We start from the raw sequence: 72089 nt of genomic DNA on the forward strand, positions 1-72089 counted from the left end.
GGTAATTTTTTTCAGACCAAGCAGAGGGAAAAAATTATGGAATCACTCAATTCTGGGGAAAAAATTGTGGAATCACCCTGTAAATTTTCATTTCCAAAACTAACACCTGCATCAAATTAGATCTGCTAGTTAGTCTGCATCTAAAAAGGAGAGATCACACCTTGGAGAGCTGTTGCACTGTTACGGATCCGGCTGGTGGAACCTCTGTGCTGCGGTGCAAGGAGGGACCAGAGGGGCGTAACTAGGTATCAACTCGGACTGAACATGGCCGTACGGTGGCTGAATCGACTGCGTGACCAGGGAAGGACCAAGCAGAGGGATCAGGTGCTACTCTGGGGACCGACCTGGTATGAGAGCAGGTGACTCCCACGGGTCAGAAGGCAGGGACTGACCGGTACAGCAGATGAGCACGGCAGGCAGGCTGATAGATGGTCCGGGCAGACGGACTGGCAGGCACGGCCGGGAACAAGAAGGAGCCTCCAGGTAGGCTGACAGGTAGGCACGGCAGGTAACAGGCAGGAGCCTCTAGGTAGGCTGTCAGGCAGGTATGGCAAGTGACAGGCAGGAGCCTCTAGGTAGGCTGTCAGGTGGTCACGGCAAGTGACGGGCAGGGGCCTCTAGGTAGGCTGTCAGGCAGGCACGGCTGGAGATGGGCAGGAGCCTCTTAGTAGGCTGTCAGATGGTCACGGCAAGTGACAGGCAGGAGCGTCTAGGTAGGCTGTCAGGTATACATGGCAGGTGCAGGCAGGAGCCTCCAGGTGACAGGCAAGTTCTCCAGGTAGGCAGGCTAGCCTAGCCCATAGACAGACTGGCGGTTTTGACCATAGGAAGACCGTCGGGCTGGAGAGTGTCCATGGCAGGCGGAGACAGGTAGCAGGTGAAGGCTCCGGATAAGCGGACTGGCCAAGCCCATAGACAGACTAGCGGACTGGGCTGTAAGCAGACTGTTGGGCTGGACTGGTAATCAGGCTGGCAGACTGGACTGATAGTCAGACGGACTGGACTGGTAGTCAGACAGGCAGCAGGACTTGTGGGCTGAAGCAGAGTTTAGCATACAGAGCAACAACCTTGCACGGGCACCTCCATATTGGAGGAGGTGCCTTTTACAGGGGAAGTCCTCCGGCCATTGGCCGGGGACTTTTTAGGATGGCGCGCGCGGCCCTTTTAAGAGGGCGGGAGCGTGCGCGCGCATGCCCTAAGCACAGGGCCAGCAGCTGCAGGGAGGCCAGAAGACGCCGGAGCAGGACCGAGGTGGTAAGTGGGATGGCGTCTCTGCCGGGCAGGAGGCAGAGACGCCGATGCTACATGCACCAAGTGGACTGACATGAATCATGGCTCCAACACGAGAGATGTCAATTGAAACAAAGGAGAGGATTATCAAACTCTTAAAAGAAGGTAAATCACGCAATGTTGCAAAAGATGTTGGTTGTTCACAGTCAGCTGTGTCTAAAATCTGGACCAAATACAAACAAGATAGGAAGGTTGTTGAAGGCAAACATACTGGTAGACCAAGGAAGACATCAAAGCATTAAGACCGGAAACTTAAAGCAATATGTCTCCAAAACAGGAAATGCACAGCAAAACAAATGAGGAACGAATGGCAGGAAACTGGAGTCAATGTCTGTGACCAAACTGTAAGAAACCGCCTAAAGGAAATGGGATTTACCTATAGAAAAGCTAAACAAAAGCCATCATTAACACCTAAACAGAAAAAAACAAGGTTACAATGGGCTAAGGAAAAGCAATCGTGGACTGTGGATGACTGGATGAAAGTCATATTCAGTGATGAATCGCGAATCTGCATTGGGCAAGGTGACGATGCTGGGACTTTTGTTTGGTGCCGTTCCAATGAGATTTATAAAGATGACTGCATGAAGTGACATGCAAATTTCCACAGTCATTGATGATATGACTCGAGGCAGAATGTCAGGTAAAGGCACTGGGGAGATGGCTGTCATTACATCTTCAATAAATGCCCAAGTTTACATTGATATTTTGGACAGTTTTCTTATCCCATCAATTGAAAGGATGTTTGGGGATGATGATATCATTTTTCAAGATGATAATGCATCCTGCCATAGAGCAAAAACTGTGAAAACATTCTGTGAAAGAAGACACATAAGATCAATGTCATGGCCTGCAAATAGTCTGGATCGCAATCCAATTGAAAATCTTTGGTGGAAGTTGAAGAAAATGGTCCATGACAAGGCTCCAACCTGCAAAGCTGATCTGGCAACAGCAATCAGAGAAAGTTGGAGCCAGATTGATGAAGAGTACTGTTTGTCACTCATTAAGTCCATGCCTCAGAGACTGCAAGCTGTTATTAAAGCCAGAGGTGGTGCAACAAAATACTAGTGATGTGTTGGAGTGTTCTTTTGTGTTTGTTTTTCATGATTCCATAATTTTTTCCTCAGAATTGAGTGATTCCATAATTTTTTCCCTCTGCTTGGTCTGAAAAAAATTACCCTTACTGAGTGCCACATTTTTAATCTTGATTTCTTTTAGTGTTTCTTAAAGCCCTAAAGTTGCCATCTGAAATGACTTTAGTTTTGTGCCATGTCTGTTTGCTGCTTTTTTTCAACAACATTAAACAACTGAATGAACATCCTCCGAGCCCGGTGATTCCATAATTTTTGCCAGGAGTTGTATGTTTTGTGTGTCAGTATGCTGACAAAGCTATATTTTTGAAGCATTTTTTAATTATTTTTTTTAAATGTGTTCACCAAGCAGGTTAAATATTTTGAAAGTTTTAAAGATCGGTATGTTCCAGACGCAGCGATACCAAATATGTGTACTTCTTTTCCTTTATTTTTTCTTTTACAGAAAAACAGGGTTTTTACTTGCACAATATTTTTCCTTTTTTTTTCGAACTTTCCCTTTCATTTTTTCAAATTTTTACAAACTTTGTTTCACTTTTTTGAACTTTTTTATTTAGTCCCAGTATACACTGTGATGCGCAAGCACCGATTGTGGGTGTTACTGCAGGGTGTCAGCGATGATGTATAGCTGACGCTCGCTGATGATTTCACCAGCTCTGCGAGTGAGCCGGCGCGATTGTCACAGCGGATGTCACTAAAGGGTTCAATATTTTGTAATTGTACATTTATCGTAGAATTGAATGAAAAAAAAAAAATTAACACATACAGAAATTTAAGAACATGAGGTGGGCATTGGGTTTCAAGTCTCCAGGAAGGAAGGAAAGAAAAAAGAGAAAGGAAGAACGGAAGGAAGGACGGAAGGAAGGAAGACTCAATATATGGAGTAATAATGAAATAAAAAACAAAAATTGGGGCAAGTGAGGAAAGGAAAGTAAATTCGAGGGAAGATGTAAAGAACCAAGGAACACAAAATAGGTAGGAGATAAAGGAGAAATGGGAAGAAGAATTGGAACTAAATAGGAGGAAAGAAGAAAAATAGGAGACAAATGTTTAAACAAAGAACAGAAATAGAAAAAGCGAAGGCAAAAAAAATAGCAAAACTACAATAAGATGACATAGGATCTACACTTATAGGCTGAAATTAAAGGCGTTGTCCATTTTAGAAAACCTTCATACCCGACTGCAGTTTTTTATAAAATAACAAACTGCTCTTTACAGACCCTTTCCAGTCCCAGCATTGAGTCTCTGTCGATGTCAAGTATCGGCTGTGGTGCTGATGTTGTGTCAATAGCGCGGCAGCTCATCAATGGGGTCAGCGGATCTAAGGGAGGGCTTACCCTATGCATGAGCTGAGCTGCCAAGTTGACTGATTTTCCATGGGGCTATGAATGTTATATCAGCACGGCAGCCAGCACTGGACACCTGAGACCTAGAATAAAGAGCGCTTTGTTATTTTTAAGAAATCTCAGCCAATTTTCTGAAAGGAGACAAGCCCTTCAAGAGATTCATGATACAAACATATGGAATCTCTCGAATTTAATTTTTCAAGTAAAATTTACAGTGTACGGTAATGGTTGTGGAAACATTTGTGCTCTCAATATAGTGTTTTTCTTTACAGGCATAGGGGCGAATGTACATAAGATAAGCCATTATTTTACCACAAATTGGTGGCCACGTGGTTTGTACAGGTGAACTAGATGGATTCAGTGTAATTCACCCATACGAATAGTATGGCTGAAGATCACGGCAAAGCTGCAAATCGTTCTCGGAAAAAGAGTTCAAGCCTATATATGTACAGAAACTCCAATGAAAGTGCTATGGCTAATTAATGAGGTTGTTCTAACTCCAAGAATCAAGTCCAAGTTGGGACAACCTCTTTAATTGTGAGTGTCTGGAAGGACCGTGCTATTAATTGATAAATAAATTAATCTTTTTACGTGCAGGGATCTCAGAGGATTCAACCAGTACTGATTTTACAGTCAGTGAACACTCAGACACAACGTACGGTGAGTAACTGAACAGTTAGAGTAAGGCAGGTGGCATAATATAGAGTATTAGTACAGTATAATATAAAATAATAGAGTACAGTTGGCTGCACTTTATATACAGGTATGTTCCTTTTTTCTTTTACTTGAATTTAGTTCGTTTATCTCAAAAACAAATGTAATAAACTATCCAGAATGCCATGAAAACCATTGACCGGCAGCGATTTACATGACAAGTATTGGGTGCCAACACATAAACACATACAACATTTACAAATCATGAGTGAGGATAGTTATTATTAATATTATTATTTATTACTAAAATCTAGTCATCTCATGCATCATGTATTGGGACATGTTTAGCCAATTGCAAAAGCAATTAGGAACACATTTAAAAATAAATAAAACAATCAAAAAAGTGAATGCATTAAGAGTCCAGAGGCATATAATATTTGATACGGATAGTTAGTAATAATGCACATGCAGTAGTGATGACACATGCAGGGATTGCCTGTTTGTCAGGCAAACTCTGCATGGGTTGCTGCTGTCAATCAGCCGTGAATCAAGCAGCTGCGGCAACTCAAGCATGTTTTTCGAGCACTCCGAATATACTAGGTTAGCACCCGAGCATGCTCGGATAACCCCTTATCCGAGCACGTTTACGAATCACTAATGTTTACAATGTAAAAGTGGATCATACTACAGAGATCAAACTTATCAAGTTATTGCAAAATGGTAACAACACTTTTTTTTTTATCCAAACACTTCAGATACATCACCTGATAAAGGATCATCATCACCTGTAACTGATGTAACACCTGAAACAGGATCATCACCTGTAACTGATGTAACACCTGAAACAGGATCATCACCTGTAACTGATGGGACACCCGAATCAGGATCATCACCTGTAACTGATGTAACACCTGAAACAGGATCATCACCTGTAACTGATGTAATACCTGAAACAGGATCATCACCTGTAACTGATGTAATACCTGAAACAGGATCATCACCTGTAACTGATGTAACACCTGAAATAGGATCATCTACTGTAACTGATGTAACACCTGAAACAGGATCATCACCTGTAACTGATGTAACACCTGAAATAGGATCATCTACTGTAACTGATGTAACACCTAAAACAGGATCATCACCTGTAACTGATGTAACACCTGAAATAGGATCATCTACTGTAACTGATGTAACACCTGAAACAGGATCATCACCTGTAACTGATGTAAAACCTGAAACAGGATCATCACCTGTAACTGATGTAACACCCGAAACAGGATCATCACCTGTAACTGATGTAACACCTGAAACAGGATCATCACCTGTAACTGATGTAACACCTGAAGCAGGATCATCACCTGTAACTGATATAACACCTGAAATAGGATCATCTACTGTAACTGATGTAACACCTGAAACAGGATCATCACCTGTAACTGATGTAACACCTGAAATAGGATCATCTACTGTAACTGATGTAACACCTGAAACAGGATCATCACCTGTAACTGATGTAACACCTGAAACAGGATCATCACCAGTAACTGATGTAACACCCGAAACAGGATCATCACCTGTAACTGATGTAACACCCGAAACAGGATCATCACCTGTAACTGATGTAACACCTGAAACAGGATCATCACCTGTAACTGATGTAACACCTGAAACAGGATCATCACCTGTAACTGATGTAACACCTGAAACAGGATCATCGCCTGTAACTGATGTAACACCTGAAACAGGATCATCACCTGTAACTGATGTAACACCTGAAACAGGATCATCACCTGTAACTGATGTAACACCTGAAATAGGATCATCTACTGTAACTGATGTAACACCTGAAACAGGATCATCACCTGTAACTGATCTAACACCTGAAACAGGATCATCACCTGTAACTGATGTAACACCCGAAACAGGATCATCACCTGTAACTGATGTAACACCTGAAATAGGATCATCTACTGTAACTGATGTAACACCTGAAACAGGATCATCACCTGTAACTGATGTAACACCTGAAACAGGATCATCACCTGTAACTGATGTAACACCCAAAACAGGATCATCACCTGTAACTGATGTAACACCCGAAATAGGATCATCACCTGTAACTGATGTAACACCTGAAACAGAATCATCACCTGTAACTGATGTAACACCTGAAACAGGATCATCACCTGTAACTGATATAACACCTGAAATAGGATCATCTACTGTAACTGAAATTGTATCATCTGAGAAATCAACAGAAACATCCCCACTATATGTTATTACCACGGGAGAGACATCGCTGGTTTCGGACGCTACAACAGGAGAGACAACACAAATAATTAAACTAACTACAAAAACATCTTCAGCAACAGAATTTTCATCAGAAACATCTCCAGTATATGATAAAACAACAGATTACTCAAAACCAGAAACATCTCAAGTGGTTGATATATCAACTATAAAAAGCTCTTCATCACCAGAACAATCAACCAAAACAAGTCTAATATCAGACAAAACAACAGGTGAAATAGTAACATCGCCAACATCTGATGTAACCACAGATATAGCATCATTAGAAACGGATGCCACAACAGCAGAATCATCTACAGTAGTTGATTCAATCTCCACTGATACTGAAATAACTAAAACAACGTCACTTCCAGATACAACACGTGAAGCTACTTCAACTCCACAATCCATTCCCATCAGAACAACAGGAGGAACTTCTTCAGAGCCTAAAACTACAAGTGTTTCACAAAAAACTACTCAAATGACTGACAAGGTTTCTTCTATACCACTGACCCAAACGTATTCTGTACCTGATATGACACAACAAGAAACAAGTCTAGTAGCTGGTATAACAGAAACAACATCAACATTAGAATCTCTAGCCACTGGTTCCACAAAATTAGAAACCTCTGGGACAACACTTGAAGAAACAGATCATGTAACTGATTTAACTACTGAACCATCACTAACATTGACTTCAGAAACAACAGTAAGTGACAAAACAGCTACAAACTCGAAGACAGAAACGATTAAGACAACTACAGAATCATCACCCTCTACTGATGCAACAACATTACAGATATCCTTATCTACCTCAAAACAACCAGGGACAACATCACAACTGAGTTCAACTGCTGTTACTGAAGGTAAAACTGCAGAAATTACACTATTACCTCAAACAACATCACATACATTTCCAGTAACAGCTACTACGAGAGACGAAACATCACAAGTGGCTTCTACCATAAAACAAGGTTCAACTCTTATGACCATTACAACAGAGTTGGCAACAGCTCTTGTGACTGAGACAGAAACTGATCAAACATTACCAACAAGCTCAAACACTGACAAAACAACACTAAAACTAACTTCAGAAACTACTAAGATGACAGAAGGACCATTGACTTCTTCTGATTTAACAACTCCTGAACCATCTTCAGGTTTGTCAACAAGAAAACACTCCACTTCAACAACTGATGTGAAAACATCTGAAACCGGTACTTTGAAAACAACTATTGCTACAAATGAAGAATCATCAGAGGTGCCTTCAACCACAAAATTGGGCTCAACTGTTGTGTCTCCTATACCCGATGATACCACTTTTGTGTCTAAAGTAACAACAAAACAAACTCTTCCAGCATCTTCTGCAACAACCACAATAGCTGAGAAAACAACAAGATTAAGTCAAGAAACCAGTGTAACAACTGAAGTGCAACCTACTTCTACTAAATCAACAATTGTGCAGACATCTGTAGGTTCCTTAGGAGTATCTGAATTATCATCTTCAACAGTAGGAGAACTTTCTCCAGCAGGTTCTACAACAAGATTTGAATCAACTCTGGTGTCTCATTCAACACTTGCTCAATCAACTCTTGTGACAGATAAAACAAGTGCTACAACATTAGAAAAATATTCAACCTTGGGAACAACATCAACATTTGGGACTAATCTTTCAACAACACCTGAATCTTCTATAGTAACTCAAACAACACATGGCCAAACAGCATTTCTGACTGATGAAACAACTGATGCAACATTAGGAAAATCTTCAACCACAGGAGCAATGCCATCAACTGGAACTGATTTGACATCAAAACCTAAATCTTCTCCAGTAACTCAAACAACACATGGGCAAACAGGTATTGTGAGTGATACGACAATAGATACAGTAACAAAAACTTCAACTTCAGAAACATCACCATCAATTGGGGCTGTTTCTACAACAAAACCAGACTCTTCTCTTGCAACTGAAACAACACATGACCAAACAGCTCTTGTGACTGATAAAACAACAGCAACAACTTCCACCATAGGAACATCCCCTGTTACTGCTGCTACAATAAGGACAACTCCAATCGCACCTACTACTGTAACACACACATCTTTCATTTCGACTCACACAACACATGCCCATACAGGTCTTGTGACAGACGTCACAACTGAAAGAACATTGCCGATAACTTTGATAACAAGTTTGAAAACTACAGTAAAACTAACTCCTGAAATCAGTGAGACAGCTACCAAAACACTACCGCCAACCGGTGTAATAACCATAGGTACATCTATCTTTACCACAAAACATTCAGGAACGACTTTGTCAATGAGTACAACAACATTACAGCCAACTGACACAAAAACAGCAGAAACATTAGGAAAGTCATCAGTAAATATTGCAACCAGTAAGGAATTATCATATGGATCTTCTACCACGAAACATGGGTCATCCCTTGTAACTCAAACAACACATGAACAAACCGCTCTTGTGACTGATATAACAACTAAACAAACATCATTTCCAACCATGATGGCTTCACCAACTATCAGACCAAGTGACACCACAACAGCACAAACTCAGATGCCCGGTTCCACCAGAACTACAGTTCCTGTGATTGTTACAACTTTAGCAGTGTCAACCGCTCCTCCTACAATTAAACCTCCTGTGTCATCCTCGCCACCCCAACCAACAAAACAAGAAACAAATCCTACCACGATTAAAGGTACAATTGCACCTACTACTACAACCACTACTACTACGACAACCACTACTACTACAACCACTACTTCTACAACTACTACAACAACCACAAGACCACCACAAGGTAATTGTACTTCTCAGATGTTTTCTGTGATTCTAGATCCAAGATTAGTATACGGACAAATGTCACTTCTTTTTGTAAATTCTCTTTAACTAACTTGCTGATAATACACTGTCATAAAAAAAAACAACATAAAATCGAAAACATATATAAAGATATTATTACGAAACTAGTCATCAAGTTTGAGGGGGGTAAATTAAATTTTTGACTTTGGCAATTTTTGAATCTGACAATTAGTACATTTTCAATTATATCACTGGGTTGGGAGCTGTGCCCAACCTATGAGCAATAAACTTCTGCTGCAATATACAGTCAACATCCCAATTCAATAGCTGAGATTGGCATTTGCTGTTGTCAGTGGTGAGTGAACTACCTATGTGTAGGTGAAGAGTCTCATCCGAAACACCACAGTTATGCATACTTATATAAATACTAATTATTGAACCCGTTTTACACCCGGGTGGAGAGCATTTTTATTGGTACATTTCCGGCACCATTTTTTTTCTTTTTTTTAAGACACTGTCTGCGAATTCGCATATACAGTGTGTTAAAATGGCACCAGATAGATCGGTATCTGCATGCACTGACTCCGGCGCCATTTTATTGAAGTAATGTACTACAACGTCAACATAGCAGGTCGCTTGCGCTGGCCATACGGTTAATGGTGATGGGCGGTGCATGCGCACGGCTATGCTGATGTTGTAGTACATTACTACAATAAAATGGCACCGAGTCAGCGCATGCAGATACCGAGCTATCCAGCGCCATTTTAACACATTTTATTGAAGACACTGTATATGCAAATTCGCAGACACAGCGTCATAAAAAAAAATGGTGACGGATAGCTTGGTATACACACACACTGAGTCCGGCATCATTTTATTGAAGTATTGTACTACAAAATTAAAGGGCACCTGTCACCAGAAATAACGCTGTTAACCTGCAGATATGCGGTTAATCTGCAGGTTGATAGCATTATTCTTCTGCCCAGCGCCTGCATGTAGCCAAGTGAAGCGGGGAGAAAATTAACTTTATTCTTCCCGCCAGCATTCGGTTTCAGTCATGGGGTCGGGGGTTCAGTCATTGCTGTGAAAATACAGAGCATCCGCTGTAATCGCGCCTCCGGCCCTGACTGACACTCTCTCTACATTAGGGCTGGATGGATGGATGGGTCCCCCAGCCTGGCATATGCATCTATCTGTCTATCTATCTATCTATCCATGCTGCTCATCCATCCATGATGCTGATCCATCCATGCATGCTGCTCATCCATCCATCCATCCTGCTCATCCATCCATCCATCCTGCTCATCCATCCATGCATGCTGCTCATCCATCCATCCATCCTGCTCATCCATCCATGCATGCTGCTCATCCATCCATCCATGCATGCTGCTCATCCATCCATCCATGCATGCTGCTCACCCATCCATCCTCTTCATCTATCCATCCATCATGCTGCTCACCTATCCATCCTACTCATCCATCCATCCATGCTTGCTGCTCATCCATCTATCCATGCTGCTCATCCATCCTTGCTGCTAATCCATCCATGCTGCTAATCCATCCATCCACAAACACTCCTACTCACCTTTCCCCGGCTCCACTGCAGCGCATTTTCTGAGTCAGGGATGAGCAATTAATTTTCCTGAGGCACCACATGAGAGACAGTGCCTGTTGTGGAGGGCCAAAACTATAGGCTGAAATTAATGCTGCTCAATATTAACATTGATATATTAATTAGAATTATATTGTTAATAATTATATTAATATTAATTGTATCACTTAATATTGAGCAGAATTAAGTATGCCGACATCCTCCTATATACCATTTGAACTCGAATACAGCCTCATCTATGTAACGTATGAGCCCACCTGCAGACCCTTATATAGTGTAAGAGCCCCCACTCAGCCTCCCTATATACAACATGAGCTCCTCACAGCCTCCCTATATACAGAGTGAGCCCCACATAGCCTCCATATATACAGCATGAGCCCCATATAGCCTCCTATATACAGCATGAAGCCCACACAGCCTCCTCATGTACAGCATAATCTCCCACAAACCTCTCCCTATACAGCTTGAAAGCCCCACAGCCTCCCCTATACAGCATGAGCCCTACACAGCCTTTCCATGTTCCGCATGAGCCCCACACAGCCTCCCCCTATACAGAATGAGCCTCACACAGCTTCCCCCTATACAGCATGAGCCCCACACAGCCTCCCCCTATACAGCATGAGCCCCACACAGCTTCCTCCTATACAGCATGAGCCCCACACAGCCTCCCCCTATACAGCATGAGCTCCACACAGCCTCCCCCTATACAGCATGAGCCCCACACAGCCTCCCCCTATACAGCATGAGATCCCCACAGCCTCCCCCAATACAGCATGAGCCCCACACAGGCTCCCCTAAACAGCATGATCCCCACACAGGCTCCCACTCTACAGCATGAGCCCCACACAGGCTCCCCCTATACAGCATGAGTCCCACACAGCCTCCCCCTAAACAGCATGAGCCCCACACAGCCTCCCCATGTCCAGCATGAGTCCCACACAGGCTTCCCCTATACAGCATGAACCCCACACAGCCTCCCCCTATACAGCATGTGCCCCACACAGCCTCCCCCTCTACAGCATGAGCCCCACACAGCCTCCCCCTATACAGCATGAGTCCCACACAGGCTCCCCATATACAGCATGAGACCCACACAGCCTCCCCCTATACAGCATGAGCCCCACACAGGCTCCCCCTCTACAGCATGAGTCCCACACAGCCTCCCCCTATACAGCATGAGCCCCACACAGCCTCCCCCTATACAGCATGAGCCCCACACAGCCTCCCCCTATACAGCATGAGCCCCACACAGCCTCCCCCTATACAGCATGAGACCCACACAGGCTCCCCCTCTACAGCATGAGTCCCACACACCTTCCCCCTATACAGCATGAGCCACACACAGGCTCCCCCTCTACAGCATGAGCCCCACACACCTTCCCCCTATACAGCATGAGCCCCACACAGCCTCCCCCTATACAGCATGAGTCCCACACAGGCTCCCCCTCTACATCATGAGTCCCACACAGCCTCCCCCTATACAGCATGAGTCCCACACAGCCTCCTCCTATAGAGCATGAGCCCCACACAGCCTCCCCCTATACAGCATGAGCCCCACACAGCCTCCCCTTATACAGCATGAGCCCCACACAGCCTCTCCCTATACAGCATGAGCCCCACACAGCCTCCCCCTATACAGCAAGAGCCCCACAGAGCCTCCCCTATACAGTATGAGCCCCACACACCTTCCCCCTATACAGCATGAGCCCCACACAGCCTCCCCCTATACAGCATGAGCCCCACACAGCCTCCCCCTATACAGAATGAGCCCCACACACCTTCCCCTATACAGCATGAGCCCCACACAGCATCCTATATACAGCATGAGCCCCACACAGCCTCCCCCTATACAGCATGTGCCCCACACACCTTCCCCTATACAGCATGAGCCCCACACAGCCTCCCCCTATACAGTATGAGCCCCACACAGCATCCCCCTATACAGCATGAGCCCCACACACCTTCCCCCTATCCAGCATGAGTTCCACACAGCCTCCCCCTATACAGCATGAGCCCCCCACAGCCTCCCTCTATACAGCATGAGCCCCACACAGCCTCCCCCTATACAACATGAGCCCTACACAGCCTCCCCTATACAGCATGAGCCCCACACAGCCTCCCCCTATACAGCATGAGCCCCACACAGCCTCCCCCTATACAGCATGAGATCCCCACAGCCTCCCCCTATACAGCATGAGCCCCACACAGCTTCCTCCTATACAGCATGAGCCCCACACAGCCTCCCCCTATACAGCATGAGCTCCACACAGCCTCCCCCTATACAGCATGAGCCCCACACAGCCTCCCCCTATACAGCATGAGATCCCCACAGCCTCCCCCAATACAGCATGAGCCCCACACAGGCTCCCCTAAACAGCATGATCCCCACACAGGCTCCCACTCTACAGCATGAGCCCCACACAGGCTCCCCCTATACAGCATGAGTCCCACACAGCCTCCCCCTAAACAGCATGAGCCCCACACAGCCTCCCCATGTCCAGCATGAGTCCCACACAGGCTTCCCCTATACAGCATGAACCCCACACAGCCTCCCCCTATACAGCATGTGCCCCACACAGCCTCCCCCTCTACAGCATGAGCCCCACACAGCCTCCCCCTATACAGCATGAGTCCCACACAGGCTCCCCATATACAGCATGAGACCCACACAGCCTCCCCCTATACAGCATGAGCCCCACACAGGCTCCCCCTCTACAGCATGAGTCCCACACAGCCTCCCCCTATACAGCATGAGCCCCACACAGCCTCCCCCTATACAGCATGAGCCCCACACAGCCTCCCCCTATACAGCATGAGCCCCACACAGCCTCCCCCTATACAGCATGAGACCCACACAGGCTCCCCCTCTACAGCATGAGTCCCACACACCTTCCCCCTATACAGCATGAGCCACACACAGGCTCCCCCTCTACAGCATGAGCCCCACACACCTTCCCCCTATACAGCATGAGCCCCACACAGCCTCCCCCTATACAGCATGAGTCCCACACAGGCTCCCCCTCTACATCATGAGTCCCACACAGCCTCCCCCTATACAGCATGAGTCCCACACAGCCTCCTCCTATAGAGCATGAGCCCCACACAGCCTCCCCCTATACAGCATGAGCCCCACACAGCCTCCCCTTATACAGCATGAGCCCCACACAGCCTCTCCCTATACAGCATGAGCCCCACACAGCCTCCCCCTATACAGCAAGAGCCCCACAGAGCCTCCCCTATACAGTATGAGCCCCACACACCTTCCCCCTATACAGCATGAGCCCCACACAGCCTCCCCCTATACAGCATGAGCCCCACACAGCCTCCCCCTATACAGAATGAGCCCCACACACCTTCCCCTATACAGCATGAGCCCCACACAGCATCCTATATACAGCATGAGCCCCACACAGCCTTCCCCTATACAGCATGTGCCCCACACACCTTCCCCTATACAGCATGAGCCCCACACAGCCTCCCCCTATACAGTATGAGCCCCACACAGCATCCCCCTATACAGCATGAGCCCCACACACCTTCCCCCTATCCAGCATGAGTTCCACACAGCCTCCCCCTATACAGCATGAGCCCCCCACAGCCTCCCTCTATACAGCATGAGCCCCACACAGCCTCCCCCTATACAACATGAGCCCTACACAGCCTCCCCTATACAGCATGAGCCCCACACAGCCTCCCCCTATACAGCATGAGCCCCACACACCTTCCCCCTATACAGCATGAGCCCCACACAGCCTCCCACTATACAGCATGAGCCCCACACAGCCTCCCCCTATACAGCATGAGCCCCACACAGCCTCCCCCTATACAGAATGAGCCCCACACAGGCTCCCCCTATACAGCATGAGCCCCACACAGCCTCCCGCTATACAGCATGAGCCCCACACAGCCTCCCCCTATACAGCATGAGCCCCACACACCTTCCCCTCTATACAGCATGAGCCCCACACAGACTCCCCCTAGACAGCATGAGCCCCACACAGCCTCCCCCTATACAGCATGAGCCCCACACAGCCTCCTCATGTCCAGCATGAGCCCCACACAGCCTCGCCCTATACAGCATGAGAGCCCCATAGCCTCCCCTATACAGCATGAGATCCCCATAGCCTCCCCTATACAGCATGAGCCCCACACACCTTCCCCCTATACAGCATAAGCCCCACACAGACTCCCCCTATATAGCATGAGCCCCACACAGCCTCCCCCTATACAGCATGAGCCCCACACAGCCTCCCCCTATACAGCATGAGCCCCACACAGACTCCCCCTATACAGCATGAGCCCCACACAGCCTCCCCCTATACAGCATGAGCCCCACACATCCTCCCCCTATACAGCATGAGATCCCCACAGCCTCCCTCTATACAGCAAGAGCCCCACACAGCCTCCCACTATACAGCATGAGCCCCACACATCCTCCCCCTATACAGCATGAGATCCCCACAGCCTCCCTCTATACAGCATGAGCCCCACACAGCCTCTTATATGCAGCATGAACGCCACACAACCTCCCCCTATACAGCATGAGCCCCACACAGGCTCCCCCTATACAGCATGAGCCCCACACAGCCTCCCCCTATACAGCATGAGCCCCACACAGCCTCCCCCTATACAACATGAGCCCCACACAGCCTCCCCCTATACAGCATGAGCCCCACACAGCCTCCACCTATACAGCATGAGCCCCACACAGCCTCCCCCTATACAGCATGAGCCCCACACAGCCTCCCCCTATACAGCATGAGCCCAACACAGACTCCCCCTATACAGCATGAGCCCCACACAGCCTCCCCATGTCCAGCATGAGCCCCACACAGCCTCCCCCTATACAGCATGAGCCCCACACAGCCTCCCCATGTCCAGTATGAGCCCCACACAGCCTCCCCCTATACAACATGAGCCCCACACAGCCTCCCCCTATACAGCATGAGCCCCACACAGCCTCCCCCTATACAGCATGAGCCCCACACAGCCTCCCCATGTCCAGTATGAGCCCCACACAGCCTCCCCCTATACAACATGAGCCCCACACAGCCTCCCCCTAGACAGCATGAGCCCCACACAGCCTCCCCCTATACAGCATGAGCCCCACACAGCCTCCCCCTATACAGCATGAGCCCCACACAGCCTCCCCCTATACAGCATGAGCCCCACACAGACTCCCCCTATACAGCATGAGCCCCACACAGCCTCCCGCTATACAGCATGAGCCCCACACATCCTCCCCCTATACAGCATGAGATCCCCACAGTCTCCCTCTATACAGCATGAGCCCCACACAGCCTCTTATATGCAGCATGAACTCCACACAGCCTCCCCCTATACAGCATGAGCCCCACACAGCCTCCCCATATACAGCATGAGCCCCACACAGCCTCCCCCTATACAGCATGAGCCCCACACAGCCTCCCCCAATACAACATGAGCCCCACACAGCCTCCCCCTATACAGCATGAGCCCCACACAGACTCCCCCTATAGAGCATGAGCCCCACACAGCCTCCCCCTATACAGCATGAGCCCCACATACAACATGAGCCCTAAACAGCCTCCCCATATACAGCATGAGCCCCACATACAACATGAGCCCTAAACAGCCTCCCCATATACAGCATGAGCCCCACACATCCTCCCCCTATACAGCATGAGATCCCCACAGCCTCCCTCTATACAGCATGAGCCCCACACAGCCTCCCCCTATACAACATGAGCCCCACACAGCCTCCCCCTATACAGCATGAGCCCCACACAGCCTCCACCTATACAGCATGAGCCCCACACAGCCTCCCCCTATACAGCATGAGCCCCACACAGCCTCCCCCTATACAGCATGAGCCCAACACAGACTCCCCCTATACAGCATGAGCCCCACACAGCCTCCCCATGTCCAGTATGAGCCCCACACAGCCTCCCCCTATACAGCATGAGATCCCCACAGCCTCCCCCTATACAGCATGAGATCCCCACAGCCTAACCATGTCCAGCATGAGATCCCCATAGCCTCCCCATCGGACAGAAGGACACATCCCTGGTTATATTGTAGATAGCATTTGGAAATTGTTTTTTTTTCTGCTCACCACCATCCACCCACCATCTACAAAAAAAATGTTAAGTAAAAGTTACATTTACGTACCCAAAAATAGTGTAATTAAAATATTGACCCATAAAAGAAGTCTTCATATAACTATGGTGGTGGATAACTAAAATAATTATGGCTCCCAAATTGTGGAGGTAAAAAAAACATCTAAAGCACCAAAATGGAGTAAAATTGAGAATATGGCCTAAATATCAAACATGTGACTATAGTTATACCTTTATTTTATAAAAATAACATAGAGGTCTTGTGTGTAATTTTTTAGCTAAAGGGAATCTGTCAGTAGGATCTACCATCCTAAGTCGTCTACATGAGCAGGAAGGTCATAGAAATTTTAATAAAATTAATCATGATACTTAATATCTACGATCCGATGTCTTATTCCAGAGAAATACACATTTTTCTTAATAAGAAATTGAGCTGTTAAGATCGACGCACCGGACACTGATCTTCCAGGGAATCTGCTTCCAGAGCTTATTTTATATAAAGAGGGGAGTTACCAGTGTGAGACATGTAATGACTGATAGTCTGCTCTCCTGCTCTACATGTCTTCCACTGGTAACGTCTCCTTTAATTTAAAATAAGGTCTAGAGGCAGATTCTCAGAGAGATCTATGTCCGACCCACAGATCTTAACAGCTGATTTACATATTAAGAAAAGCCTGGATTTCTCTGATATAAAACATCAGATTGCAGACATCAAGGTATCATTTTATTAAGTTTTCTATGACCTGCATGTCCATATAGATGGCTTAAGAGAGTTGATCCTACTGATAGATTCCCTAGATGTCTCTAGTAATGTGGCACTTCAGTGTATATTCTCTGTAGTTCTGAAAAAAAGTTCTGTTCTCGCCACATATTCTTGAAAGGATGGAAAGTCCTTTAGGGGGTAAAATGGCAGTCCCATGTCACTGGGTTATCTAGGTTTTCAGCGGTATAAAAGAGCTGTCATTAACCAGCCAACAGCTAATGATGAGATGACTCTGCTCAGTCTGTCACAGCCTATAGAGTAAAACTGACAATTAAATTAAAACAGGTACAGTAAGTTCAACCCTCTGTGACTGCTCTAGTGATCGGTAGGTTTTAACTGGAGTTATATCATAAATTTGGTTACACGCATGTTCTAATAATCCAATTTTCCTAATTTAACTTTCTTCTTTAACAGTTATATGCCAAAATGGAGGAACCTTTGATGGAATCAAATGTATTTGTGATGATATGTTCTATGGCCCTCGCTGTGAAACTATCATAGAGAGAGTTGAACCTGGTAAGTGATGATTTTCGGGCTTTGGGTTATTCTAGTTTTACATGCAGGAGCAGGAACATCACAGTCTGCTACTATGTCTACTTAGAAAAGTCTGTAATTTTGTTCTGGTAGCCTACAGACCAGTCTATTTTACTTTAGAGGTATGCTGGCTAATTCTCTAAATAGGTGATGACTGGGGTCTCAGCAGCTGATCCATCCTTAATAACTGATTAATGGTAGATCAGCTGCTGAGACCCCAGTGATCGCTATAATGAAGATTGATGGAGGTGTAGCTGTTGGGACCCCAAGCATCACTGTGACCGCAGAATATGTTGCTCTTAAAGAGTTTTGTTAGAAAGTCAATGTGTATAGTCAAACATCGCTTCATTTAACATGACTGTGGGGTGGTAGATTGGGATCATATCGTCTAGTGATTGATTGATGATGATCTAAGAGATCAGCCCACCCCCTCTCTAGTATTTATTTATTTTGGCCTAATGAGCCCCTTAAAATGTATAATCATCATTTTGAAACTGATTAGCCAAAAACTTAAGCTGATATTTTTATTATCGGGTTGAAATAATTTTCCCAAAAATTTGACACAATTTTGACAAAGGCTTCAGATCAACTGGAGTTACTATCTCTCATGCTTCAGTTACTATTGAATATTTTTATGAGCTCTTATAAGTCAGTTATACGTCTTCTTATTTTCTCCTGCAGTAAAGTTTGTGGAAACTTTTGTGAAGGTGGAGTTGAAGGTCACTAATAGACCTTTTGATGAGAACTATAAAAACAATCAATCAGAAGAATATAAGGAATTTGAAACAGAGTTTAAAGGCGAGGTAATAAGACAAAGCGATGAAAGGCGACCATACACCTTTAAGAGCTGTCAGTTGACGGATTATTCTTTTGACATTTCCTCATATGCATTCACATTTGTTAGCGTGTGCACGTGCCCACAATGTGGGGAGAAGAGTAAACTGCTGCCGAACACCTCTGGTGACCACTTTTCTCTGTTACGATAAAAGTATTGGGTGTTCAACATGTCCTATTCCTCATAGATCTCCAAACACATAAGATTGTGGGTACATCTGCCCAAAATCTGTAAGTTTGTCCAACATTGTTCTAGTACACATGGTGGAAATACATTTTCAACTTCATTCCAGCAAAAACTATAATCTTTGTTCTTTGTTTATACAGATGAGAGAATTCTATAAAGATTTGGAAGGCTACAAAGACATAGAAATTTTGGACATAAGGTAAGCTTCTTCTTGCAGGAAGCAATTTTTGGTTTGAAGTGTTGGAGTGAAAACTAGGCATTCATCGTCAACCCCAATATTGGTCCTTCGACCCAAGCAAAAAGTTCAAGCCACAAATGAAGATCTACAGTGGGTACGGAAAGTATTCAGACTCCTTTAAATTTTTCACTTTTTGTTTCATTGCAGCCATTTGGTAAATTCTAAAAAGTTCATTTTTTTTCTCATTAAAGTACACTCTGCACCCCATCTTGACTGAAAAAAAACAGAAATGTAGAAATTTTTGCAAATTTATTAAAAAAGAAAAACTGAAATATCACATGGTCATAAGTATTCAGACCCTTTGCTCAGTATTGAGTAGAAGCACCCTTTTGAACTAGTACAGCCATGAGTCTTCTTGGGAATGATGCAACAAGTTTTTCACACCTGGATTTGGGGATCCTCTCCCATTCTTCCTTGCAGATCCTCTCCAGTTCGGTCAGGTAGGAAGGTGAATGTTGGTGGACAGCCATTTTCAGGTCTGTCCAGAGATGCTCATTTGGGTTTAGGTCAGGGCTCTGGCTGGGCCAGTCAAGAATGGTCACAGAGTTGTTCTGAAGCCACTCCTTTGCTATTTTAGCTGTGTGTTAGGGTCATTGTCTTGTTGGAAGGTGAACCTTCGGCCAAGTCGTCTGAGGTCCAGAGCACTCTGGAAGAGGTTTTCATCCAGGATATCTCTGTACTTGGCCGCATTAATGTTTCCTTCAATTGCATCCAGTTGTCCTGTCCCTGCAGCTGAAAAACACCCCCTTAGCATGATGCTGCCACCACCATGTTTCACTGTTGAGATTGTATTGGGCAGGTGATGAGCAGTGCCTGGTTTTCTCCACACATACCACTTAGAATTATCACCATAAAGTTCTATCTTTGTCTCATCAAACCAAAGAATCTTACTTCTCATAGTCTGGGAGTCCTTCATGTGTTTTTGTGCAAACTCTATGCGGGCTTTCACTGAGGAGAGGCTTTCGTCGGGCCACTCTACCATAAAGGCCCGACTGGTGGAGGGCTGCAGTCATAGTTGACTTTGTGAAACTTTCTCCCATCTCCCTACTACATCTCTGGAGCTCAGCCACAGTGATCTTGGGGTTCTTCTTTACCTCTTTCACCAAGGCTCTTCTCCCACGCTTGCTCAGTTTGACTGGATTACCAGGTCTAGGAAGACTTCTGCTGGTCCCAAACTTCTTCCATTTAAGGATTATGGAGGCCACTGTGCTCTTAGGGACCTTGAGTAAGAAAATTCTTTTGTAACCTTGGCCAGATCTGTGCCTTGCCACAATTCTGTCTCTGAGCTCCTTGGGCAGTTCCTTTGAGCTCATGATTCTCATTTGGTCTGACATGCACTGTGAGGTCTTATATAGACAGGTGTGTGCATTTCCAAATCAAGTCCTATCAGTTTAATTAAACACAGCTGGACTCCAATGAAGGAGTAGAACCATCTCAAGGAGGATCACTAGAAATAGACAGCATGTGACTTAAATATGAGTGTCTAAGCAAAGGCTCTGAATACTTATGACCATGTGATATTTCAGTTTTTCTTTTTTAATAAATTTGCAAAAATGTCTACATTTCTGTTTTTTTTCAGTCAAGATGGGGTGCAGAGTGTACTTTAATGAGAAAAAAAATGAACTTTTTAGAATTTACTAAATGGCTGCAATGAAACAAAAAATGAAAAATGTAAAGGGGTATGAATACTTTCCATACCCACTGTATGTAGATGTCACTTAAAAAAGTGAACATCTATTAACTCTTATTATTCTTGTGTCTTATTAATTAATTCTACTGCTCCACCACTTGTGTTCCACCAAATTAGAGTCCTATTTACAACATATATATTATGCAGTAATGAATCAGTATAATAGTTTTACTCTAACATAAGAGAATAACGATCTCTGCCCATATACGATATGTAGCCAACCCTTGGCCATAGAAGCTATTCCAACATATGAAGATTTTAGAGCAGGGTTTCTTTTGTTACAAGAGAGTACAGACCGATGGTCTGGACTCAACCTATCCTGTTATAATACTGTCACCAATTCAGTGAGATAATCACTGTTCAATGTGCAGCTGGAGACTGTTCCCCTTGTCAATAATTGATCGTCAAGGTTTTTAGCCAATTTTTAGAAGTTGCCTGTCCTGTACGATGCCTTTCAATGAGGATATCCTGGGCTCTTGATACATTGCTGTATTCACTCTATGTGACTGCAGATTACTGAATCACGACAGTGTGCAATGTGGACACTGTCATGATTTCTCTGTATTCCCAGCAATGAGTGAGCTGTCATTGAGAGAAGTGGTTGAGAATCTAGTCAACACATGACTGCAGTTATGCGAATCGTGTACTTGTGGTCATGTGACTGCCCACACGGTCTCAGAATATAGGTGAATCATGGTACATGATTTGGTAAGCTGCCGTCTCATAGAGTGACTGAAATAATTTGCCTAGAGCCTCTAAAACCTTTTCAAGGGAGCTATCGAAATACCTTCGCTGTGTGTTGTAACTTCATTTGTTGCCACCCTCTACTATGAGGCTAACCGAGCCTAGACCAATGCAAAAGTAACTTAAATCAAATGGACCACTGAACAATAGTGTCCCCTTAATCAGGGGGCCTAACTTTTTTGAGCCAAACACTATATCATTAAACCTTTATTATAGCATAACTTTTTCTATCTTATTTTTCTGTGAAGTCTTGGTTTTATGGAACGAGCTATCAATGGCTCCATTCTGGGGAATATATAAATTATAAATTAATTTTTGAAAATCGTTTATTGAAAAGAATAAAAAAAAAAAAAATTTTTTTTTAGGATTTTGGGGTACATATACTTCATTGACTACCATCTAATCTAATTGATCATTGTTAGGATAATGCAAAAAATACAAAAAAAAAAAAGTTCTGCCTTTGCATTCCCTCTTTTGTAGATGCTGGTTATAGAGCAGTAACACTAAAGTTAACTTCGTTCTACAAGTCAATATAATTGCGGCAGTACCAAAAGTTTACTATGCTGAACTATTTTAAAAAATATTCTCTTTTGAGGGGTGCACTTTTTTATTATCTGTTAAACGGTTATACTTGACATTTCAAAGGCTTACACCCTGACATTGGCACACTTAACAGCTAAAGGGAATCTCTCATCAGGATTTCACACCCCAAACTAAATTATGTGCATTTAGCTCTTTTAAAGACAAGTGCAGCAATACCTTTACATGGACAGTCCATTCCTCTGCTACTGAAAATCAGCATTTCAATCGATGTGCAAATGTGTTCGATAAATTTGAAGCCTCTGTCACTCCAGCTCTATTCCACTTCCTCTTCTTGCTTGACTGGTGGCTCCCTTACCTGTAATTACACACCATAGAGGCTGTCAGTCAAGTGGGAGGAGGCTTCGCTGGGCAGGGAATAGAGCTGGATTGACAGAGGCTTCAGATTTACGATAGGTATTTGCATATAAATTCAAACTGTGATTTTTCAGTAGGGGAGAAACGGACTGGCCTTGTAAAGGCATTTCCGCACTTATCTTTAAAAGAGCTACATGCCCATATTAGTAATTTGGGGTGTGAAATCCTGCTGACAGATTTCCTTTAACTGATATTTCACACCTAACAGTCATATACTTACGGCAGACCGGGGGGAATTTTTTAAGTTCCCGGCTTCAACAGAAAAGCAATGCAGTCCAACAGCTGCATTGCTGGGGGAGGCGGCGATGAGCTGAGAGATGGAGCCACTTTATAAGTTTCCACAGTCAATACCAGCAATTATGGGGATAAGTAATTGGAGACTAACTTTATTGGCTTCCGAACAATGCACAATGTCAGTCCTGATCACCAGGATTGCGCAGTTTGCAACTTACTTCTGAAGCATCAAAAGCATAATAAGGATTTAAGAAGATATCCCCATAGTTAAATTAATTAAATAAAAAAAAATAGTTTTTATGATTTTAAGCTACTCTCACCACTTTGGAAAAGTGGGCGCAGTTAGTTTTGCAAATTAAGATTTAACTAGATGTATTGTGATGCTTAAAAAAAATGCAAAACTAAGTCACAAACTCACTCCAGTAGAGTGTAAATGCCAAATTTATCACACACCATAGAATTATGGTGCCAAAAAAAGGATACACAGTCATAATGGAAAATGATTTTAAAACCTCCCCTAATAATTGTGATTTTAAGTCACTTCTCACAACCAAGCCATGAGATGAGATAGTCAAGGAGTCCAAGGTCAAAAGCCAGGAGGATACGTCATCAACAGAAGAAGAGACAAAAGCGTAGTCAGGTAAAGTTCCAAGGTCACAATACCAGGAGGATACTGGATCAAAGCAAAAAGGGTTAAACAGGCAGATGGTCAGAATAAGGTCCAAGGTCAGGCAATGAAACAGCAATTCACAGAACACAAGGCACAGAGACAAACCTCACACAAGATGAATGTACATCGGGTAGAGGTCTAGGAGAAACAGCCCAGTTAAGTAGCCTGGCAATCACCTGGGACAATGAACACCTGGGGATAGCCAGTGCCTCTCAGTCTCAGATTGGACGGCTGAGCTGTCAATCAACACACTGACAGCTCAGCACGCCTCTGTACCAGATTGGACAGCCGAGCAGTCAAAGTACTGACAGCTTCAGCACTCCCCTGTACCAGATTGGAGAGCTGAGCTGTCAGTAACTGCATACCAGACACACTGAGATGTAGAACCTCTCGGCTTCCCAATAAATTTTAGATGTAAGGCCCTAACTAATCAATCAGCCTTCACATCTCGAGCTGGGACCCATAATCTCTCCTCTGGTCCATATCCCCTCCAGTGAATGAGGTATTGAAGGAAATTTCAGACCCTATGAGAATCCACAACCCTCTGAACCTCATACTCCAAGCCACCGTCGACCGAAACTGGAGGAGGTGAGGATGAGCTAGACAATGTCTAAGGGAAAAACTCCTCTAATAGGGATTTATGGAACATTTTAGGGATGCGAAGAGATGGACAAAGCTTTATTCTGAATGCCACTGGATTAACCACCTTTGGAAGTGCATTGAGGTGCATTGCTGGAAAAGGGAAAAAAAAAAAAAAAAAAAATCTCTTTAAATCTCTTAGTTTGCGAGTGTGAACGAGCTGCGTGTGTCCGGAGCGTAAGTGCGAACGAAAGTAAGTGTGTGACTTGTTTTTCAGTGACTTTGTATTCAGGGAGTTTGGAATGGAGGACTTTGGACTGAATTGCTGACTGTATTTCATTAATTTCTTTACTTTACTTTTTACTTAACATTCTGTATATTGCAATCCCCATTAGGAAATGAGCTCCATTACTGACAATGCTATCCAGTGTACATCTTGCCACATGTATGTATTCCTTGAACAGCCGGTCGAGGTTTCTTACTGCTGTGCGAGATGTGTGCACGTTGTGCATTTGGAAGCCCAGATACTGGATCTAAATGAGCAGCTGGCAGCACTGAGATCCATTGACAACATGGAAAGGAGTCTGCTGCTCACTGAGCAGCAGCTCACTGGGGTAGATGTGGGGGAGGGTTGTAGTCGGGAGCTGCAGGACAGTGAGGTCCCTAGTTGGGTGACAGTTAGAAGGGGTGGTAGAGGGAAGAGTGCCAGGGAGGCTAGTCCTGATCTGGCACACCCCAATAAGTTTGCAAAGTTGGCAGATGAGGGGAGTGATGGTACAGGGGTAGCACTACTGCAGCAAGGCATGTCCCCTGAAAGCCGGAGGAGTGTCAGCTCCAGTAAAGAGGGAAATAGGAGAGTAGGGCAGGCCAGGCAGGTGCTGGTAGTGGGGGACTCAATTATTAGAGGAACAGATAGGGCAATCTGTCACAAAGACAGGGATCGTCAAACAGTGTGCTGCCTACCTGGCGCTCGAGTCCGACACATCGCTGATCGGGTTGACAGATTACTGGGAGGGGCTGGTGAGGACCCAGCGGTCATGGTGCACATTGGCACAAATGACAAAGTTAGAGGTAGGTGGAAGGTCCTTACGGATGATTTCAGGGAATTAGGCTGCAAGCTGAAAGCAAGGCCCTCCAAGGTGGTATTCTCTGAAATACTACCGGTACCACGTGCCACACCAGAGAGGCAACGGGAGATTAGGGAGATAAATAAGTGGCTCAAGAACTGGTGTAGGAAGGAGGGATTTGGGTTCCTTGAGAACTGGGCCGACTTCTCAGTTGGCTACAGACTCTACGCTAGGGACCGGCTGCACCTTAATGAGGAGGGTGCAGCTCTGCTGGGGGAGAAAATGGCTAGAAGGTTGGAGGAGTGTTTAAACTAGGGATTTGGGGGGAGGGTATTCATTTTATAGGTGGGGAAGATAGTGCAGATAGTGACCTGGGCACAAATAAAGAAATTGGGGGTGGGGTTAGAACAGTCAATAAAGTAAGAAGGAATAGAGGTACAGAGAGATACATAAAATGCATGTACACTAATGCCAGAAGCCTCACCAACAAAATGGAGGAATTAGAATTAATTTTGTTGGAAAATAATTATGACATGGTAGGGATATCTGAGACGTGGCTGGGCGAGAGCCATGACTGGGCAGTTAATTTACAGGGCTATAGTCTGTTCAGAAATGACCGTACAAACAAGCGAGAGGGGGTGTGTTTATATGTAAAATCATCCTTAAAACCTGTCTTGCGGGAGGATATATGTGAGTCTAATGAAAATGTAGAGCCCCTGTGGGTGGAGATAAGGGGAGGGGGAAAAAATAATAAATTACTGATAGGAGTTTGTTATAAGTCTCCAAAAATAATGGAAGTAGCGGAGAATATCCTCGTAAAGCAAATAGATGAAGCAGCGACTCAAGGAGAAGTCATTATTATTTGAGACTTCAACTACCCTGAAATCCACTGGGGGACAGAAACATGTAGTTCAAGCAAAGGAAATAGGTTTTTGACTACTATGAGAGACAATTACCTTTCACAACTGGTTCAGGACCCAACAAGAAGGGGGGCACTGCTAGACCTAATATTAACCAATAGGCCAGACCGCATATCAAATATACGAGTTGGGGGTCACTTGGGTAATAGTGATCACAAAATAATACGTTTTCATGTAACCTTTAATAAGATGTGTAGTAGAGGGGTTACAAGGACACTAAACTTCAGGAAGGCAAATTTCCAACGGTTAAGAGATGATCTTAGTGCAATAAACTGGGACGATATCCTGAGACATAAAGCTACACAAAGCAAATGGGAGACATTTATTAACATCCTGAATAGGACCTGTGTACAATATATACCCTATGGGAATAAACATGCTAGAAATAGGAGGAAACCACTATGGCTAAATAGAGCTGTAAGGGGAGCAATAAGTGACAAAAAGAAAGCATTTACAGAACTAAAGCAAGTAGGTAGTGATGAGGCATTAAATAAATATAGAAAATTAAATAAATTATGTAAAAACCAAATCAAGGCAGCAAAGATTGAGGCAGAGAGAATCATTGCCAGAGAAAGTAAAAATAACCCCAAAATATTCTTTAACTACATAAATAGTAAAAAACTAAAATATGATAGTGTTGGCCCCCTTAAAAATAGTCTGGGTGAAATGATGGATGAGGATGAGGAAAAAGCCAATATGCTAAATGATTTTTTTTCAACCGTATTTACACAAGAAAATCGCATGACAGAAAACATGATTAGTGATAACAAAAATTCTCCAGTAAATGTCACTTGCTTAACCCAACAGGAAGTACGGCGGCGTCTAAAAATCACTAAAGTTGACAAAACCCCGGGCCTGGATGGGATACACCCGCGAGTACTGCAGGAATTAAGTAACGTCATAGATAGACCATTATTTTTAATCTTTAAAGATTCCATAATAACAGTGTCTGTACCACAGGACTGGCGTATAGCAAATGCGGTGCCAATATTCAAAAAGGGGACAAAAACTGAACTTGGAAATTATAGGCCGGTAAGCTTAACCTCTACTGTGGGTAAAATCCTGGAGGGTTTCCTAAGAGATGCTATACTAGAGTATCTGAAGAAGAATAACCTCATGACCCAATATCAACATGGGTTTACGAGGGACCGTTCCTGTCAAACTATTCTCATCAGTTTTTATGAGGAGGCAAGTTCTGGATTGGACCAAGGAAATGCAGTGGATGTTGTGTATATGGACTTTTCAAAAGCCTTTGATACGGTTCCACACAAAAGGTTGATACATAAAATGAGAACAATGGGGATAGGGGAAAATATATGTATGTGGGTTAGAAATTGGCTCAGTGATAGGACACAAAGGGTGGTTATTAATGGAAAACACTCAGACTGGGTCTCAGTTAACAGTGGGGTACCACAGGGGTCAGTATTGGGTCCCCTTCTTTTTAACATATTTATTAATGACCTTGTAGGGGGCATACAGAGTAATATTTCTATATTTGCAGATGACACTAAACTCTGCAGGGTAATCAATACAGAGGAGGACAATTTTATATTACAGGAGGATCTATGTAAACTAGAAGCTTGGGCTGATAAATGGCAAATGAGCTTTAATGGGGATAAATGTAAGGTAATGCACTTGGGCAGAGGAAATAAAATGTATAATTATATGCTTAATTGTAAAACACTGGGCAAAACTGTAACTGAAAAAGACCTGGGTGTATTGGTGGACGACAAGCTCACGTTTGGTGGCCAGTGTCAGGCTGCTGCTGCAAAGGCAAATAAAATAATGGGATGCATTAAAAGAGGCATAGATGCTCATGAGGGGAACATAACTTTACCTCTATACAAGTCACTAGTGCGACCACACTTAGAATACTGTGTAGAGTTCTGGTCTCCGGTGTATAATAAAGACATAGCTGAACTAGAGCGGGTGCAGAGAAGAGCGACCAAGGTTATTAGAGGACTGGGGGGTCTGCAATACCAAGACAGGTTATTACACTTGGGGTTATTTACTGTGGAAAAAAGAAGGCTTAGGGGTGATCTTATTACTATGTACAAGTATATGAGGGGACAGTACAAAGACCTTTCTACTGATCATTTTACTCTGAGGCCTTAGACGGGGCCAAGGGGGCATCTTCTACGTCTGGAGGAAAGAAGGTTTAATCATAATCACAGACGGGGATTCTTTACTGTAAGAGCAGTGAGACTATGGAACTCTCTGCCGTATGATGTTGTAATGAGTGATTCACTGTTAAAATTTAAGAAGGACATGGATGCCTTTCTTGAAAAGTATAATATTACAGGTTATAAATACTAGATTCCTTGATAGGGCGTTGATCGAGGGAACTAGTCTGATTGTCGTATGGAGTCGGGAAGGAATTTTTTTCCCTAATGTGGAGCTTAGTGTTTGCCACATGTTTTTTTTTGCCTTCCTCTGGATCAACAAGTTAGGCTATGGGTTGAACTAGATGGACTTAGTCTTCCTTCAACCTTAAAACTATGTTACCTCTGGGATCTCATATGACCAATAAACTTTTCACCAAAGTTTGCCGATGGCACTTTAAGTTTAATGTTCCTAGATGACAACCAAACCTTATCCCCAATCTTAAAAACAGGCCCCACTGAACGTCTTCTATCAGCCTTCTTTTTTTGGCAAATCTGAGCCGTTCCAATATTCTTTTCAACCTCCCTCCAAACATCCACAAGCCTCTGTACAGAGACCTCCACCCCAGGATATTCAGAACTAATCCTAGAAAATTCACCAAAATGGGGATGAAAACCATAATTACAAAAAAGGTGAGGTTCCAGTAGACCGATTTATGCGACTGTTAAAATCAAACTCGGAAAGAGGTAAAAACGAAGACCAGTCCTCCTGCTGAGCCACCACAAAGCACCTTAAAATTTGCTCCAAAGATTGATTTGTCTTCTCAGTCTGACTGATTTCAGGGTGGTAAGCGGATGAAAATGACAAGTCAATCCCAAGTTTACTACAGAAAGCTCTCCAGAATTTAGAGACAAATTGTACTCCCCTATCAGACGCATGTTAAGAGGGATCCCATGTAACCTTACAGTATGAGAAATAAATAACCTAGAGAGTGTTTCTACATTAGGTAATCCTGAAAAAGGAACAAAATGAGATTGTTTGCTGAATTGATCAACTACCACTCAGTTTTCCCACCAGACAGAGGCAAATCCGTGATGAAATCCATGGACAAATAAATCCATGGTCTTTCTGGAAATGGTAATGGAGCAAATTCCCTGGCCGGCTATGACTGACTTTAGTGCATGTGCAGACTTCACAAACAGATAAAAAATATTTGATATCATTATTATTATTATTATTTATTTGTATAGCGCCTTTGATTCCATGGTGCTGTACATAAGGAGGGGTTACATACCAAATACAGATATCACTTACAGTAAACAAACTAACAATGATAGACTGGTACAGAGGGAAGAGGACCCTGCCCTTGCGGGCTTACATTCTACAGGAATGGGGAAGGAGACAGCAGGTTGGGGGGATTGCAGTAGCTCCGGTGTTGTTTAGGTGGCAGCAAGCAAGGTCATGGCAGGCTGTAAGTTTGTTTGAAGAGATGGGTTTTCAAGTTCCATCTGAAGGATCCAAATGTGGCTGGTAATCGGGCATGTTGAGGCACAGAATTCCATAGGATGGGGATATTCGGGAGAAATCTTAGAGGCGATTGGGTAAGGAACGAATAAATGTGGAGGAGAGAAGGAGGTCTTGGGAGGACCGGAGATTACGTAAGGGAATGTATTGGGAAATTAGTTCAGAGATGTATGGAGGAGAGAGGTTATGGATGGCTTTGTGATCAAGTGAAGAGATTTGCAAAGGGGGGTAGCAGAGGAGTAGCGAGGCAAGAGATGAAAGAGTTGCGCAGCAGAGTAAAGGATGGACTAGAGGGGGGCGAGAGTTTTAGCAAGTAGGCCACAGAGGAGGACGTTGCAGTAGTCAAGGCGGGAGATGATGATTGCATACACAAGCATTTTAGTAGATTGAGGGTTGAGGAAAGAACGGATTCTGGAAATATTTTTGAGCTGGAGGCGACAGGAGGTGGTGAGAGCTTGGATGTGGGGTTTGAAGGACAGGACAGAGTCAAGGGTTACTCTGAGGCAGCGGATTACCAGTACAGGGGAAAGTGTGATGTAATTTATTGTGATAGAAAGATCAGGTGGGGAAGATATGCGAGATAGGGGAAAGATGAGGAGTTCAGTTTTGTCCACGTTGAGCTTGAGGAAGCGGGAGGAGAAGAAGGAAGATATGGTTGCTAGACATGCTGGGATTCTGCACAGCAGAGAGGTGACGTCTGGGCCAGAGAGATAGATCTGGGTGTCATCAGCATACAGATGATATTGGAAGCCATGGAATTTTATGAGCTGTCCCTGGCCAAGGGTATAGATTGAGAAGAGTAGGGGTCCTAGGACAGAGCCTTGAGGGACTCCAACAGAGAGGGGGCAGGGTGAGGAGGTAGTGTGGGAGTGGGAGACACTAAATGTGCGGTTAAAATGGTATGAGGAGATCCAAGATGGGGCAAGGTTTTTGATGCCAAAGGAAGAGAGGATCTGTATTAGGAGGCAGTGGTCAACTGTGTCAAAAGCAGAGGATTGGTGAATAAGAAGGAGTACAGAGAATTGTCTGTTACCTTTGGCTGTAAGTCGTTGGTGATTTTGGTAAGGGCAGTTTCGGTGGAATGGTGGGGGCGGAAGCCGGATTGTCGGATGTCGAAAAGAGAGTTAGATGAGAAGTGAGAGGAAAGTTCAGCGTGAACGTGTTGCTCAAGGAGTTTGGAGGCAAATGGGAGCAGCGATATGGGGCAGAAGTTGGACAAGGTGGTTGGGTCGAGGGATGGCTTTTTGAGGATGGGCGTGATTGTGGCATGTTTGAAGGCAGTGGGGAAGGTACCAGAAGTTAGTGATAGATTGAAGAGATGGGTTAGGGATGGGATGAGTGTGGGGGTGAGGTTGGTATAGAGGTGGGATGGGATGGGTTCGAGTGCACAAGTGGTGAGGTGCGAATTGAAGAGGAGACGAGTAAGGTCTCTTTCCATGATGTTGGGAAGGGAGGTTATGGGGGAAGGACAATGGTGTGGAAAACAAAGGGGTTGTGGTGATTGAACAGTAAAGGTTTGCCTTGTTTGGTCAATCTTGTTTTTGAAGTGTGTGAGAAACTCCTCAGCAGAGATGACGGAAGTTGGACGGGGCAGTGGAGGGCGGAGGAGAGAGTTAAACATGTTGAATACCTGTTTGGGGTTGTAGGATAGGGAAGATATGAGGGTTGTGAAGAAGGCCTGTTTAGCAGAGGTGAGGGCTGATTTGAAAGCGAGTGTTGCTTGTTTGAATGCAGTGAAGTCAGCTTGAAAATGTATTTTCTTCCAACGCCACTCCATAACCCTGGACGCTTGCCGAAGCTGTTTAGTGAGGTTGTTGTGCTAGGGTTGCCTATTGACTCGTCTCGCTCTGCCATGCACAAGAAGGGCGATCGAGTCAATAGCTGATGCGAGAGTGGCATTGTAGAAAGCAGTGGTGCTGTCTGTGTCGTGGAGTGAAGATATGGTTGTCAGTGATAGAATAGAGTCAGAGAGTGTGTGGGTGTCTAGATATGCAAGGTTTCTTCGGGGGAGTGCTAGTTGCTGGACATGGGTGACAGGTGAGGAGGACAAGGATAAGAAGGTGAGTAGATGGTGGTCAGATAGGCATGGGGGGAATTTGTGAGGTTAGAGAGGGAGCAGAGTCAGGTGAAGATGAGGTCTAGTGTGTGTCCGTCTGTGTGGGTGGCTGAGAGGACCATTGAGTAAGTCCAAAGGATGAAGTAAGTGACAGGAGTTTGGATGCTGTTGACTGGCGAGTGTCAGTGGGGATGTTGAAGTCGCCCATGATGATTGTGGGAATGTCTGCAGAGAGAAAGTAAAGAAGCCAGGTGGAGAATTGGTCAATAAAGGTAGTGACCGGGCCTTGAGGTTGGTATATGACAGCCATTTGGAGGTTGAAGGGAGAGTAGATGCGGACAGAGTGGACTTCAAAAGAAGGGAGAATAAGGGTGAGTAGAGGTGGGGTAGGGCTAAAGGTGCAATTGTTGGAAAGGAGAAGACCCACTCCTCCACCATGTCTGTTACCAGGGCGAGGAGTGTGGGTGAAGTGCAAGTCACCGTAACACAGCGCAGCAGGGAGGCAGTGTCCAAGGATGTCAGCCATATCTCTGTGATGCCCAGGAAGGAGATATTGAGAGAGGTAAAGAGGTCGTGGACAAAATGTAGCTTGTTGCAGACAGAGCGGGCATTCCAGAGTGCTCCAGAGAGAGGGAGCAGGGGGGTGGGTGTCCAGGGCACGGGTTTTATGTAGGAGAGGTTGCGGGAGTTTGCAGTTGGATTGAAGCGATAGGTGGGTGAATTGGTGGAAGGTGCAAACTGTGGGGGTCCAGGATTGGGAGATATGTCGCCAGCAGCGAGGAGAAGCAGAGAGAGGGACAGCAGGTGGGAGAAGGAAAGTGTCCGGCTTGTGTTATGTTTTGGTAGGATAGATCTGAGGTTGAGGAGCAGGTCTGTAGATGAGGTCAGGTGGGGAGGTAAGAAAAAAGGAGAGATGATTATTTGGTTAGAGGGTGCTGGGGTTTGGGGATAGCGAAGGAGAGTGAGGATTAGTGGGGCAAAAACAGTAAGGGCATATGTAAGCATAATGAAAGTTAAGTGTGAATGAGAAAGAGAAACTAAGCACAATTAGTATATAGTTACTTGTACCTTCTGGTCACTGTTCTAGACCAGGCTCGCTTGATTTATGGAGCTCTGAACAGCACATGAGTTGGGGCAGATGTTTTCAGGAGGGGAGGAGCCGCAGGAAGACTGCTCAAAAAAAACATGGGTGGAGGGGGGGAGTAATTAGGACACAGAGGCTAAATGTATTCAGGAAACAGACAGATAGGAACCAGTGTGTATTGAGATCAAAGAATTGAGGTGATGAATGTGCAAATGGATTCAAACATATGCAGGACAGATAGAATGAAATTAGCAGGGATCAGTGGATACACAGCTGATATTGGATGCAGGAGACATACCGGGAGACAGATAGATACAGTTTCGAAAAGACAGTCAGATATGCAGCGTGGGGTTTGCAGTTGGGGTCAGATGACGTACCAGGAGACAGATAGATACAGTTTGGAGAAGACGGTCAGATGTGCAGCGTGGGGTTTGCAGATGGGGTCAGATGACATACTGGGAGACAGATAGATACAGTTTGGAAAAGACGGTCAGATATGCATGCATATCATTATGCATGGACGGCCACCAAAAAAGTCTAGCTTTCCGTATAGCAGTATACCAGGATACCAGGATGACCACTCAAGACAAAATCATGAAATTCCTGTAACACCCACAATCTAAGGTATACAGGCACACATAATTTAGTAATTTAGTTCCTGGAGTAGTGGAAGGAGCCAACGACTGAACTTTAAGGATCTCTTCTTCCATAATGGAGGATAAAGGTTCTGGAGGAATCATAGAATCATAGAATGGAAGAGTTGGAAGGGTCCTCCTGGGTCATCTGGTCCAACCCCCTGCTCAAAGCAGGATTCACTAAATCATCTCAGACAGATGTCTGTCCAGCCTCTGTTTGAAGACGTCCATTGAAGGGGAACTCACCACCTCTCGTGGCCGCCTGTTCCACTCATTGATCACCCTAACTGTCAAAAAGTTTTTTCTAATATCTAATCTGTGTCTCCTCCCATTCAGTTTCATCCCATTGCTTCTAGTCTTTCCTTGTGCAAATGAGAATAAAGATGATCCTTCTACAATGTGACAGCCCTTGAGATATTTGTAGACAGCTATTAAGTCTCCTCTCAGTCTTCTTTTTTGCAAGCTAAACATTCCCAAATCCTGTAACCGTTCCTCATAGGACATGGTTTGCAGACCAGTCACCATTCTGGTCGCTCTTCTCTGAACTTGCTCCAGTTTGTCGATGTCTTTTTTTAAATGTGGTGCCCAAAAGTGGACACAGTATTCCAGATGAGGTCTGACCAAAGAGGAGTAAAGTGCGATAATGACTTCACGTGATCTAGACTGTATGCTTCTGTTAATACATCCCAGAATTGTATTTGCCTTTTTTGCTGCTGCATCACACTGTTGACTCATGTTCAGTCTATGATCTATTAGTATACCGAAGTCTTTTTCACATGTGCTGTTGCTTAGCTCTATTCCTCCCATTCTGTATATGCTTTTTTAATTTTTATTGCCCAGATGTAGTACTTTGCATTTTTCCCTGTTAAAAAACATTCTGTTAGTTGCTGCCCACTGCTCCAGTTTATTTTGGTCTTTTTGAAGCCTCCATCTCTCTTCTCTAGCGTTAGCTATCCCTCCTAGCTTTGTGTCATCAGCAAATTTAATCAGCTTTACCCACAATTCCTTCATCTAAATCATTGATAAAGATGTTGAACAATACAGGTCCCAGGACAGAGCCCTGTGGTACCCCACTTGAGACATTCATCCAACTGGATGTGAAGCCATTTACAACCACTCTTTGAGTCCGATCACTAAGCCAGTTATGAATCCACCCAACAGTTGCCTTGTCCATTCCATACTTGGTCATCTTTTCAATAAGGATGGTGTGAGATAGTTTGTCAAATGCTTTGCTGAAGTCAAGATATACTATATCTACAGCATTTCCCTGATCCACCCAGTCAGTGATTCTGTCATAGAAGGAAATTAAGTTAGTCTGACATGACTTGCTAGTTACAAACCCATGCTGACTCTGGTTAATCACTTCATTCTTATCCAGGTACTTACATACATGTTGTTTAATAATTTGTTCAAAGATCTTTCCTGGTATAGAAGTCAGACTCACCGGCCTATAGTTCCCTGGGTCCACCTTCATCCCCTTTTTGAAGATAGTAACAACATTTGCTCTTTTCCAGTCTTCTGGGACTTCTCCTGTTCTCCAAGAATTTTCAAAGATTATGGAGAGTGGTTCTAAAATTTCTTCTACGATCTCCTTCAGTACTCTGGGGTGTAATTCATCTGGACCTGGAGACTTGAACTCATTTATGTTAGCTAAATATTCCCTCACAGTATTTCTGTTTACAGATAACCTGGATTATTCTATTCCTTTAATAGGACAGTGAAGATCAGTTGATGTTACATTTTCTTTCTGAGAAAACTGATGCAAAATAGGAATTAAAAAGTTCAGCCTTCTCAACATCCTTTCTTACCATTTCACCATTTTCATCCTGCAAAAATCCTATAGCATCTTTGACTTTTCTTTTACTTTTGACATACCTCAAAAATCCTTTTTTATTGCTTTTGACATCTCTTGCAAGTCTTAATTCATTGTCAGCTTTAGCTAACCTGATACGTGCTCTACAGGTTCTGCAGACTGCATTATAATCTTCTTTAGATATGCCTCCCTTTTTCCATTTGATAAACATTTCTTTCTTACTTTTTAGCATGTGTTTAAGTTCTGTGTTCATCCATCCTGGTTTCCTTAAATGCTTCCCATTCTTCCTACTTTTCGGGATTGCTAACGTTTGTGCTCTGAGAATCTCATTTTTAAAAATTTCCCATCCTTCCTGGACATTTTTGTCCTTAAGGACATCCAGCCATTGGATCCCTCCTATTCTCTTTCTGAGTCGCTTAAAATCTGCCTTTCTGAAATTTAACCTTGAAGTTTGAGTCTTCACATGTCTTCCTCCTCTAGTTATCCAAAATTCTATAATAGCATGATCGCTGCCTCCTGGGGTCCCAGCCACTTTTAAGTCCTCAACCATTTCCTCCTTGTTTATAAGGATTAGATCCAAAGTAGCAGATCCCCTTGTATTCTCCCCTACCCTTTGAAAGATAAAGTTGTCAGCAAGAGAGGATAAGACTTTGCTTGACCTGTTAGTTTTAGGCTATGTGCACACGATGCGTTTTTAATGCATTTCCGCAGCGTTTTTGCAGCTGCGGAAATGCATTAAAAACGCATGGTAGAAGGGCAGCAGTGTTCCCTAATGATAATCCGCATGTGCTGTGCCCATGCTGTGGATTTTTCCGCAGCGTTTATGCTGTGCTCAAAAATTCGCAGCATGTCCATTAATTTTGCGGAAACGCGGCGTTTTCGCCGCCATTGACTTGCATTAGACCGCATGGATTACGCATCACTGTATATGTAGATGCGTAATCCAAGCGTTCTAATGTGCGGATTGTACCCGGGTGTGGAGGAGAGGAGAGTCTCATCCACACACAGGTACCATAAAAAAATTGTAAAAACAAGAATAAGATAAAAAATAAATGTATATTTACCTTCTGTCGGCCCGCGCACCGCTCCTGCTTGGTTCCCGGCACTTTGCAGTGAGTTGAAGGACCTGCGCTGATGTCAGAGTCATGTGACGGGTCACGTGACGCTGACGTCGGCAGGTCTTTAAATTCAATGTTGCCGGCAAGGGAGAACGGAGTGAGCGGGACACCGGGGGCCATCGGAGGGTAAGTATACATTATTTTTTATTTTTACCACTCTCTCGGGTCACACTATATAAATCCATGCTGTTTGCATGGATTTATATAGTGTGACCTAGTTGTCACAAGCACTTTCCAAGTGATGCTAATCGCTTGGAAAGCGCTTGTCAAACCGCATGCGGAAATGTCAGTGGGTAACAGCTCCATTTCCGCATGTCCCTGGCAGGAAAACGCATGTACCATCCGCATGTACAATCCGCATGTGTTTTTTCTGCCAGGGAGATGCAGAAACGCTCAGGAAAAAATCCTGAGAATTTCTGCATCGTGTGCACATAGCCTTACTTGAAAGAGATTCCCAACAAATGTCTGGATAGTTGAAATCTCCCATGACCACTACGTCATATTTTTTGGAGAACTTGGTCATTTGATACATAAAGAGTTCATCCATATTTTCAGCTTGCCCAGGTGGCCTGTAGTAAATGCCTACAATGGTGTTCTTTCCGTTGTTCTCTCCTTGTTTTCTTACCCAAGCATTTTCCACAGAACTCCCAGTCTCTGAAGCTTCAATCTCAGTGCAGATATACGCTTTTCTAACATACAATGCGACACCTCCTCCTCGTTTATCAAGTCTGTTTCTTGCAAATAAGTTGTATCCTTTTAGCCTTGTATTCCAATCATATGTATCGTCCCACCAAGTTTCAGTGATTCCAATGACATCATATCCTTTTCCTGCGTTAGTAGTTCCAATTCTCCTTGTTTGTTGCCCATGCTTTGTGCATTTGTATAAAAACATTTTAGTTTGTGATTGATTTCTCTTCCTCCCATATTTTTATTATTTAGAATTTTTTGTCTTTGTTCTTTCTTTCCACTTCCAATAGCAGAGATCTCAATAGTATTTGTCAGCTGTATGGCTTTTTCTGGCCTTTTGCTTCCCTTCCCACATTGTTCTAGTTTAAAGCTCTCCTGATGAGTGTAGCAAGGCGACTTCCAAATACACGTTTTCCATTCTTCATAAGGTGCACCCCATCTCTAGCAAGTAGTCCATCATATAGGTAATTCATTCCGTGATCCAGAGGAGAAACTGAATCGAGAGTACGAGGTAATGCGTCAGCATTCACATAACCGTGATTTTGTTTAGTTCTCGGAAATCGAGGCAAGGACGGATACCCCCATCTTTCTTTTTTACAAAGAAAAACCCGGCAGCTACAGGGGAGGAGGAAGGACGGATATGACCCTCCGGTAAACTTTCGTTAACATATTATTTCATAGCGGTCCGTTTAGGCCCAGACAAATGGTAAAGGTGAGCTTTAGGCAATTTGGCGCTAGGAATAAAATCAATAGCACAATCATAAGGGCGATGGAGAGGTAGTATCTTCCTCTTTTTCTGAGAAGACATCTCCGAAGTCTTTCAGGTACCCCAGTAGACCATTCAGACTAGCAGAGCATTTTTGTACAGTTTTTAGACATTTCTTGCAACAATTGGGGCAAGAAACACCAATTAATGACACCAATTAATAACAGGGTTGTGTATCTGCAACCATGGAATCCCCAGTACCAACCCAGCAGGTAAATTATCCAACACAAAACAGGAGATGGATTCAGAATTGGAGTGCTCCCAGTTGGAGCATGAAATCCACCGTTACCCTCTTGACCAAATTCTGGGCTAACAGTGTCTTGTCAGCGGCAAAGATGTGAATGGGTTGTTCTAAAAGAACTGTCCCTAACTCTAACTTCAGAACCAGTCCCAAATCAATAAAGTTAGCAGCAGACCCACAGTCAAAGAATGCCAATGTTGATAACACCTGGTTCTCGAAGGACAGCACAGTATTTATCAGTACTTTATCAGAGAAAGAAAAAGGTACCTGGGAGTCTGGGTAACCTCATCTGCCATCACCCAGACTCAAATGTTCTCCCAACAGTTTGCTAGCCTGAGGACGAGTTGGGCAATTTTTGAGAAAAGGTCCAGAGAGACCACAGTACAGAGTCTGAGATCTTGTATAATTCTTTTCTCCACAACACGAAAACTGGCAATTCTAACCTTCAATGGCTTCACCTCAGGTAAATGAACCTGCTCTGGGGAAGGATAACTGGAAGCCTGCTGTTCATCAAGTCTCTCACAGATTCTACAGTCCATTCACATGGCATGGGTCATTGCCTCCACCAAAGAACAAGGGGCATCATGAAGGACCAGAGAATCCTTAAGGATTTTGGAAAAGCCTTTGTGAAACTGGCACCTGAGTGCTGCATCGTTCCACAGAACTTCTGTGGACCACTGCCGGAACTCAGTACAGAAGTTCTCAGCTGTGCGACCCTCTGTGCCAGGTTCATGATCTTAGCTTTAGTGACCTGGATCCTGTCAGGTTCGTTATATATCAGACCTAAACATTCAAAAAAGGCGTTAACAAAAAAACATTCTGGGTCTTGTAGGGACAAGGAAATGCCCAGGTTTGAGGACCCCCTTCTCAGTAGGGACATGATTATTCCCACCCATGGAAATCCTCCCCTAACGACTGGGGAACAGGGTAAAAAATAACCTACAGGTCTCCCTGAACACCCTGAGCTGGTCTTTCTCTCCCGAAAATTTATCAGGGAGAGCCATTACAGGTTCGGGAGAGACCAACTGAACATCAGAGGGTACTGATATCACAGCCTCTGCCGACAGTGGAGGGCTATCGGAGGTCTTCATTAAATTAGTTATCTAACATGTAACTGACATTGTGATGACACCAGACTCTGGCATTCTCTAGCCAGATCCTAAGTCATCTGCGTCAAATTCGCCACCTGGTCACAGAGCATTTGAACACGATCCATACTGGTGAAAAATAAAAATATTGGCCAGACATAATGGGACGCTAAGTTACTTCTCACCGAGGTCAAAAGCCAGGAAGCTACGTAATAAACAGAAGGAAGAGAAAAAAGCATAGTCAGGTAACATTGTGAGGTCAGAATTCCAGGAGGATAGCGGATCAGAGCAGAAGAGTTTAAACAGACGGATGGTCAGAAGGAGGTCCAAGGTCAGGCAACGAAAGATCAGAACACAAGGCACAGAGACAAACCACACACAAGGTTAATGTTCGTCTGGCAGAGGTCTGGGAGTAACCGCCCAGTTAAAGGGGTTGTCCACTACTTATTATCCCCTCCCCAATGTATCCCCCCAGGGCCCATAAGTGTCTTTGTAATTACCTTCTGTTGCAGGTTCTGCCTGTGAGCGGCGCTATCGCTGACTGCTCATAGGCATCACGTGATCCCCGGTTGCAGCCGGCTCTGACATCCGCTGACGTCATGACAAGTCCAGGCTGCAGCCGAGGGTCCCTCTTCTGCGTTCCACCGGTGGATGCTGGGTTGTGGGCGGGGTTACCCTGCTCGTCACACCCAGCATCCACCACGCGCTCTCCCTCTCTCCATTCATTCGGAAAGCGCACGGTGGATGCTGGGTGTGACGCGGGGAATAACCCCACCCACAACCCAGCAGCCACCGTGGGGACCCCAGCGCTGAGTCACGCCTCACTTGTCGTGACGTCAGCGCAGGGTCACGTGATGCCTGTGAGCGGCCACCGATAGCTCCGCTCACAGGCAGAACCTGCAACAGAAGGTAATTACATAGACACTTATGGGCCCCGGGGGGATACATTGGGGGCATAATAAAAAGTTGTGGCCAACTTCTTTAAGTAGCCTGGGAAATCACCTGGGACAATGAACACCTGGGAATAGCCAGTGCCTCCCAATCTCATACGGGATAGCTGAGCTGTCAATCAGAGTACTGACAGCTTCAGCATGCCCCTGTACCATATTGGATGGCTAAGCTGTTAGTAACTGCATCTGAGACACATTGACGGGTGGAACCGTGACAATAATAAGTTCCCTCCAAGAAATAAAAGTTATAAGTCTAGTACCACCAAATGCATGTTATATGATGCAGATCTCATAGCCATGGATCACTGGCCTGGTCCTTTGCTGGCTGTAAATTGCCAATATACGTCGGCCCCTGGTGCCAAGGTTTAGTTTTAGTTTTACATTTATTAGATCTACAGCATCTCCACCCTCATCCCTGTCTGGACTTTTGGGTGGACAACAGAGAATGACTAGGTGTTTTCAAGTTTTACATTTCTTTGCAGGAATGGGAGCATCATAGTGGACCACAGAGTGATTGTGGAAATTCTGTACAAAGAAGATGTCAACGTAACAGACCAATATGAGGGGATCTTAGAGCAAATCAAGGATACAGTGGAGGCTGTAAAGATCATTAACTGCACAATCCCAGGTGAGTGCATCAAATCTATCATCTCCAGTGTTTACATTTTCTTGAATACTTGGGTAAAACATCTAATGAGGTTCTCCACCTAAATTAATATTAGGAAAATCAGATTTCTACTGCAGCTTGGGAGCTTGAATGAGCTCTGCTTTCCTTATGACATGACCCAACTTTTTGCTACTTTCTGTCTGTGCTTATTCCCGCAGATATTTTATGTTATGATCCAAATTTTGGAAATGTCACAAAGGAGGAAATCCCAAATACCGGTAGGAAAAAATATGACAATCGTTTTGAACTCTTTTCAGTATTTTGCTTACTTTTAAGTTATTTTACTGTTACTTTTTTCCTCAGACTTTTGTAAAGAGAATATTCCACTGGAGTTCCAAGATTTTTATACGCAAATCATCACTTTTGAAGGCCTGACCTGCATTTCTCACTGCGATCCGTCATCCCGCAATTACCATAACTGTAATGGCGGTCGATGTGTGATACAGAAAGGGGCTGATCTACAGTGCTAGTAAGTGTGCCGCTAACCTCATAGACTTGGTGCTGCACAGTATGAATTTGTGATTCATCTTTGGTGAAAGTGAAATCTTGCAAGAAGATCAGTTCACAAAGAAGATATTCCTTTGAATCCTTCTTTAGGTTATAGGAACACTAAACCTAGACATGAATGTGTAAATTAACCAAGAGATATGGTTGTCCTCAGCGTTTGCAGGTCTGTGGCATTTTCTGTATGCTTCAGAAACTGTCAGTCTTATAGAAATCCTGGAGAAAATATACGAGATTGTTTTCTGTAGATCACTAACTTCTTCTGCTTGTAGGTATAGGGGCAGGGCTTTGTAATCTTTTGTTCTACAGCAGGCAGGGTAGGGGGGGAGATGCTCCTGCTGAAGATAATTGTCTTATACCTATACACTCGAAAGTAGGAGGAGCACATGTTTTAGTTCCTGAGGGGGAGGAGGAAAAGGAGGAGATTAAACAAGGCATTGATGAATTTTTTTTTACAATTTTAGTAAACTTTCTGATAATTCTTCAGTAAAGCAAGCATAATGTTATGCCTGTGTAGTAACTCACTGGGGAAAATATGTTATATACTAAAAAATACAACTGACCCTGCCGGTTCCTGTATAGACTAGATATTCTGACACTGCAGTCCCTAGTGGTACCTGTGGGTGCAGAGATAGTCCTAGCCACATAAATAAGAGATGGCAACTTGGACCTACCTGCCTAAAAGGCCGTTGAATTGCTTTACTTTCCTCCTAAAGAACCGGAGGGCAGAGCAGAGTGTGAATTACCTATAAGAGAAGTGTGCTGAACAAAGAAAAGATCCCAGAGTGAGTATAGTAAATAACAAAATACTAAATAAAGAATAAATCAAGTACTGTTAACAAATATACTACCTACTTCCCAATCATAAACAGAAGATAGGTGCAAAATATAGCAAATTAACAGCAAAGTGAAAACCCTTAGCTAGAGTTTCACAGACTGACTCCAAACATCTGTGACGCTCGCAAGCCCTGCCCTGGGAAGATGGAGGATACTCGGAGCCGGGTCAATGTTGAGGGGGATGCAGCCGTGGCCTGGACCCGTTCCTTGCCCAGGGCCGTCACATTAAAAATGATGTTAGGGCTTTCCGGGTTGAGTGGTAATTGTCGACTACGCCACCAGCGCCGCTACAGTCCGCTGAGGCCCGGTGTCTTGGCGGCTAAAGTTCTCGCTGCTCCCCACAGGCGGAGCGCGGCCTCAGGGCAGGCAAAGCAGGATGGAGGGGGGAGTAGTAGTGTGGGAGTACGGGCACCGCGTCGCGTGGTATGGCGCGTAATGAACAGTCCGGAGGCCATAGGGATGAACTTCCAAGGCTTTACTCACAGTTCTCTCAAGCAGCGCAAGGCTTCTCCCTGCTCCTCGTGGAGTCCTGCGGCCACCAGGGACGGGGGTCCGACTACCTCCAAGAAAGTCCAGTGTGAGGTAGCATCCCTACACCAGAGTGTTCCTGCACTACAGACTTTACCCTTTCCCGTCTGTGCGTGTGTAGATAGGTCAGGTCTCCCTCTGAGCTCCTCTCAGGTGTAGGGCTCGGGTGGCAATTCCTCTCCATCCGAAGCCCGGCGGGATCCTCAGGGCCTAACCAGGGTTTCCCGTCCTGGACAGAGAGTATGAGGTCGGGTGTCGGGAGCCGGTACCCCTCTTGCAGCCGGAATCCCTCTGAATAGATCAGGTAGGCGAGGACAGGTGGCGTGCTCCGCTCCGTCTGCATTCTCCCCGGGACCCATTTGCTAGGGAGCCACACTCTAAAGCTCCCGGGCCTTCGTGATCCTGGTCCTTGGCCGGGTTGAGACATTCCTTGTCTGCAACCTTCCTCTCATCCCATAAATCGGGGTACGAGGGCGGTGTCCCATACCGGTGCATGCCCACACAGGATCTGCGCTCCCGGAGGGAAGTCACTTTACACACAGTATTTTGACAGCACAGTGACAGCCGACAGACTAGCAAAGGCTAGACTCAAGGACCAAAGAACAGGACAGAACAAAGATCAAAGATGGCATTCTATTCAATATGAAATTAGAAGTGTCACTAACTAACTGTTCCTTCACCCACACCCACTAACTGGTTCCTACCACTTTGTGTTCCCCAGTCTCCCTGTAACTAGGGGAGCAGCACCTAGTGCATATTAGCTCCCTCTGGTAGAAATGTGATGTTGGATGCAAAAGGCTAGGTCACTACCATCACACTGTCCTTACCTCAGAGGAGGAACACTACACTCCATTGCAGAAGTGCAGCATTCCTATGGCGGTCGAACCCTCAGGGGCGCCACACATCAATAGAATGTCAAAACATCCAAATGAATCTATCACCAACAGGAAACACCAGCAAGAGAACAGAATGTAAAACTGCACACAGAAGGTGATAGGCAGACAAATGAAAACACCTGTGGTTAGCTAGACAGAATGCAGCCAGAATAGCAATAGCATTGAAGTTTTCCTGCTGCATATTAATCGTTAACCAGTATTTTCACCCTTAACTATCTTGATAATGATAGAAAGTAGCTTCTATGAACCAGAAAACAGTGAACCAATGTGTAAGATACATCTGATTTAAAGTCATATAACACTACATTTTCCCTGTCTTTAATCCTTGGCTTGCTGGAGTATTTACTGGAAATATCAGCTACTTGACATGGATGTTTGGTGCCAATTCCCCATCGATCAATAGATTATTGTTGGGCTGCATTCTGCTAATTCCACCTATCAATGATTATGGTTTGTACATTATCAGACATCCACCAAGATGTAACACTGGCTCTCAGCAATTGGGTTTAGTTGTCTTTATCCTTCATCTTAAATCTGGAGATTTGACCCTTCGCACCAATTATTACTGTTAGAACTTACGATTAGTTTTTTTCTATCTTCTTATGAATAAAAATTTTGGTACCTTCCATCCTCTAAAGTTGTCAATTATTTGAGAAAGATTGAAGTTTGTTAACATAACTAGATCATCATGTGTTCACAATTTCATAATGCCATGATTTTCCCTTCTCAGAATTTTTTTTTTTAAATGTTTTACTTTGTCCCCACACAGTTGTCCAAGGACAGATCTCTACATGTACACAGGTTCCGAATGCACAGGAAGAATCCTAAAATCAGGAGTATATGGAGGCGTAGGAGCAGCCATTGCGATCCTCTCAATCGTTATTGCCACTGTGGTATTCCTCTTATTCAATGAAAAGAAGAAGAAGACATCTTGGTGAGTTCTACTGAGGAATACCAAATTCACCTAACATGGTGGAGGCCATGTTAATAATTGTTGACCAGTGTTATAACATTATAAAAAAATGTTCAAAAACACTTCGAAATATGACAGAATAAAAAAATAAACTACCCTCACCTCTCCCCCCTTTCCTCTCCAAATATCTACTGCATAATACTTCTTTGATTTTCTTAACGGATGAAATTGAAAAACAAAAACATTTAGTCTATAATTTTTTTAGTTTACATTTTTTACTATGTTTAGTACGCATTAATGAGTTATTCTCAACATGTGTCTTCAGGAAAGCACAGCTCTCCAGTCTCCTCTCCTCTTTGTTGTTGGGGGTATGCCCTCTCCTTAAGTGACAGTTCAGGTGCAATAGCTTCGTCTTTCCGCTGAGCTTTTCTTGATACTGTAACAAACTCTGCTATGTCAATGTATATTCTGAAGTCTACACTGCTATCACTAAATTTGCATATACTGTGGAGACAATGAACAGTCAATTTGTGAACTGCTCTTGAAACTGCGGATAGTAGGGGCTGGAAGATTGTAATTTTGCAGGACTGATAGCAGCTCAAGTAGGAGCTGATAATGAAAAAGGAAGTGAATAGCTAATTGCTGAATAGAATGGAATGTTGATTCTATTCCGGAAGTCTGCATAGTATTTATTAAATGTGTATAGATTTTTATGTTTTAATAAAAATTACAAAGATCTTGACAAAAATAAAAATTTGGTTTGTGTCGCTATATTTTATCATCCAGATCTTTTTTCTATTTCTACATCAATGGAGCTGATTTTTAACGAGAGCCTGCTTTTTGGGGGCAAATAAATCACCTTTTATTCACTTTTTTAAAGGAAGTGAGATGATCAACGAAATGAAATGCTGGCTTCATGTTTTTTTTTTCTTTTTAAAGTGTTGATCATGCAATATAAATAATGCGCCATGTTATTATTTTGGACTATTACAAACACAGCAAAATTATTGGGTTGGACGCCTTTTTAAATATTCTAGAAGTCCCTGTGGCATCATTCTAAAGAGGCATTTTGTGTGCCGATGTTTAGTACCTCTGTTTTCCCAGAAACTACGCCTCAACAGCAAGCCACAATTTTGTATAGTCCATATGAAATCAGAGAAGTAGAGGTCTACAGAAGAGCCCCACAGACTTCTATGGGCATGATATTATATAAGAACTATAGATTTCTATGCTCATCATATAAATCAAAGATTTTATCACATTACCTGGTGGATCACTCGGTTGATCGCTTATATGTCATTTTTAATTCTTTAGGGATGTGTACAGCAAAGATAACATTGAAAAATGGTATGAAGATGATGAAGAAGATGAATGGAGCTATGATCGTGGATTTACCAACGTGAACTTACAGGGAGACTCTAATGAGGAAGGTGAGAATAATATGACGTAATCACATAACATTAGAAATAAGGAGAGTGCGCTACAGAGCTCAATATTGCACTTAAAGGGAACCTGTTACGTCCCTCAACTCTATTAACCTGCAGATATAGGATCAATCTGCATGTTTGTTACATTACAGTACTTTCTGGGCATCGTACTGAGAGCACAACTATAGGGAGAAAATTAACTTTATACCTCCCAGGAGCCTCCCGCTGTCAGTCATAGAGGCGTGCCCGGAGCAGCTCATTACATGGTGAGCAGTGACTGTAAGGACTGCCCAGCACTTTTATTGACAGCTTGCAATGCAGTGCATCAATGGAGAATGGGCTGTCAATAAAACTGCTGAGGTGTGCTTATGCAATGTTGTGAACAATGACTATAATCACTCTGGGCACGCCTTAATGACTGAAAGCCAGCAGTTCCCTGAAGGAATAAAGTTCATGTTCTCCTGGTAGCCGCGTATTCAGTAAAGCAGCAGTAGAGCTGTAGGGATACAAAATAGCCCTATATCTGCAGGTTATTAGCACTTGAGGACAAAACAGGTTCCCCTTTAACTATTAGGAAAATGGACTATATTATATGTTCAATCTGAGGCAGTACAATCAGTCAAAGGACATTTCCTATAGCATACCTGACCAAAGTCCTTTGTTTGCAAAATGGTCCCACCAAATAGACCACAAAAGACAGGGTTTTTGTAAATTTTCCTTCAAAGGAGAGTTTCTCTCCATCTTGAAGGTTATTCCTGGCCATAAATGTGGATGGGCTTGTAAATGTGGTACAATTTTCTACAGACGTAGCTTCTCCTCCTCTTCCCTCCTCAATGTCTCTTTCTACATCTTTTTAGATTCGTCTACGAGCAGTCAGTCCAATAAAGAGAAATTCAGGCCAAGACTGGAAACTGTGGACACAATACTTCAGGTACTAGTATACATGTTCTTCACTTTACTCTTCGATCCTTAATACTTAAATGTATTTTTGAAGTGCAGCTAAACCAGCAAAGATTTAATTCACTTCCCAGGCATCTATTTCTTAATACCCTTAATATAACAGTGTGGGACATTTTTTGGACAGCTGTGCCACTCAGAATTCAGAGCACGTTCTGCTAATTTCAGTCCTGAATATTTGGCACCAAAGGCCTAACGTAAAGATTCTGGACCCCCAAAGTAAAATCTGTAGCACCTCACCCACCATGTGCTACACTGGTGTCCTCGTATGGCAGAAGGGTCCTTGTGTAACTCATTGTTATATCCAAAAGTCTTAAAAACTAACTTTTTGTACAATAACAGTAATTTAAAAAAGGTGAGGTTAATAAATATAATTATCCCGTAATGATGGTCCCCATTGGGCGTAGAATAGATTTTGCAGTAAGTGAGTGATTCATTATTAAAGTTGATGTCTTGGTAGCTGGGAAAATTGACAAGTGCAAAGATCTGAGCGACTGTGAAAAGTACTACATCAAAGAACATCCAGAGTGACAGGGCGTGTGGTGCGTTACCGGTTTGTAGTGGTCAGTACGTCATAAAAATGGTTCAAGGGAGGACAGCCTTTTAAAGGGAACCTGTCACCATTAAAATTCAATCCGATCTGGAGGCTTCATGTTATAGTGCACGAGGAGCAAAGCAGATTGATATATGATTTTGTGAGAAAAGATACTGTATAACCTGTGATTTGATCATTTAAACCTCTGCTCATTCTGGAATTTTGGGTCCTATCATTGATTGACAGCTATCTCTGTATGCACTTATACAAAGAAAGGACCGCCCACTGGACTGAAAATCACAGAATTAGCAGAGGTTTAATTGATTAAATCACAGGCTATAATGAATCTGTTCTCATCAAACTACTCCGCTCCCCTTGCTCTTTAATTTGGTGCCTGCAGATTGCATTGAATTTTCTTGATGACAGGTCCCCTTTAAGCAGCGTTTGAGTAATTGGCATTCAAGAGACCAAGTGAGGATCTGAGGATCGACAGGATAGGTGATAACTTGGGGATCATTGGGGATCTGAACACTGCAAATATTGTATCACTGTTACAATAGAGCAGCAGTGCACATGTTCGACCACTGCTTCAATTATTTCCTTTGAGAATGCTGACTGCTGAGTTTGGATTTTTTTTGCAGCCACATAGAGAATGAATGGAGTCAGGCATCTGAGCTGCCACACCATTTGGTAATGGGGAGAAAAATTCCCTGTTCTGCCAATCAGTGTGGGTCCCAGTGGTCAGACCCCCACAAATGATATGTTATCATCTACCATGTGGATAGATAATAACTTGTTTTCAGTACACATTCCCTTTAAGACATTTCATTTGGACACCATTGATGGATTGGAAGTTCTTATTAAAGTAGTTGTGTAAATCGAGAAAATGGCCTATTGTCCTAGCCGTGTCATACCAAAAACCTAGACGCTTTTTGCAGTTGTTCTGGTTAATGTCATTCTCAATTCCAAAATGTAGAATTTTGACCCCCCCCTCCCCATGTCTTTCGAAAGTTTACATATTTCTGATCATCTTTTTTGTTCTAACAAACGCTGTATGTTTTTCATTTTTATTTTTGATACAGGTTAAAATCCAGAGGCCTGAAGTCTCTTTTGCATGATTCATCAAGACTGCTAACAAGAAACTTATCCAAGATCCTCGGGAGAGAAAGGATCCACAAACCATACAGAGATCCTGACCTATCACCCTAGACTGAAGGACCTAGATATGAGTCTTGTGACAAGGAAATCGATACATTATGGATTGATGAAGGTGAACTGACCAGAAGAAGATCATCCAAACAATACAACAAAAGCAAACATTGATAGATTTTAGAAGAAACATTTGGGTTTTGTAGTTTCCAGGTTGGACCATATCTCCAACAGTGTTGCTTTCTGCACATTGTCTACCTCATTGACATTGAGACCAATCAACATTGAAAAGACTACATCTTACTTCCGGACTCAAAAATTCTGGACTTTCTCATTCATTGTGGTGAACCATATGGAGAACTTCACAGTCCATATGTATTTAGACATAACCAAAAGAAATTGGTGGCTGCATGTTTATCATGTTATAGTCAACGTGTCAATAATTATTTACACTAAACTTTTTAGAATTTTAATAATGCAAAATTGTATATAATATTTTAACCATAAATGTGAACTATTAAATTATTATATAATATATCATTAATAGTGTTGAGCGAGTATGTTCTATTAACCCTTTTGCCAAGTATGCTCGGCAGAGCTCTGAGTATTTACAGCTGCTCGGTGATATGGTTGAATCGCTCCCGTCTGCATGATTTGCAACTGTTTGACAGCTTTATTACATGTGAGGAATGTCTATTTCTTACACATTCCTCACATGTAATAAAGCTGTCAAACAGTTGCAAATCATGCAGACGGGAGCGATTTAACCTTATCACCGAGCAGCTGTAAATACTCGGTGCTCGGCTGGAGCGTACTCCGACAGAACTCGCTCAACACTAAACATTAATAAATTATTACATATCATATCATTATTATATTATCATATACATGTCCATTATAATCTTAAAAGAAGGTCATATGTACGACACTGGTAGTATACAGTTGCATCTAAAAGTTTGGGCACCCCTGGTCGAAATGACTGTTATTGTGAACAGCTAAGCAAGTTGTAGATGAAATGATCTCTAAAAGGCCTAAAGTTAAAGATGACACATTTCTTTTGTATTTTATGCAAAAAAAATATATATTTATATATATATATATATATATATATATTTTTTTTTTTTTTTTTTTTTTTTCATCTTTTACATTTTAAAAATTACAAAAAGGAAAATGGGACGTTGCAAAAGTTTGGGCACCCTGCATGGTTAGTACCCAGTAGCTCAGAGTGCTAGGCAGCTGCTTAGAAGAACCTATGGCTGCTGGTTTTTGGCACCAGGTTAGAGGAGGCTGGGTCTTTATAAAGCTGGGAAATTTGCATCATCTGGCCTTTCCTAACGATGATAGTGAACAAGCCATAACCCTAACAGGCTAATTAAGGTCTGAAACCTTGGTCAAAGTTATCTGAGCACACAAATCTCCAAGGGTGCCCAAACTTTTGCATTGGCTCATTTTCCCTTTTATAATTTTTGAAATGTAAAAAATGACTTTTTTTTTGCCTAAAATACAAAAGAAATGTGTCATTTTTAATTTTAGGCCTTTTAGAGATCATTTCATCTTCAACTTGCTTAATTAACTGTTCACAATATCAATCATTTTGACCAGGGGTGCGCAAACTTTTACATGCCGCTATATGTGGCTGATATCAGGCCCCGTGACAGAAGGGGCTCATTATAACTGGTGTTGAGAACCAGCGTAGGAGTGTGGTGTCAGTACCTAATACCAAGATTTAAAAGATATCGACATTTTAGGGGGGGGGCATTATTTTATTTTCTTAAATGCATGCATTTTGAGCAACAAAATAATTTTTTAATTTAAGATTTAAAAAAAAAATTCAGCCTGGCTCTTCCCGGCTTTTTGTTTCCCTGCACATTGCGGACTTGTGAATTATTTAAATGAGGAACTGTCTGGGAGTTTGTAGCTCTTTCATTTGTCTTTTTCTGAACTTCACTTTCCTGATGTATTACCACTGACCACATCAAAGTTTAGATGAACGTTGATGTGGTTATACTGTACGTAAGTAGTGTTGAGCCACCCCCGTAGTGTTCGGGTTCGGTTCGTCGAACACCGGGATGTTCGAGGAACTGTTCGTCGAACTGTTCGTCGAACACCTTAGAACACCGTGGAACACCGTTAAAACCAATGGCAGGCAAACAAAAACACATAGGAACACATAGAAAACACCTTCAAAGGTGTCCAAAAGCTGACAAACTGCTCAGAAGACGCTTTCTTTAAAAAAGCCGGCCGGCAATTCAGCAGCGGCATACACCGGTACCCGACAATTTAGACATGAAGGAATAGAGCATCACACATAGATTAGATAGATAGAAACATGTCAGTCACATATCTATGAAGTACAGTGACAGTGTTGCTTACTGTACTTGTCATTTAGTGTAAAGGATTTATTAAAAAATATAATATTGTTTTCGTGCACCGTCTCTTTAAAAAAGCCGGCCGGCAATTCAGCAGCGGTACCTGACAATTTATAACAGACAGAATAGAGCATCACACATAGATTAGATAGATAGAAACATGTCAGTCACATATATATGAAGAACAGTGACAATGTTGCTTACTGTACTTGTCATTTACTGCAAAGGATTTATTAAAAAAAATAATAGTGTTTTCATGCACCGTCTCTTTATAAAAGCCGGCTGGCAATTCAGCATCTGTACCCGACAATTTAGAATAGAAGGAATAGAGAATCACACATAGATTAGATAGATAGAAACATGTCAGCCACATGTATAATAAGTACAGTGACAGTGTTGGTTACTGTACTTGTCATTTAGTGTAAAGGATTTATTAAGAAATATAATAGTGTTTTCATGCACCGTCTCTTTAAGAAAGCCGGCCGGCAATTCAGCATCTGTACCCGACAATTTATAACAGACAGAATAGAGCTTCACACATAGATTAGATAGATAGAAACATGTCAGTCACATATATATGAAGTACAGTGACAGTGTTGCTTACTGTACTTGTCATTTACTGCAAAGGATTTATTAAAAAAAATAATAGTGTTTTCATGCACCGTCTCTTTAAAAAAGCCGGCCGGCAATTCAGCATCTGTACCCGACAATTTACAACAGACAGAATAGAGCTTCACACATAGATTAGATAGATAGAAACATGTCAGTCACATATATAATAAGTACAGTGATAGTGTTGGTTACTGTACTTGTCATTTAGTATTAAAATAAAGGATTTATTATTAAAAAAAATTGGCGTGGGGTTCCCCGTAATTTTAGTCTCTAGCGGAGGTTAAGCAGACAGCTGGGGCAGATGTTTGAAGCCTGGGAAGGGGGTAATACCCACGGAGCTTCCCAGGCTACTAATATCAGCCCCCAGCTGAATACCTAGCCTTTACTAGCTATTAAAATGGAGGACCCCCCTCAAAAAAATGACGTGGGGTCCCCCCTAATTTAATAGCTAGCAAAGGCTAGGCAGACAGCTGGGGGCTGATATTAATATCCCAGGAAGGGAGCCATGAATATTGGCCCCCTCCCAGGCTAGAAACACCAGCCGTCAGCCGCCCCAGAAATGGCGCATCCATAGGATGCGCCAATTCTGGCACTTAGCCTCGCTCTTCCACGCTGCCCTGGTGCGGTGGCAGGGGGTAATAGGGTTGGGGTTGATGCCAGCTTATAATGCCAGCTGACATCAAGCCCAGGTTAGTAATGGAGAGGCGTCTATAAGACACCCCCATTACTAACCCCATAGTCAAAGTTAAAAAAAAAACACAAACACCCAGAATAAAGTCCTTTAATTGAAATAAAGACACAATTCTTTATTGTTCTAAATTAAACCATACTTACCATCACGCCCATTCCAGCTGAAGCCAACGATCTCCTGCAATAAAAGAAAAATAATAAAGCAACCTCATCCTTACCTTTCCATGGTTCCCACGACAGCTTCAGCTCTGCTACATCAAGATGACAGGCTGGACCGCAGCAGAATGCTGCCATCCAGCCTGTCATCCCTCAGACACTGAGAAGCGCAGGCATGCTTGCGCTCCTCAGTGTCTGACTGTGACGGCATCCAGATGAGCCGACAATGAACTCGGCGCACCTCATGTACGTCACTGACAGCGTGGGAAAATTCTCCTGCACTCAGCGCTTCAGCGTGAGAATTTTCCCACGCTGTCAGTGACGTGCATGAGGTGAGCCGAGTTCATTGGACATGACCTCGGCTCATCTGGATGCCGTCACAGCCAGACACTGAGTAGCGCAAGCAAGCCTGCGCTTCTCAGTGTCTGCGGGATGACAGGCTGGATGGCAGCGTTCTGCTGCGGTCCAGCCTGTCATCTCGATGTAGCAGAGCTGAAGCTGTCGTGGGAGCCATGGAAAGGTAAGGATGATGTTGCTTTATTATTTTACTTTTATTGCAGGAGATCATTGGCTTCAGCTGGAATGGGCGTGGCGGTAAGTATGGTTTAATTTAGAACAATAAAGAATTGTGTGTTTATTTCAATTAAAGGACTTTTTTCTGGGTGTTTGTGTTTTTTTTAAATACTTTACTAGAAATTCATGGTGGTCATGTCTAATATTGGCGTGACCCCATGAATTTCGGGCTTAGGGCCAGCTGATAATGCCAAGCTGGCCTTAACCCCTTTATTACCCAGTGAGCCACCGCACCAGGGCCCTGGATGAGTTGGGTACAGCGCCAGAAGATGGCGCTTCTATGAACGCGCCATTTTCCGGGGCAGCTGCGGACTGCAATTTGCAGCGGGTGGGGCCCAGAAAGCTTGGGCCTCCCTGCGCTGCAGATTCCAGCCCCCAGCTGCCTAGTTGTACCTGGCTGGACACAAAAATAGGGCGAAGCTCCACGTATTTTTTTTTTAAATTCATGAAATTCATGGAATAATTAAGAAAAAAAGGGCTTCCCTATATTGTTGTGTCCGGCTAGGTACAAATAGGCAGCTGGTGGTTGGGAGCAGCCCGTTCCTGCCTGCTGTACCTGACTGGACACAAATATAGGGCGAAGCCCCACATCAATTTTTTTTTCATTATTTCATGAATTTCCTGAAATAATTTAAAAAAAATTGACGTGGGGCTTCGCCCTATATTTGTGTCCAGCCAGGTACAGCAGGCAGGAACGGGCTGCCCCCAACCATCAGCTGCCTATTTGTACCTGGCCAGACACAACAATATAGGGAAGCCCTTTTTAAAAAAAATTATTTCATGAAATAATTAAAAAAAAATTGACGTGGGGCTTCGCACTATATTTGTGTCCAGCCAGGTACAGCAGGCAGGGACGGGCTGCCCCCAACCACCAGCTGCCTATTTGTACCTGGTTGGACACAACAATATAGGGAAGCCCTTTTTTTCTTAATTATTCCATGAATTTCATGAAATAATTAAAAAAAAAAATGCGTGGGGCTTCGCCCTATTTTTGTGCCCAGCCAGGTACAACTAGGCAGCTGGGAGCTGGAATCCGCAGCGCAGGGAGGCCCAAGCTTTCTGGGCCCCACCCGCTGCAAATTGCAGTCCGCAGCCGCCCCAGAAAATGGCGCGTTCATAGAAGCGCCATCTTCTGGCGCTGTACCCAACTCATCCAGGGCCCTGATGCGGTGGCTCACTGGGTAATAAAGGGGTTAAGGTCAGCTTGGCATTATCAGCTGGCCCTAAGCCCGAAATTCATGGGGTCACGCCAATATTAGACATGACCACCATGAATTTCTAGTAAAGTATTTAAAAAAAACACAAACACCCAGAAAAAAGTCCTATAATTGAAATAAACACACAATTCTTTATTGTTCTAAATTAAACCATACTTACCGTCACGCCCATTCCAGCTGAAGCCAACGATCTCCTGCAATAAAAGAAAAATAATAAAGCAACCTCATCCTTACCTTTCCATGGTTCCCACGACAGCTTCAGCTCTGCTACATCGAGATGACAGGCTGGACCGCAGCAGAAAGCTGCCATCCAGCCTGTCATCCCGCGGACACTCAGAAGCGCAGGCATGCTTGCGCTCCTCAGTGTCTCGCTGTGACGTCATCCAGATGAGACAAGCTCATGTCCAATGAACTCGGCGCACCTCATGCACGTCACTGACAGCGTGGGAGAATTCTCCTGCACTCAGCACTTCAGCGTGAAAATTCTCCCACGCTGTCAGTGACGTATATGAGGTCAGCTGAGTTCATTGGACATGAATGAGCTCACCTCATGCACGTCACTGACAGCATGGGAAAATTCTCCTGCACTCAGCGCTACAGCGTGAGAATTCTCCCACGCTGTCAGTGACGTGCATGAGGTGAGCTCATTCATGTCCAATGAACTCAGCTGACCTCATGCACGTCACTGACAGCGTGGGAGAATTCTCACGCTGAAGTGCTGAGTGCAGGAGAATTCTCCCACGCTGTCAGTGACGTGCATGAGGTGCGCCGAGTTCATTGGACATGAACTCGTCTCATCTTTATGCCGTCACAGCCAGACACTGCAGAGCGCAAGCATGCCTGCGCTTCTCAGTGTCTGCGGGATGACAGGCTGGATGGCAGCGTTCTGCTGCGGTCCAGCCTGTTATCTCTATGTAGCAGAGCTGAAGCTGTCGTGGGAACCATGGAAAGGTAAGGATGAGGTTGCTTTATTATTTTTCTTTTATTGCAGGAGATCGTTGGCTTCAGCTGGAATGGGCGTGACGGTAAGTATGGTTTAATTTAGAACAATAAAGGAATGTGTCTTTATTTCAATTAAAGGACTTTATTCTGGGTGTTTGTGTTTTCTTTTAACTTTGACTATGGGGTTAGTAATGGGGGTGTCTTATAGACGCCTCTCCATTACTAACCTGGGCTTGATGTCAGCTGGCATTATAAGCTGACATCAACCCCAACCCTATTACCCCCTGCCACCACACCAGGGCAGCGTGGAATAGCGTGGCTAAGTGCCAGAATTGGCGCATCCTATGGATGCGCCATTTCTGGGGCGGCTGACGGCTGGTGTTTCTAGCCTGGGAGGGGGCCAATATTCATGGCTCCCTTCCTGGGCTATTAATATCAGCCCCCAGCTGTCTGCCTAGCCTTTGCTAGCTATTAAATTAGGGGGGACCCCACGTCATTTTTTTGGGGGGGTCCTCCATTTTAATAGCTAGTGAAGGCTAGGTATTCAGCTGGGGGCTGATATTAGTAGCCTGGGAAGCTCCGTGGGTATTACCCCCTTCCCAGGCTTCAAACATCTGCTCCAGCTGTCTGCTTAACCTCCGCTAGAGACTAAAATTACGGGGAACCCCACGCCAATTTTTTTTAATAATAAATCCTTTATTTTAACACTAACTGACAAGTACAGTAACCAACACTGTCACTGTACTTATTATATATGTGACTGACATGTTTCTATCTATCTAATCTATGTGTGAAGCTCTATTCTGTCTGTTATAAATTGTCGGGTACAGATGCTGAATTGCGGGCGGCTTTTTTAAAGAGACAGTGCATGAAAACACTATTATTTTTTTTAATAAATCCTTTGCAGTAAATGACAAGTACAGTAAGCAACACTGTCACTGTACTTCATATATATGTGGCTGACATGTTTCTATCTATCTAATCTATGTGTGATTCTCTATTCTTTCTATTATAAATTGTCGGGTACAGATGCTGAATTGCCGGCCGGCTTTTTTAAAGAGACGGTGCATGAAAACACTATTATTTTTTTTAATAAATCCTTTGCAGTAAATGACAAGTACAGTAAGCAACACTGTCACAGTACTTCATATATATGTGACTGACATGTTTCTATCTATCTAATCTATGTGTGAAGCTCTATTCTGTCTGTTATAAATTGTCGGGTACCGCTGCTGAATTGCCGGCCGGCTTTTTTAAAGAGACGGTGCATGAAAACACTATTATTTTTTTTGATAAATCCTTTACACTAAATGACAAGTACAGTAAGCAACACTGTCACTGTACTTCATATATATGTGGCTGACATGTTTCTATCTATCTAATCTATGTGTGAAGCTCTATTCTTTCGGTTCTAAATTGTCGGGTACCAGTGTATGCCGCTGCTGAATTGCCGGCTTTTCATGTTTCACTGTGAGCACTGTTCCCATCGATTTGGGCAATCACTGTAATGCCTCAACCACCATGGCTGTGGCATTACAGTGAGTGGCAGACAATCCCTGCATGATTGGTGCTCTAAATAGCGCCAGACATGCAGGACACGCTTTTGGTGCACGAACAGTTATCGAACATAACCTCGAACAGCCGAATTTTTTGCAAATCGTTCGGGTTCGTCGAACAACTCGAACACCGCCCAAAACAGCTCGAATTTGAGATTGGCGAACAGTTCTAGTCGAACACCGCTCATCTCTATACGTAAGCTAAAAACAGCTCAGAAAAATAAAAATACTAAGGCTAGATTCACTAGTGTACATTTGTAGATGTATATGTTAAACTGTGTACAAAAAAGTGTCCAATGTGTTCATCTATTTATGCCTGAATGTAGATGTATACTTTAAATCTTCATCAGTATACATCCAGCACTGTATTAATGTGAATTTAGTCTCAAACAGGTACAAAAACTCACCTCAGATCAAGCTCACTGGTGGATTCTCGGTTAATTAATTGTGTCGTCAGCACTGTGCAGGGAAACAAAAAGCCTTTGAGAGCCTAACGGTGGAAATTTTTCCCTAAAACCCAGTTGCAAAAAATATTTTTTAGCTGAAAATTCATGTAATTCTGTAAAAAATCCATCTTTACTACATAGCCTAGAACATAAATGATCACAAAATAAATACAGACCCAAGACCAGACCAAGCCAGGCCCCCCCCCAAAAAAAATAAAATAAATTCAAACCATAAAAATATTGTGTAAAAGATGTTTTATGATAAACATAGTTTTAGAGTTTTTTTTGTTATTTTCTTTATCTTTATATTAAATCCAAATTCTGAAATCTTGCAGTTTTCACTTTGGCCATTGAGCCTCATAGTAGAATGATACCTCCTATTATATAGCGATCACTTCCCAGCACTTATTTCATTATCATCACAGGCATGAATGCAATGAAGGATAAAACTTCTGTGTATAGATAACACAGGATCTACTACTCACAATAGATGACTACCATTCCCATCCTCCTCCCTGCTCAATAACCTCTGCACAGATTACAGAGCATGCCCAGAGTCATTTTCAGACTACAATTTTCAGTGGTCCATGTGTCTGGATTTCTGCTATGAGAACAGAGCAGCCATTTAGCTCAGACAAGTTGGCTACTTGTGTAACCATGTAAAAAAAAAACAGAATAAAAAATCACAAAGCAAAAAAGAATTTGTATCACTGGCTGGTTTAAATTAGTGAAAGATTAAATAATAAATTTATCACAAAAACAGACATTGATGCACACATGTTCCTACAGACTTAGGCCACATATCTGTATTTTTCATTCCAATGCAATGGACGGCCATGGGTCTTGTGGAGACACGAGGGTCAGTGGAAGTTCTCGTCCGCTGGCCTAGCTGTCTTTAGAAAGACCGCATGGACCAGGGCTCATCATACTGAATGCCCGTACTCCTTTCCTGTGGGAAGAATACTACTCAGACAACACAGGGTGAGGATAACACAGTATGGCAATAATTTATTGGATCACGAACAGTCAACAACATATTTTACAATCCCTGCAAGTATGTAAGATGGTGCAAATGACAGAGTCTCACCTTCCCGCTGGCTCTTAGGGAATTAGAACATCTGCGACTTTGGGGCTTCCAGGGCTGACTACCCCCACCAGTGCCACTCCGCTTTTGATGGGCACCCACAGATGGGAGTTAACAACTAGCTTAGGAAGCTGACAGAGTCCATTAAGGTATTTGGCCTGGTGACCTGATTGTAACAACCTGGTTTCTCCCAACGTCTCCATGGGTTCAGTGATGGGCAGTGGATCAAATCTGTATTCCACCAGTTGGAGCCATAGTGCATTGGCTGCTGTCATGTAGAGTATTTTTGGAAACAGAGGCAGATCTTCCTTTTATAGTTCACAGCTCTTACTCAGGCATTTTCCCAAAAGATTGGGGGAAGGTGGGAGGAGGTCATCTCTTATTGTTCGAGTGTTCATCATTTTCCCTTCAATATTTGCAAAAAAACAAGCTGCATGGACAATTCAACAAGCATCAATTCAATTTACAACAAGAGTCAACGTTCAGTCTCATATGAACAGTGGCTTATGTCTCCTGACCTACTGAAAATGAGTTTGGCATAAATAGAATAAATGCCATGTCGTCACATTCCTCCCCCTTTTTAGTTTGCCAGAAGTGATATGCTTCCGATCATTGTTCTCCACTTGTCGGGGACAGTCCATCAGCATCTCTTTCAGCACAGACACAAATGTAAGGTTTCACCTTCATGAGAATGAAATTTTTGTAGCATCCAGTTTCCACAAAGCACATTCCATGTATTCCTTGCTAATAAATTTCACAAGTCCCATTCCATGATTTTGCACATTAGCATGACAGACAACTCCAGCTTCTCTCATATGATCTTTCAGATCCTGCCAACTCCATGATGGCGGAAGTCCTGAGACGAGGACTTTGTATTCAGTTCACAAGGAAGGGGGTCAATTCCTCCTTTGTGGGCCTCCATATCCTTCTCCTGGTCCCCAGCTTGACCTGGGAATCTCCACACGTAATCGTAAGAGAACCAAACTCGTATCCATTGAATCCATACACAGCGTCCTCCACATCCAGTAGTTCCTGGAAGCTGATGAAGGTGTATGGTGTTGCACTGCCTCCCCCACGATTCTTTAGCTCAATGGTACAGATACCGATGGAACAACTCCTCCAGATCCTTCTCCCATTTGAAGCTCCGGGTCCCAATGCGACCAACAACTCCTGGATTTGGACTGCTTGGGACTGGGTATTTGATTCCATACTGCCACTGGATCCTTGATTGGCAGGAAGTATAATTCCTCTTGGTCAAACTCATTGTCCTCCAGGAAGTTCCGGGCATCCCCTAATTCCTGGATCAAATTTGACCGAGTGTTGGTGGCCCTGTATTTGATCCGTCAAAGCTGGCACAACTCAGGTAGTTGCCATTTTCCATTGAGGCTGTATATCCACTCCGGTCTTCTTTTCAAGGCTGAGCTGACGGGGTTTAACATGGTAGCATTTGAAACCTGCTGTGCACGCCTCACTCATGGTTTGCTGGGACTGTCTATCTGCCGTCCTGGTTGTGGAGCCCTTGATAGTGTCTACAAACACCAAACACCAGTCACCTGCAGCTCCCATGGATTTGCTGTGGTGAGTGGTATCCCATCCGTTCCACAAAGTGTGGAGACACGAGGGTCAGTGGATGCTCTCGTCCACTGGCCTTGCTGCCTTTAGAAAGGCCGCATGGTCCAGAGATCATCATACTGAATGCCCGTACTCCTTTCCTGTGGGCAGAATACTACTCAGACAACACAGGATGAGGGTAACACAGTGTGGCAATAATTTATTGGATCACCCACAGGCAACAACATATAGTACAGTCCCTGCAAGTACATAAAGTGGTGCAAATAGCAGAGTCTCACCCTTCCCCTGGCTCGCCGGGAATTACAATTTCTGAGAATTTTGGGATTCCAGGGCCGACTGTCCTCAGCAGTGGCACCCCGCTTTTGGTGGGCACCCACAATGAGAAGGTAACGACAAGCTTAGAAAGCTGACAGAGTCTATTAAGGTATGTGGCCTGGTGTCTTGATTGTCCCAATCCGGATTCTCCAAATGTCTATATGGGGCCAAATGACTGGATTGTCCAGGCTTGGCTTCTCCAAACGTCTTCATGAGTTTAATGATGGGCAGTGGATCAAATCTGTATTCCTCCGGTTGAAGCCATGGTGCATTGACTGCTCTCATGTAGAGTCTTTTTGGAAGCAGAGGCAGATTCTCCTTTTATAGTTCATAACTTTTATTCAGGCATGTTTTCACAGGATTGAGGGTAGGAGGGATGATGTCATCTCTCATTGTTCGATTATTCATAATTTTCCCTTCAATATTTGCAGAACAACAAGCTGCACGACCTAATACAATAAGTAGTCAGCAGGCCTTCACCAAATTACCAATAATCGATTGTTCAATTATCCTGTGCCTTTGTTCCCTTAGGATAGCAGAATAATAAGCTGTAGGAGCTGATATAATAGGTAAACAGCAGCCATTCAACAATTTAAAAAATATCAATTGAATCTTCAGCAAGAGTCAACGTTCAGGCTCATATGAACAATGACTTATGTCTCCTGACCAACTGAAAATGCGTCTGCCATAATTAAGAATAAATGCTGTGTCGCTACAGGTCTCCTTACCCAAATTCGACAGCCATCACTGAGGCTGTCGAGTTCAAGTCAGGAGACCCACAACTGGTACTTACATCATATTCCATTCTCAAAATGTGAAACACAGATGTGTGAATCTGGCCTAAAAAGTCAAAAGAAAATATAATATAAAAATGTGGCAAAATTTTGTGTAAAAACATCGCCTGATTTCAAATAATTTCCCACAATCCGACATACAGTTGAGACAGAGGGATGGCACAGGCTCAGGAGTTCTGCTTATGCCATCTGCAGCAGGAGTTGCTTGTTATACACAGCTGAGCCTCTGCTGCGTGTGGTGGCACCAGGCCTGGCTCTGATCCCAGCTATTAAATGGGTTGTCCAATACTCGGACAACCTCTTCTGAAATGCTTTGGTCCCCCTTATAAAATAATAACACTTATATTCACCTTCAGTGCTGGAACCATTCCAGCAGTGTCAGCACTGGCTCTTTTGGGGATCACATGACATTGTTATGTAACACAATCCCTGTGGCTAATTAGCACTGGCTCCACTCTCCCCATCTTTAGAAGTCCGAGCTGCTGCTCACCCCCTTCCTCCAGCTTCTGCCGGTTACCTATAGCTGTATGTGATTCATTCGAAGGCCCGGGAGAGTGAAACCAAAGCTTATTGGCCACAGTAAGAGCCAGTGCCAAAACTGCTGGAACAGTCCCAGCACCGAAGGTGAGTATAAGTGTTATTATTTTACAAGGGGGAAACATAGGAATTCAGAAGAGGTTATTTCAGTAGCGGACAACCCTTTTAACCCCAGCTCAGATGCCATTGTCAGTAGTGTGAGAAGCAAGTCAGTGAGTGAGAGAAGCTAGCCCAATGGCACCCCAGCAACACAAGGGCAGCGGTGGTTGCTACGGCAACAAGGGGCGTGAAAATAGATTACGTGTCTACCATGAGCCTCAGCCTATGAAATTTCACTGGAGGTTGGGCTTGATAGGCTGTAAGTTAAACACTGGCAATATAGATTAAAACTATGTGCTACATATGTGAACAGTTTATTATCAATGCTATGACAGTATCGCAGGTTCAAGACCCAATATTAAGCTAATAAGTACTGTAAAAAAGATAAAGTTTTACAGTACAATTGAGTGGAGAGGAGCTCTGGAGATAAGGGGAAGTGGATGAGCCATGGAAGCAGATGCAGGAAGCAGAGCTGCTGTAGGAAGTGACGTGGTGAGCAGAGAAAATGTTGGGAGTGTGTTACGCACGTGGTTGTTGACCCACTGTGCCACGGTTTGGGGAGAGTCTGGAGGAGCATAGGTAAGTGACCACCTGATTATTCACTAGAGCCACTGATAGTGTGGTTGGATTGAACCCAGGTTGATGCCATGTGCCACCTCAGGACAGAACCCAAAGCTGTGGCAGCTGACCCTCAAAAGGAGCACAGAAGCATGACAGGCCAGAAATGGAATAACAGGAGGATGTGCAACTGGTAGACAGGACAGACCAGATCATTACTGCAGGGCAGGTAGACAGGACAGGTACTAGATCAGGAACGGACAGGGTAAGTTCGGGAACACAGGATGGACTTGGGTACAGGATCACAAGTGCAGGTTCATACAGGGCTGGTGAGGGTAGCAGTATAGGTACTGACAAGATAGACCAGATTCTGCACTAGGGAATAGCAGGACGGGCTCAGGAACAGGTTTCAGCAGGGTGGACAAGAACAAATTCCGACAGGGTAGACAAGACAGACAGGATCAGATTCAGGGAGCACGGGAACAGGGGCCTTAAAAGTTGGTAGCAGGAAACACACTGATTACTAAAGTTGCTAAGGCACCTCCAAATAGTGGAGGGTGCCTAAAATATCAGACGTCTCCCAGCTATTGCCTGGGGACATTTTCAGAAGCACACGTTGCCCCTTTAAGCGTGCGGTCTCCCTAAGCACACTCCCAGGAGTCATGCATGCCATGCGCACGTCTTGGGAGGAAACAGATGCCGAGGAAGCACGGATGGGTAAGTGAACACGCCAGCATCCCTGCTGAGGGGAGGAAGAGGGTTTGTGTAGGGGCGCCAATGCCAATGCTGTTCTAACAGTACCCCTCTCCCTTATGTCCCCTTTTCATCAAGCCTGCAAGGAATTTCTGTAGCAGAAGTGGAGCAAGAATATTTTCTTTGGGCTCTCAAAACCTTTCCTCATGGCCAAATCCCTTCCAGTCAACTAAGAAAAATGTTTTTCTGCTCACCCTCTTGAAGGCTAAGATATTCTTCACCTCAAAGACATCCTCTGAGCTGATGGGAGTAGGCGTAGCACCAGGATCCTTGAAGAAGGGACTCAAGATGACTGGCTTCTTGGGGGACATGTGGAAGGAATTGGGTACTCGCAAAGAATCTAGAAGCTTCAACTTATAGGATACGGCATTAATTTGCTTGATGACTTCAAAGGGACTGATGAAACGAGGACCTAACTTGTAGGATTGAATCTTGAGACGTTTGTACTTAGAAGATAGCCACAAATTATCCCCTGATTACAATGGATCTATGCGTCTCTTGTCCGCATGCCTCTCCATATGCTCAGACGATCTCTCTAAGAAGACCTTGGTATCCTCCCATATCTTTGAGAAATCCTTTGTGAAAGCATTGGCTGCTGGTATGCCAGAATCGGTCAACAACGGAAGAGGGATTCCTGGCAGTTTCCCAAAGATAATAAAGAATGGAGAATTTGCAGAAGACTCACTTATGTGGTAGTTATAGGAGAATTCTGCCCATGGTAAGAGCTTGACCCAATCATCATCATGATGTGCGTTAGTGAAGTGCTGACGGAAGTTGGCCATGATTTGGTTGATACTCTTCACTAGTCATGAGCGAACGTGCTCGCCACTGCTCGGTACTCGCCCGAGCATCACGGTGCTTGACAAGCTCAGCGCTCGGCGAGTATTTCCGAGTTTCTCGGGCGGGAACTCGGGTCCCCACCATGCATGTTTGGCGCTCTTTAGAGAGTCAATAAACATGCAGGGATTACTTGCCATGCACTGTAATGCCGTAGCCATGTTGGTTGTGGGTAGTGTTGAGCCACCCCCGTAGTGTTCGAGTTCGGTTCGGTTCATCGAACACCCGTGTGTTCGCCGAACTGTTCGTCGAACTGTTCGTCGAACACCTTCGAACACCGTTAAAACCAATGGCAGGCAAACAAAAACACAGAAACACATAGAAAACACCTTCAAAGGTGTCCAAAAGCTGACAAACTGCTCAGAAAACACAACTAACACATGGAAAAGTGACAAGTACATATAGTCATGCGAAAAGAAAAGAGGTGGAGGAGTAAAAGCAGGGGGAGACACAGATATAGGCATGCCATGCCCTTCTAAAATCCAAAAAAGTGAGAAGCCGACATGTTCAGTCCGCTCCTGCCCGTGCCACCTCCGTGTCGCCGGGTTTGTGCCAGAGCCGCGGTGAACCCTGACGGCCAGCCCCCCTCTCCCAATACTGGTGCCTGTCCGCTGGTGGGTCGAGCGAGCCCCCCTGTGGTGGAGGCAGCTCTAAGCTTTTTAATTTAAATTGTCTCTCTAATTTGAATAAATACACTTTAAATCCATTTACAAGGATCTATTGGAGGGCAAGTCTCATGCCAGCAGCCGCGTAATTCCAGCTCCAGTAGCGTCCACTAAAGCTGCTGCAGTTAAAAAGCTTTTATAAGGATCGAGCTCGGCTGTCCACCGCAAGGCATCCTACTGCCAGTCCGAGCCCCTATGCCTTGGGGTGCCTCCTGATGCTCTTCACTGAGTATCCCGTGGTCCCGAAGCATTTCCTTTGAAAAAATGAAGTGTCCAAACTACAGGTGGTGTAGCTTGCTTAACAGCCGGGATAATCCGCTGACTAGCAGACCCTGCTACTAGGCACAAAGTATTTCCTGGGCTAGATGCAGTTAAAAATTTGTAATTAGATACTCTCGTTGGATGCTGAGAAAGCATTCCATAGAGTCTCCTGGCACGCCATATATGATTCTCTTAAAAAGCTTGGGGTAGGGGTCTAGGGGACCCTTTTATAGCCAAAATCACGGCCCTGTATCGCAATACGTCACCTAGGCTGAAGATAAATGGAACTGTAGCACCCTAAGGGCTCTGTTGCTACAGAGGTATTGCACCTCACCCAGAGGTGTGATATCTCACTCTCAGGTAAGGATGTAGTGTGGATCAGGACCCGACACCTGCATGCATTACACCACATTGCCGTGGGGCAGGGCGACCAATATGCCCCTGAGATGGGCACGACAGTCCCTGTCCCTGGCTGGAGTGGGGGGAGGGAACACTGAGGAAGGGGAACCCTGTAGTGCAGGAGCAGGGAGGAAGCAGTTCCTGGGTGCATTGAGAAGGGAGTATAAAAGGTGGGCACCATCTTAGTTCAGTGCAGAGAAGTCTGAGCAGAAGTGGCAGGGAGCAGGGGCTCTGCATGAGCTCTGCTCCGGAGGCGGGCCTAGTAACAGAGGCCCAGGCCTGGAAGAGGGAGAAGGAAGGAAGAGGAGCGGAGAAGGCTCCAGGAACGAGGAACGAAGGGATCTCAGGGGTGCGGACGGGCGAGTCGCCACCGCACGCCCGAATCCACCTGCGTGGAGGGGTCAGGCCAAAGGGGGAGACCGGTCCCCGAAACTAGTGGAAGCAGGAAACGACCCTCAGCTAGAAACAGGAGGCTGTGACATTTTATGTGGCGCAGCCCCTCGCTACACCCGCTTGGAAGGCACCACATAGGGTCAGGGAAACTGGCGCCAAGTTTACCAAGAGGAGGCCCGAGGCAGCCAGACAGAAGGGTTGGTAAGAAAGGCCAGACAAAGGACACACAAAGGGGGTCCTGTGAAGCACTCCAAAGTTATCTGGGAGTTGTCTGAGCCCCTCACCTGGTGAGCACAGTACGACGTGGGCAGCCGTTACCTGCAGACGTGGTCTGGATAATAAGAACTGTGAGTAAAGGCCCTGGACTGCATCACTGACTCTGTGTCATTACTGCTGCTGCCCTGCACCATCACCCCCATCCTCCGCATACACTGCCCTGAGGCTATACTCCTCCCGTGGGGAGTTATGCTACGCTCTGCTGCACCCACAACACCAGCCTCAGCGGTCTGCCCTGGAGCGGCGGTTCACTCTGACTGCAATCCACTGGTGGAGTAGTCGGACATTTAAACATCAAAACCACATAAATAGTTCCGCCACTGGTTTGACCGCCCTGAGCCACGGAACCAGGTTGCCGCCACGGAGACTACAACCACCAGCATCCACCAAAAAGGGTCCGGCTCCGGGTGTCCCAAGGCCCAGGGGGCGCGTCAGAACATTTTCATCACCTTTCACAATCACTAATGGGACAAGGCAGGGATGTTCTCTGTCCCCTCTCTTATACATCCTAGTGACGGAGCACCTGCTCTCATCAATTCGCCATAACCCCAATATTAGGTGGATTGAGGTGTGAGGCACCGAGTACAAGTGCTCTCTATTTGCTGATGATGTCCTAGTATATATCACTCAATCACATATATCCATCCATGCTGTTATGGCTGAAATAGATCACTTTGTTACATGGTCAAATTTTAAAATCAATGCAGCGAAGTCTGAGGCCCTCGATGTCTCCCTCCCCAAATCCATATAGGATTCCATCCAGTCCAACTTTCCCTTTGCCTGGCCCTCACAGGGTATCAGGTAGAACTGTAAGATTCACTACGTGAACCACTGGTGTTTTGTGGAAAAGCACATGTACACTGTGTTCCAAATTATTATGCAAAAAGTGTTTAGGAGTGATAAGGGAAGAATTTGTTTGTTTGTCAGTTAAACTCATTGATGGTGATGTGTGTCAGGGCTCTTTATTAGTGTTGAGCCACCCCCGTAGTGTTCGAGTTCGGTTCAGTTCGTCGAACACCCGTGTGTTCGCCGAACTGTTCGTCGAACTGTTCGTCGAACACCTTCGAACACCGTTAAAACCAATGGCAGGCAAACAAAAACACATAGAAACACATAGAAAACACCTTCAAAGGTGTCCAAAAGCTGACAAACTGCTCAGAAGACACAACTAACACATGGAAAAGTGACAAGTACATATAGTCATGCGAAAAGAAAAGAGGTGGAGGAGTAAAAGGAGGGGGAGACACAGATATAGGCATGTCATGCCCTTCTAAAATCCAAAAAGTGAGAAGCCGAGACGGCCAGTCCGCTCCTGCCCGTGCCACCTCCGTGTCGCCGGGTTTGTGCCAGAGCCGCGGTGAACCCTGACGGCCAGCCCCCCTCTCCCAATACTGGTGCCTGTCCGCTGGTGGGTCGAGAGAGCCCCCCTGTGGTGGAGGCAGCTCTAAGCTTTTTAATTTAAATTGTCCCTCTAATTTAAATGAATACACTTTAAATCCATTTACAAGGATCTATTGGAGGGCAAGTCTCATGCCAGCAGCCGCGTAATTCCAGCTCCAGTAGCGTCCACTAAAGCTGCTGCAGTTAAAAAGCTTTTATAAGGATCGAGCTCGGCTGTCCACCGCAAGGCATCCTAGTGCCAGTCCCAGCCCCTATGCCTTGGGGTGCCTCCTGATGCTCTTCACTAAGTATCCCGTGGTCCCGAAGCATTTCCTTTGAAAAAATTAAGTGTCCAAACTACAGGTGGTGTAGCTTGCTTAACAGCCGGGATAATCCGCTGACTAGCAGACACTGCTACTAGGCACAAAGTATTTCCTGGGCTAGATGCAGTTAAAAATTTGTAAGTAGATACTCTCGTTGGATGCTGAGAAAGCATTCCATAGAGTCTCCTGGCACGCCATATATGATTCTCTTAAAAAGCTTGGGGTAGGGGTCTAGGGGACCCTTTTATAGCCAAAATCACGGCCCTGTATCACAATACGTCACCTAGGCTGAAGATAAATGGAACTGTAGCACCGAGGGCTCGGTTGCTACAGACGTATTGCACCTCACCCAGAGGTGTGATATCTCACTCTCAGATAAGGATGGAGTGTGGATCAGGACCCAACAACTGCATGCATTACACCACATTGCCGTGGGGCAGGGCGACCAATATGCCCCTGAGATGGGCACGACAGTCCCTGTCCCTGGCTGGAGTGGGGGGAGGGAACACTGAGGAAGGGGAACCCTGCAGTGCAGGAGCAGGGAGGAAGCAGTTCCTGGGTGCATTGAGAAGGGAGTATAAAAGGTGGGCACCATCTTAGTTCAGTGCAGAGAAGTCTGAGCAGAAGTGGCAGGGAGCAGGGGCTCTGCATGAGCTCTGCTCCGGAGGCGGGCCTAGTAACAGAGGCCCAGGCCTGCAAGAGGGAGAAGGAAGGAAGAGGAGCGGAGAAGGCTCCAGGAACGAGGAATGAAGGGATCCCAGGGGTGCGGACGGGCGAGTCGCCACCGCACGCCCGAATCCACCTGCGTGGAGGGGTCAGGCCAAAGGGGGAGACCGGTCCCCGAACTAGTGGAGGCAGGAAACGACCCTCAGCTAGAAACCGGAGGCTCTGACATTTTATGTGGCGCAGCCCCTTGCTCCACCCGCTAGGAAGGCACCACATAGGGTCAGGGAAACTGGCGCCAAGTTTACCAAGAGGAGGCCCGAGGCAGCCGGACAGAAGTGTTGGTAAGAAAGGCCAGACAAAGGACACACAAAGGGGGTCCTGTGAAGCGCTCCAAAGTTATCTGGGAGTTGTCTGAGCCCCTCACCTGGTGAGCACAGTACGACGTGGGCAGCCGTTACCTGCAGACGTGGTCTGGATAATAAGAACTGTGAGTAAAGGCCCTGAACTGCATCACTGACTCCGTGTCGTTACTGCTGCTGCCCTGCACCATCACCCCCATTCTCCGCATACACTGCCCTGAGGCTATACTCCTCCCGTGGGGAGTTATGCTACGCTCTGCTGCACCCACAACACCAGCCTTAGCGGTCTGCCCTGTAGCGGCGGTTCACTCTGACCGCAATCCACGGGTGGCGTAGTCAGACATTTAAACATCAAAACCACATAAATAGTTCCGCCACTGGTTTGACCGCCCTGAGCCACGGAACCGGATCGCCGCCACGAAGACTACAACCACCAGCATCCACCAAAAAGGGTCCGGCTCCGGGTGTCCCAAGGCCCAGGGGGTGCGTCAGAACATTTTCATCACCTTTCACAATCACCAATGGGACAAGGCAGGGATGTCCTCTGTCCCCTCTCTTATACATCCTAGTGACGGAGCACCTGCTCTCATCAATTCGCCATAACCCCAATATTAGGTCGATTGAGGTGGGAGGCACCGAGTACAAGTGCTCTCTATTTGCTGATGATGTCCTAGTATATATCACTCAATCACATATATCCATCCCTGCTGTTATGGCTGAAATAGATCACTTTGTTACATGGTAAAATTTTAAAATCAATGCAGCGAAGTCTGAGGCCCTCGATGTCTCCCTCCCTAAATCCATATAGGATTCCATCCAGTCCAACTTTCCCTTTGCCTGGCCCTCACAGGGTATCAAATACTTAGGAATTCCTATTCATAGAGACCTCTCCCATCTATGTTATCTTAATTTTGGGCCCTTTATTGAACAATTCCATACAGACCACGGTTGGCAAGTTAGAACTGTAAGATTCACTACGTGAACCACTGGTGTTTTGTGGAAAAGCACATGTACACCGCGTTCCAAATTATTATGCAAAAAGTGTTTAGGAGTGATAAGGGAAGAATTTGTTTGTTTGTCAGTTAAACTCATTGATGGTGATGTGTGTCAGGGCTCTTTATATCACTGTAAGCAATTGCAGACACCTGTGCTAATTAGTTTGGCAGGTGTGTCCAATGAAAGGCAAGACTACTTAAGAAGGCTCTCTCACATTATTAAGCAGCCTACATTTTCTGCCAAAATGGGAAAGAAAAAGGATGTGTCGGCTGCTGAGAAGCAACAAATTGTGGAGTGTTTAGGTCAAGGCATGACTACAATCAACATTGTGCGATGATCAGGATGAAGTGTCTTGGCAATCAAGAAGTATGTAGCTGATTCACAGTACACACGTGTGCGTGCTGATAAGGGCAAATTGAGGACTCTTTCCTACAGGCAATTACGTCAGGTTGAAACAGCAGCGGCAAAAAAGCCTTGTCATAGCAGCAGACAAGTTTTTGAAGCTGCTTGTGCCTCCAACGTCCCCCGAACAACAAGATGCAGGGTCCTTCAGAGGTTTGCAGCTGTGCATATGCCATCCTGTCGACCTCCTCTATCCACTTCACACAAGCAGAAACGGCTCCAGTGGGCCAAACATTACATGAAGACTGATTTCAAAACTGTTTTGTTCACGGATGAGTGCCGTGCAGCGCTCGATGGTCCAGATGAATGGAGTGGAGGATGGCTGGTTGATGGACACCCCACGCAAACACGGCTACAGCGCCAACAAGGAGGAGGTGGAGTAATGTTTTGGGCTGGAATCATGGGGAGAGAGATTGTCGGCCCCTTTAGGATCCCTGAAGGCGCTAAAGATGAACTCCATAATGTATGTGGATTTTCTCAAACAGCACTTCCTGCCATGGTTCAAGAAGAAGAACCGTGTATTTCACAGCAAGATCATTTTTCTGCATGATAATGCACCATCTCATGCTGCACATAAAACATCTGCATCTCTGGCTGATATGGGCATAAAAGGGGACAAACTTATGGTGTGACCCCCATGCTCCCCTGACCTCTACCCCATTCAGAACCTTTGGAGCATCATTAAAAGGAGTGTCTATGATGGCGGGAGGCAGTTCACATCTAAGCAACAGCTCTGGGAGGGTATTCTGTCCTCATGCAAAACAATTGAAGCAGAAACCATCCAAAACCTGACAAATTCAATGGACGAGAGAGTTCAGAAGCTCCTTTCGAACAAGGGGTCCTATGTGAAAATGTAACATCACCTAGAATAAAGTTTTGAGTTGAAAACTGTTTGATTTCAGTTTCTAACAACCTGCTAATGCTTATAATTTCAAAAATGACCATTTTTTTGGTCTTTATTAAAATGAAAAGGTTGATCGAAAAGTTTGGGGGATCTAAGAGTGTGGCAACCCAGTAGTCATGATTACTTCGAATTCTGACAATATGAGGGTCATGCTGCAGGTAGTGCAGCAAGAAGGCACTTATGTGTCTTGCGCATCTCGGAGCCCCAAAATTATTTTCCGGGCTAGATGCAGCTAAAAATTATTATTAATTTTAAATCTGGTGAAGCTTTAGTATAGATGGCCTAATAGGATCAGTGCTGCACACTGCTACAAAGCCCAAATTATTTTCCAGTCAAGATACAGATAAACATGATTAGTAATTTTAAATCTGGTGGAGCTTATTATAGATGGCCTAATAGAATCAGTGCTGCACACTGCTACAAAGCCCAAATTATTTTCCAGCCAAGATACAGATAAACATGATTAGTAATTTGAAAGCTTAAAACGGTTGGTAGGGTTATTTTAACCAATCATCAAGCTTTTACTCTCCCCAGGATGACACAGGGGTAGAAAAGTCGTTTCGGATCCATGATTTGTTCATCTTTATGAACGTGAGTCTGTCTACATTATCAGTGGAGAGCCGCGTGCGCTTATCTGTCAGCACACCACCAGCAGCGCTGAACACACGTTCAGACAGAACGCTGGCTGCGGGGCATGACAAGATCTCCAAGGCGTAAGTGGCTAGCTCCGGCCATTTATCCAGATTGGAAGCCCAAAAAGAGCAAGGGTCCAGTGACACAGTCATGGCTTCAATGTTTACTTGGAGATACTCCTGTACCATCGTCTCTAGGCATTGACTATGTGTCAGACTTCTTGTCT

General features: G+C 44.5%; 1 protein-coding gene across 1 annotated transcript; it reads left to right on the forward strand.

Annotated features, from left to right (window-relative positions):
• The first annotated feature begins 6329 nt into the window (after nt 1-6329).
• On the forward strand, nt 6330-49672 carry LOC141165382 (uncharacterized). Its single transcript, XM_073650975.1, has 11 exons — nt 6330-9489; nt 18379-18480; nt 19180-19301; nt 19660-19718; nt 41166-41311; nt 41509-41568; nt 41654-41819; nt 44885-45049; nt 46343-46458; nt 47313-47386; nt 49030-49672. Exons 1-11 carry the CDS (start codon nt 7152-7154, stop codon nt 49063-49065), a joined length of 3384 nt encoding a protein of 1127 aa, XP_073507076.1. The 5' UTR covers nt 6330-7151; the 3' UTR covers nt 49066-49672.
• Nucleotides 49673-72089: the final 22417 nt, after the last annotated feature.

The sequence above is a fragment of the Phyllobates terribilis genome, unplaced genomic scaffold (assembly GCF_046119375.1).
Source record: "Phyllobates terribilis strain yellow unplaced genomic scaffold, ASM4611937v1 Scaffold_11__3_contigs__length_659146591, whole genome shotgun sequence".
Classification (NCBI taxonomy): domain Eukaryota; kingdom Metazoa; phylum Chordata; class Amphibia; order Anura; family Dendrobatidae; genus Phyllobates; species Phyllobates terribilis.

Excerpts from the sequence above, each read along its gene's own strand:
- LOC141165382 (XM_073650975.1), top strand. The coding sequence starts at position 7,152 with ATGACTGACAAGGTTTCTTCTATACCACTGACCCAAACGTATTCTGTA. Across the intron at positions 18,481-19,179 it reads CATAGAGAGAGTTGAACCTG|TAAAGTTTGTGGAAACTTTT; the intron begins GTAAGTGATGAT and ends TTTCTCCTGCAG. Across the intron at positions 45,050-46,342 it reads AAGAAGAAGAAGACATCTTG|GGATGTGTACAGCAAAGATA; the intron begins GTGAGTTCTACT and ends TTAATTCTTTAG.